The following is a 72,089-nucleotide window of genomic DNA, read 5'->3' as shown; positions in this document are numbered from 1 at the left end:
ATCCTGAAATAGATAAAATTGCTGTATAACTCACCCAGTAGGTCCCAGTTTCCCCAGCCACAGTCAGCATCTCATTGTTTTCCATGAGAAAAGGTGTCAGGAACCAGTGGGATAGGGGTTCATCAGTCAGGTGCTCTTGTTGCCTGTTTCACTTTTGAATGTCACATAACAAACATCATCAAGACGAAAGGGTGCTGGAAGAAGTGATGGCTTGCTGGCACCCTCAGGGTGCTTAACACACAAGTAGTGGGGGAGATGAGTGTGCAAGTGTGACGCCAGGCTGGAGCAAGCACTGGTGCAGAGGACTTTGTTCAGCTGGGAGGTCTGGGCAGATATTAATGGTGTTCTCATTAGAAATGAGTTTTGATTTTCACTGCAGTACGGAAAAATCCCTGTTACAGGCCAAGATAAAATTCTTCAAGAATTATCAGCTGTCATCCACTGGAGTAACAGCTCTGAGCCGCGGCACTTCATGGAAATGAGGGACAACAAGGTACTTGGCCAGCAGAGCTATGAAAGCTACTGTGACCAAGGAGTCTGTCCTCCTAAGGGACTCTGTGGTACATGCATCCCTGCTCAGGATTTCTTGCTATCTGATCTCTTCCTCCTTTCTTTCTCCTGGAGAGAAACATTCCTAAGATGTGATGAGTCCAGGCTGGATGCCTTCTGCTGCCTGAGGATGCTTGACTCCACACATCCTCTTCTGGAGACCAGCAAGACATCAGGTTTCAACTTATTTTACTGCACTGCCTTCTCTACTGCAGGGGTTTCCTTATATGCGGAGTAACTGTGCCTTAATTAAGGGCACTCAGTTGGGAAGGCAGGATATGCAGCCTGAAGGTAGGATTTGATGTGGATCTTCCTGCTGTAGCCTCCTTGGCCTCTCAGTGTTACGTTAGATTGTGGATGAAACTTGTTTTTGAAAGAAAGACAATTTGATAATTTAAGCCTTTTTTTTTTTTTAAACAAATAAACCATGTGCAAGCCCAGGGAGATGTAATGGGGATACACAGTCATCTGGACTTCTACTAAAAATAATACAAGATAAATTTAGCTAATGAGTTCAGCGTGTATATGTCTTAATAGCCTTCCCCTGCTAGTCTTATACTGGCTCCTATTGTACATCAATGCTTCTTTCAACACATGTAAATAATACACAGAGCACAATTTAAATATCCACAGAAAGCAACTTACATTTAGTTACAAACAGAAATAAGTGCAGCAGCAATCACATAGATCCATTCAGGCAGTATATCAAAAGTTGAGCCAAATTCTGCACCTTTTGCTCACAAAAATAATCCCTACTGACTTCCTAATGTCACTGTTACAAACAGGGTTAGATTTTCTGAAAGATCTTTATGTTGCAATATATTTCATATTAGCTCTCAATGCCAAAGGCACTTTTAAAACCTTCCATATGCCTAGCTAAAGCATGGTGGATGGGTTCCTACATTAATAGAGAACATAACCAATCAATTAATATAAAGACTCTCTCTCTCTCCATAATCACCTGTCTTAGTCATACATCTAACTCCAGTGCTACAAATGCAAAACTTTTTAAATACCCTATTATTTGTCAACAAGGCGAAGATTTTAATGCAAGTACCCTGTATCTGTCAGCGTAGCTTACACGAGCAGCTTGTCTAAAGTTCTCAACACTGGATAAAAATTTGAGATATAAGTTTAACAATACTATATGCCTCTGTGTGGTGAGCTGGGCCCTCTCCTTGGACTTTATTTAGTCTGGCCATTCCTGTGTTGCTCAAAGAAGCAGAGTGCAGTGTGTTACACAAGGCCATGTGCAATGCCTGCTCCTTGCAGCAGCTGTCTTAATTCACAAGTGTCATTGAGCACCACTACGTAACAATAGTCCCCACTCCACAACAGTTATTGCTGATTTAAACCTAAGCTTATACTGTGGTCATGTTTGCAAGTTGCACTTGTGAAAATGTGTGAAGAAAATAATTTCCAGGCAGGCCTTCTTGAATATTGGTGTCCAAGGTGACAAGGGTACCAATAATGGCATAAACCTTTGTTTCTGCCTTGAGATCCAAGTGACTGGACTGTGATATATTCCCTTTCTTGTCACAGGACCATTATTTTGTTTCACTCTGTTCTCTGTTTCTATGATGATACCCCACTTTCTCATCAGAGAATCAGTTAGGAATGAGCTCATTACGGTAAATGGGTGAAGAACAGGTGTTTGCTGTCTGATTCTTTGCAACAGCATGGCTTCTTCCAAAGTATTTTTATCTGGACAAAGCACTGTATACAATTTACTGGTGGAAAGAGGCTTTCAGTATGAAAGTATGAAGCAGAAGTGGTGTATGCCTCTCTCCTTCACCTCAGTCTTAATCTACATCATCAAGGTTTGATCTTGTCCACATGAAGATGGTTCTGTTGACTTTAGTGGGATTAAGTATTAGAAATGTGCAGAGGGAATGATATAAGAAAGTACTTCATAGCTAGTCTGCATGGAATGAATTGGAAATACCAGCTGCAAGTTCAGGGAGAAGAAAGATGCAGATGTTGCATTTTCTTCATTTAGAAACAGGCTTCCAAAAATCAATATTCTTTATACATAGTCCTGAAATATGCTGCCTAAGGTGACTTGGACACCACAGTGATGTGTGTCCTCAAAATCAGATCAATACAAACACCTGCTCCAAAGGTCTACCTTAGTCATAATAGGTATAACTCCTGACTCCTCAGGACGTGAGCAGCTCCTGCAGAAAGTAAGCACAGACATATCCTCCTATCAAGTGTGCTTATTGGGAATAACATTTCAGGTACAGTTTGCCTGCTAACCCACTCATTGTAGGAAGTTCTGTGAAGATCAGAACTGCTTGTAACAAGTAGAAAATACATCCTTAATGCAGCAAACTTTGATGAGAAACATACACTATATTGCTTCATTCAAATGTGTGTGCTTGTTCTTTTTCTCCTCAAAACCTAAATTTGTTGTGTAGGCACATATAACAATTATAAAAATTTAATAGCCTGTCTTTTCTAGTACCTCTTGTTTTCTAATATGACCTTACAAAATTTTCAAATTGAAAAATGATGGGAAGCAGTGCGGCAGAGTTTTCAGATTAACTGTTATAAGGGCAATGGAAAATTTCTAAGGCATTCCCAAAAATGTTTCCATGTTCAAGTGGATGTTGTACCAGAACATTTACCATTTTATGATATTCTTACTCATGTTTTCACCAGTTTTCCTAGGAAACCCACGTAGGGCTAGATTTGCTATACCTGGAGAAATCATGGAGACTAAACCTGCAGGAGGACACTCATGTGTTAAGCCTTTCTGGCCTCTTGTGTTTCGGGTGAGGTGGACTAATACAGATATTCTCATCTTCCTATGCTAAAGAAAGAAAAATATGCTAGAAATTCACACATGTGACACAATCATCAGAGAGAAATAGAAAAAGAATTTCAAAATTCACCCCCAATCCCACCTGGAAACACACAAATCCCAATTATTTCTATAGTACTGCATCCTTTTAAAAAACTCTTTACATCTGAACTCAATTAAAACCAAATCTGATCAGAGCAATCAGTTCAAAGGCAAGATTACTTTACCATCAGTTATATTTATGAACACTGATTAGAAATGTACTGTGTATGCTAGGGATCTCTTTTCAGATAAATGTTTGCTTTCTTTAATTCAGACCTTTAATTCAAGGATTTGCACTTGCAGCATACTGTGCAGTGACATTCCCACACTAGCAAACTCCAGGCCTCAGTACTGGAGGGAATGTCTGTTTAAAAGGAGACCATATCTGTTAAAAAGTATGTTTTTAGACATTTGGGTTTTTTTAAGGGATGGCATGTCCAAAAGCACCACTCAAATGCAGCACGATGCCACCTAATATTTTCATGCAATACATCAGCAAGATGGTATAGTTTGAAAGGAGTATCTGTAACCCTGAAGTCATTTTGCTCTCAGGAACTAAGGCAAATGCATTTGTTTTTCTAAAACAGTCACCCTTAATGAGTGAAGAAGCTATTTCTGAGAGGAGCATATTTGAGTGCAGCATTATTATTCCTAACAAATGGATCATATTGCATCATCAACACAAAACAATGAAACTAAAGAGCCAGGACCATAATTTGCTCTCTCGCATGCTGGTATAACTCCACTGGATCTGATCTTTGGGCACACCCAAACTGAGCAGAGATGTCTCGGAAAAGCCAGTTATAGCCTGAAGGCTGCTCTGCTCTCCTGAGGAGTGGGTGTCCCACTGGACTGGACAACAGATGGACGGAGCACCACTGGCTTGGCCACCTCTCTCCCTGCCTTTGCTCTTCCAGTGTGCCAAGGGGTACATGGTAGCTTGGTGCTGGACTGGAGCTCCCCAGGGAGAGGGCAAGCAGCTCAGGAGACTGGCTGTTTCCTACCTCCCTTTGTGCTGTGGGGCTGAAGCAAAGCAGGGAAGCAAATACTGAATCAGACGGAATCACTCCCCTTTCCTGGCATAGAACAGCTGCCAAAGCCCATCGTTTCTTATGCCTGTTGAAAAATAAGACAGAAATCAGTATAATTTGGTAGAGTTTGGAGAAAGATGCCTTTCTTCTCTCTTCAAATACTACAGTGGTCTGTGTCCTGATAGACCTTTGCAGTATTAACATTTTTAAAACACCCCTTTTAATTAAAAGGGGCTGGAAAAAATTTCCATTCTTGATCCTGGATTGAGCACTTCAATTCAAACTGTGCTCTCAGTGAGGTTTCCTGCAAAACGTTTGACAAAGTGTGGAGCTAATTCAGATTTCCAGGCAGAGAATTAAGATCAAGATCTGCCCTTGACATTTGAGCCTTTCTCCAGTATAGATCAGGGGTTTTGACACTAATCCATCTTTAAGACTAGAATCTCATTCTATTTCTGCTATCAAAAAACCCTCTCCTGTGCTCTTTTTAGCAACTCTGCAACTTTATGCTTGTGAATAAACTGTAGAGTAAAAAAGTAAAACCAGTAACTAAAATAGCAGGAACATGATCTACTAAGCATCATCATCTGAACAGTTCCTTCCCCTTCCCCCACGTGCCAGCTTGTTCTCAAGTATTAAATCACATCCTGAGGTCTGCTCTACAAAGGAACACCTGAGGAAAGCAGCTGTAGTACGCTAGCGCCAGTTACATCCCGATGTGTGTATTCACAACCGTGACGGATGAGGGTGAGAAAGCTACGTGGGCAGGGAAGTAATTGGAAGTAATCACAAAACAGGCTTGCATAAGTGAAATGATGCATACAAGTAGTCTTTGGAGATTAAAGATATTTGGGTTGGGAGAGGAGCTTTAATTGGAATTGACCTTGTAAAACATGTTCCCTTATGTTCAGGATTATAATCATGGGTGGGCCAGCTGATCTATTTAAAGATGCCTGGTTCACATTAACCACCCAGGTTTTAGAGACGGTTGTTAGATGCTTGGTATCACAGAGAACAAATGACTGTGTTTGAATATTGATCCAGCTTACTCACGGTTAATGGAAACAAGTGCAGATGTTTGGTGTAGCACCTCAGACAGCACTATCATGCAATACTTTGACATAAGAAAACAGTTTCCTTCAGGAATATAAAATAGTAATAATCCAACTACTTCTTCTATGACAACAGATTTCCAGTTGCTGATCTCTAGATAGATTTTTATCTGGAAGAGACATGAGAGAAAAATATCTGGTAAATCCAGAGATTGCCCCTGGAAGAGTTGGTCAAAATGCATTCCTTTGTAACACAGATCTAAATGTAATGGGACCAACGCTAACAAACGGACTATTTTGCTCAGGAAAGCTGTGCGTAAAAGAAACGCTGTATCTTTTCGCACTCTGCGTGGGGGCATGTGAAGGGTGGGGCTGGAAAGGGGCAAAGCAAATTTTTATGAGGAAGTCCTGGGCTGCACTTTGCAGGATGTAGCTGCACTGAATGCCCCTCTCTGACTTTCTTTTGACCTCTAAAATAGCACACACCAACTGTCTGTGAAACAGCCCAAATTCTCACTCTCTTAAAGGAAGAGTGAATAATGGATATTTTGAATTTGCAGATTTTTAGTTATGTATCCCTGATGTAGGCTGGTAGGCTCTCTCTTTTTTTTTCTAATTAATTTCTTTGGTAAATACTAGACCCAGTAATTCACTGTCTGCCTTTGTAGGTACTGTTTCAAGGTTTGCTCCCTGGGCTGTTCCCTCCATCTGCTGTGCCCCTGTCACTACTGTGGGAGCCTGGTGCCTCACAAGGGTGGGTCCTCCCAGTGGGAAATACGGTTGAGACCAAGCTCTGGCTCCACAGACAGGGAAATAGGATGGTGAAACACCTCTGTCTGAGCTGAAAGCTTGCTTCAAGCAAAGGCCCTTGAGCAAGCTTCTGCCCCTGTGCAAGCTTCAGGGCTTCTCTGGTTATTATCATGTGTTTTTAAGTGTCCACATTAAATCTGTAGCTAAATGGCATAGAATTTGGAAGCGTAAAGAAACTGTAGTCCTTCTCAGGCAAGGTCCTTATAGTGTGTGAATACACAAAATGCCTTTTAACATGTTTGAGAATTGATGACTGAAATTTGTGCTGATGAAAACTCAGGTTTTAGCAAAATGAAGTTTTTCTCAGAAATACTTTGCTTTCCTCTATGTTATATATGAAAAGGTATTCCCCCCGTTCTTACCTCATTTCCAAAATTGAGAACGTACTTTGTTTTCTGCCAAAAACCAAGTTTCCTGTAAGGAAACTCTTTCTTACCCCTGCACGCAGTTTCTGACTGGCTTTATGTGTATAACATTTGTCACTGTAGTGTCTGGGTGTAGCACCACACTTCCAGGAAACCAAACCAAATTCACATTTGACACAAATGACTCAGAAACTTATATCAGAGTAATATATTAAAGCATGCTGGCTGTGTAAGAAATGGGAATTGTTAAAAATATTTTTAAAGAAATAGTCTCTCATCTTTTTCTTCCTGCAGCCTCAGACTCCCTTAAAATCTTTTGACATGCCTCAATTTTTTTTCAAACAATCTTCTATTGCTAAGTTCTGCACAGGCTTTCAGAGTGGATGCTGTCCAGAAATCCTATTACAATAAATTTACTGTATTAAAAAATCCGAGGAGGAAATAAGATATGGTCATATTATTAAGTCTGACTGTTCACCACTGCCAGTTTTCATCCAGCCCTTTGTTTATTGTCATCTTATCTTGCACTTAATCTCATTTAAAGCATAGGTGCTTTAGTACAAAAACCTTCCATTTTCTTTATTTTGAGTGCCTTCTGCATATATGACACCACATTTAAAGCACATATTCTATGTATTTAAAGTGCTTTCCACATCTATGATGCTGTAGAAAGAAATAAATTGTTACAAAAGCTTAAGAGTTGTAAGCCTAACCAAAATGTATTTCTGTGGCTCTCAGTCTCCTTTGTCATAAATAGCAAGGGCAGACTTCCTGTATTTTAGGAGAGATCAAATACCATATTTATCTAGAAATCCCGCTTAAAGGAATGGATTAGATACTAGCAAATCTGAATAAGAAATCAGCAGTATAGTAGAGTGCATATCCCAAAACAAATCTTAAGGATCACTTAACTGGAATTATCTTGAGATCTCTAATATCTACTTGGAAGGCCATCATTTTGAGTCTTCTCGGTCGACAGTCCACTCATAGGACACACCATGAGAGCAGCTCTGCCCAGACCAGCAGTGCAGGGTCAGCGCTGACCTGGAGGCAAAGTGCTGCTGGGATACCTCAATTTACAGCCTTGAGACCTGAACACAGGGTTGCACTGAGGGAGCTGTGCAGCCACAGCCAAAGGGAATGTGACCACCACGGCAGCCAGCTGGCCTCAATTTTTTGACACAGTCCTGGCTGTCCACATCATTGCAGCTCCAAGTGGGAAAAAAATGTGTGATTTAAATACCTGGCTGTAGAAATACAGAAAAAACATATTATTAGCAATGGATTTCATTTTGCCTTTGGGGAAGGAGGCAACACAGAAGTTCTGTTCCAAGCACATCCTCCTTCCCTTGTTATCTAGAAGACTGTTGGGCAAACCAGAATGAAGTGGACTCTCCAGACGAGTCCTGTGCTGATGGTTAGTGTGGTAGTCATCGTCTTTTCACTTACTGGATGGCAGCTGTTCAGCAAACCATTAAGTGCTTCAGCATTTTTTGAGACGTTTTCTGCTGCATCAGGTTTGTGCCACCTAGTGGTGATAGTCCCACCGTGCCGGCTCCCATCGGCAGACACCAGACAGTGGTTTTCACATCTCTTAATGAAAATAAAAAATAATCAGAGTATACTTTCAAATAAAAAAGCACAATGTCCTAGGTTATTAAGCGGTACGCTGGATGCTCTGTAAGTTTTGTCTTTCATCTCCAAACCGCACACCAGCCCTTAGAAGACTGCAGATGACATCCTGGACTTTGGTGAAAGAAAATGCCAAAGGCATGTGTTAACATCTGGAAATTTGCCTGCCCACTCCAGCTGTCTCTGACTGGGTCTTGAAGCCAGAGGCAATGCAGTAATAAAACAGAAGAATGAAGAAGTGCTTCTCTCTGGCAGTTCTCACCATTGCCACTTCTGCAACTGCCCAAGTCATCACACAGTTGTCAACAGTGTCTGCATTGCCTAGAAGCCCTGAAAAGTATATCTGAGAAAATAAGTGTTTCTAAAAAGCTTTATTTAACTGATCTTGTCTTTCACTTTGATTTATGATTATTGTCTAAACGTAACGTGGAATAGATTAGCTTAACAACCAGTTGTCAGCAAACCTGCAGTAAATTTTAAATTAAAATTCCTCCATTTGTCTTTGTTCAATGATACTTTCAGCCTTGCTTATGCAAAGTACTATTGAAGATTTGTCATCTTTTTAGTTGGACAATTTAATATAGGGAGGGAGAAAAATAAATACAACATCTATCCACATTACCGAACTGGAGCTGTACCAGGAATGAATCTGGACCAGCAGATTTATTGACCAAAACACAACAGAAGAAACTTTTTACTTCAATCTTTCTGCACTGATCAAGTGACAGAACAGACTGCAGTTTTAATAAATAGATTGCAGTGGAAAATTTCTAGTATTGTGCATTCATGTATGGTTTAATGGATTCAGGCCAATACTGAAAAGAAAGTCAGCACTCAAGTCTTCAGAGAAACTGTCATGTCATAAAATCTGCATTGTTCCCACTCAGAGATCAAAGATTTTACTTGCCCTGGTGAGAGGCAGGAAGAAATCTGAAACCCTGAATTGCTTCACTTCTCAGGAACACAGGAAAATGTGGTGCTTCTGCCACTCTTTTCTGGAAACTGTTAGATTAGCTTTAAATTAATAATGAGAGCCTCTATGAATTCTAATGTTAGAAACTGTTGAGGAAAGCTCCTGTTAATATGTAACCTTTACTCTGGTTCCTCAGTAGTTGTCTGTGTCCTCCTGCTGTCTGTGTGATGTAGTCCCTGGTCTTGTTCCTTGCCATACATCCTTCTTCCAACAAGTCTTTCTGCCACTGAAATTACCCAGGAAGAAAACAGAACTTCTGAGTGTAACAGAAATACTACTGTGCCAATAAAGGCTTTTAGGGATTTAATTGGTGTTCCTTAAATAACCCAGTTCAAAAGACAATGAGAACTATGTTTGAGAGATGAGCCATGGATCTCAATGAATGTAAAAAATGGATTAGAGAAGCATCATTTGTTGAGGATTAAATATTTTATAGACAGAAGAATTGTGAGAAATATGGCTCCTTTAAGCTATCTTAATATATGCTATCAGTGTTCAATGAGCATCAGAGGTGGATGGTGCAAATGCGGATGTAAATTAGGAGGAAAATCATCTGGAAGAGCTGCTGCATTAGAGTTACATTTTATATTTAAAGTCAAGACAGATGCAGCATGCTATGATAGAAACCAACAGAAGATCTTTAACAGCAAATTGTTTATTTGAGGATGACTATGTCTGGGTGGGAGCAGAAAAAAATCAAACATTAAATCTCAAATAATTTTTTATAACTTTGAAAAGGCAGCAAACATCACACAGGCTGTCAGCATGGCCCATACTTAAAGAAAAGACCCCAAATGGAGAGAAAACAAAAAAAATATCCATTTTATAAAGTAAAGAACAACATATTAGTTGTCACAATGGAATCAAGCTGGATTAACTTTTTGGATCCTATTGCTAGTGTTCAATTAACATGTCAAATTAATTCTTCAGTTAACAAGTCAAGATTTTCAAACCTCTTTCCAGTATTATTTTTATAAAGTCCTATTTCTGATAAGACCAAAGCAGACTGAGACTCTCCTGTCTTTCAATTGGAAAATTTAGGTGGGGTTTTTTCATCAGGGGATTGCCTATGAAATATTAAATTTTCAAATATTTCCACATTATATTGTATCCACCACAGAAAATATTCTATGGGAAGTTAATGCCCCACTGCAAGCAATGTTTTGCCATGGGCCCTATTTTCTAAATATAGGTGTTCTGCTTGCCTTGGTAGCCCCAACAATTGCAAATGGGTGTTAGTCACAAAGGATCCGTGTTTACTATGCTGCTACACTGGACACTGTGCAGTCAGGGAGGTATTTTCGCATTAAAAAAAAATTATGACCACTGGGATATTCTGAAAATGTTAACCTTTCTTTTTTGTATATGCAAATCCAAACCCAAATGGAAACTTCCAGCATCAGTCAGCCACAAGAATGAGGGCTTTTCTATATACTTCTTTTTTAAAATATATATTTAAAAATCTATGTACTACTCACACGGCTTCTTTCCTGCAACTTTACATCCTAGTGGGGATGAAGAACTGCTTTGTTCTGCCAAGAGTATTTTAACTTGGCTATGCAAGCAAAGTGGTGGAACACCTGCCTGAACTAACCTTTAAAAACAATTAAGTACTGCCACTGTTGGTTTTAATTCACTATGACATTGCTCTTTAGGTTAATGCTTTCACCATCCTTCTTTTCAGAACAGGATGGTTCTACCTTCTCTTGAGGTCATCAGGAATGTTCTTGCTTACATTTGCAGGACTTTCAGGACACGACAGTTACAACTTTATCTCTTTACCCAATATTGTAATTAAGGGATGGATTTCGACAGCTCATTGCAACTAATGATGGTGAGACCCAGCTCATCCATCTGCAGGCAGGGAGGTACATATTTCAATCACAAATCCTGTTGCTGCCATTCCAGATTAAAAAACAATGAAGTTTATTTAGATTTTATCTGGGACAGTCTATCTACTAGAAAAAGCTTCACCAGAATTCATGACTACAGAATGAAGTAGCCCCATGAATGACATCAAACCACTGCTCTCATGGGCCAGGTTCAAGCCACTGACCAGAACATAAAAGGTTACAATACATACTCCTTTTTAGATCTCTTAGCAGAGATGATCAGCCAATGACCCTATGTCTAGATTTGGCCTGCAAAGCAGTTAATCTAGTCTGGGGGAAAAAAAGAGCTACCTTCGGCAGACTGTACCTTTGAGGTTGCTCCATCAATTTCACTGGGAGCCATTTATGAGTGGGAAATTACAGGATTTTGTTCCAGGTAGTATCACAGAAAGAAAAACCCTAATGAAATTATCTTTGGAAGTGTACCGCAGCAAGTTGGTTATTTTGAAATGAATCCAAAGTATCATATTTAATTGCATATATTTTCTAAAAGCTGTTAAGTACTGAAAGCTTTGGTTTATCTGAAGCTGAAAAGGCATCCAAGAGTAAATTGATTGAAACTTGACTTTTTGGTACTGAGATTCAGCAGCTGTGATAAGGACCAGATTGCTAGTTAGGTGCCATTTTCATTTCCAACAGTACTTGTAACTTTAGATTTTAATACAGATTGAAAGAAAATACTAGAAAGCACCATGCATCATGTTTGTGCAGAGCAGCTGTAAAAATTGTGCCTATTTTATAAAGGTCCTGAGAGCACCCCACAGCACGAGGTCTGGCTGCCAGGGCTTGGGGACAATGCAGGATCAGTGCAGCCAAGGCAGAGGTCCCCAGGCAGTGTCACAGGGAGGCTACAGCCAGGACCCAGCCCTGTCCTGGGGGAGTTGCTTCCAGTCCGGTCTTCACCTGAGAGACAGTGCTGCTGCCTGGCCTCAGCCCATGCCCGTATGGTCATTTTCTTTTAACTGGGAAAGAGTAGAGTCAGGAACAACTGCACAGGTCTTGCATTCAGCAAATCCCATTAGCAAGTCCACAAAGAGCAACAGGGACCACTGGGCCTTTCCCTGGAACCACCGGGGGTAGAGCCAGGTTCACCCTGTAACTCCACACTTGCGTTCACTGCAGCCAACACAAAGATTGATGCTGTCTTCAGACACAGATGAATAAGGCACTCCAGGAACACCCTCAGCTTGTTCAGTTTCCCTGATGGGCATTATGGAGGAAATAATTTTTTTAAGAAACTTGATGTATGTGTGTCACAGTGATGTCATATCTGCCATAGAAGGGACTTCAACTGCTTTTTATACAAGAATATTAGAATGGTGTCCTGGAGGGCGGCAGATGGGGAAGGAGGTAGAAAACAGCTGCACTGGTAAATATTAAGATTTTCTTGTGCTTATATCTATGTCAGACGGCAGTGAAGCTCAGACAATTACAAAATTTCAGCTCTAGAAAGGACATGCTGACAAGATCATTACGATTTGATTTGTGTGGCACTGGATCATCTACCAGTCCAAATGAATGGGGCAGGAGCACACGATGACACTTCTGGTGAATTATGCAGAGTACAGAGTTGGTTATTTATACTGGCTTTATATTGTCTGAGGGGAACTGGCAATACCTAGTCAGGCATAAAACTGGCGTGGTATGGATAGAATATACTTGGCTAACATAATTCCAACTGTAAAGCTGAGCTGCAGTAACCAAAGGCTTATAGAGAGTGTTCAGAAGCTCTCATCCTTGGGAACGGCCAGAACTATGTGTCAGAACCAGGTATACACTCAGATTCCTTGCAACCAAATACAGGTAAGAAACGTGTACACCAGCTGATGTGTGTGTACCTAGTGCAGACAAAGGCCAGGAGAACAAGGAGCTCATTGGGCAGGTGGCAGTCCAGGACTGCAAGATCTTGCCTACTTGCAAATTTGTGTTTGGCGATCAACTAAGGGCAGCTAGAGCAGGGTGCACTCAGATGTACTGCTTATCTATATTTACTGGCACTCTTTGAGGGGAGACAAGTTTCTAAATTTGGCTTTCACAAACTTTTAAAGCCATGTACCATCACTGGCAGGGACACCAGTGGCAGCAGTGCTGGTGACAACAGGTCATATACCTGGCTGCAAAGTATACATACTTGAGGGGAATGCATGAACACAGTTTGGGAACATCAGGTACTTCAATCAATGCCTTCAAGTCACCTTTTTAGAAGGCATTGGATCTAGTCAAGTAATTGTGTACATCACATCTATTTTTCCTAGATATGATGTAGCTGGCACGGTAATATCTAACAGTTTTTGTAGTTTGTGGATAAAGGTAGGTTTGCATATGTAACTGCTGGAGCATTATTACTCCTACGGGCTGGTAGGAGTCAGGAGGAAAGAGGCACACATTGAAAAAGAAGAATCAAAGTCTGATCTGTGTTTAGTACATGTATATGAGTAAGTAGTACCAGTAAACACTTGCCCTCTGCTGACATTTCATGTAAGAAAAAATGTAAACAAGAAGAACAAGGAGACTTGCATTGCAGTTACTGGAGGGTTAATGGATAAAATGACAGATAAAAAAGTTGATATGGTTCAGGATCTTAAGAACTACTGCTCCTTCATAAAAATAATTATGTGTCTCTGAGAAAACCCTCACCATAAGCTACTGCAGTGACCCAAGAACTGCATCCTACAGCAGAATATGTAACTTCTCCAGATGCCCCAGTAAGGGAAAGGGCGTAACAAGCTATCTGAGAGGAGCTAGCTACCCCTGCTATATACAGTGAGCGACTTCCCGAAAAGGAGGGAGAATATATGATCTATGAAAATGCCACTGGCTTTTCCTGCACTGGGTGCTGAAGTTATTTCTTCTTTGATTGTCTCCTTACTAGTCTGTCCTCAAGACTGTTACAGCTACTGGTACAATGTATTTGAAGCTATTAATAATGCCTCTTTCAATTTTCTGTCCTATAAACCATAGCAGGTTCACATAATGTGACTCCATTGGATTACCACCTTTTTTTGTAGAGGATTCAGGTATCAGCACAGATGACAGACAGTGTGGCGAATTGCACTGACAGATCACTATTACCAAAGTAGGAACAATATTTAGACGTTCCTTTACCACAGTGCTGCCAGATGAACTGTGTTGACCTAGACATACAAAACCTGAACTTGTTTGAACATTTTCATTTTGTCCTACAGGGCTGTTGAAATAGACTTCTGTCTGTCCACCTCCTGAAGGACGCTGCCCAGAGCAGCAGGGAAGAGAAAGAGCTGCTCACATCTGGCTTCAAATATGTAAAGGACAATTTCCTTCAGACAGTCTGGCTAATTACCACTCCCTTAATAAGTCTTCCCTTCTAAATGGCTGTGAGTCAGCATCATGGAAGTGTGATTTCTTACTGATGTACGCATTTGTGATGACAGGTTATTGTTCCAAATGGCATGTAGAGCAAAGTAAGAACAAAAGTTTCACTCAACAGGAACTTCAGCACATCTCTTACAAAACGTTTTCTTAATACATCATAGAGAGATTTGGTCGTCTAGCAGATGGCCCTCTGCAGCGACTGTTAGCTTCTTTGCTTTCCCTTTTGAAGTTGAGCTGCGTTACCTCACCAACCCAGCTGAGCCTGCCCACCAAATCCATGAGGTACTTGAGGCCCAGCTCCTGTTTCCATTGTTACAGTGCAGTTACCAGGGCATCAGACCATCCTGGGATTACACACACACATCTTGCCAACAGGAGTTACTCCCTGAGGGGTTGTCAGAACAGATTATTTATGCCAGCACTGCACAATTTTGCTATTGCACTGTGCAAATCTTATGCACTTTAAAAACAGAAAGGAGATTATTTCTACAGTATGAACAGCCATGTAGACTGGTAATGACTGAGCACATAGAACTGCACAAATATCACAAAGTAATGCCCTATGCTTCCTACAGAAACAGAAATCACTGTTTATATCTACAAGCTGGGTGCAAGGTTCTTTGCTAAAGAATGAGCAGCTCTGGTTTCACTGTGTTCTTCAGGCAAACATTAGACCAGAATTAGATCAAATGACGCATGCTCTCCTACCTTCCTTCTTCTAATATAAAAAATTAGGTTAACCACTGTTGCCCTTGCATCACTACACAAATCTGACATAGCAGAACACACACTCTGTTCTGCTTCTGAACCTGAATCACTTTTCAAAAATTATCTTGTGCTTTTATATATATAAAAAAGCTAATTATTAGGAGATAGCAAACTATGGTTAGGAGTCTCATTATTCTCACTTTAAAGAGGGAGGAATCACAGTCTAAGGATGCTGATTTCAAAAGTGGTCTGATCTGAGACATTTTAGAGTTTCAAGATCACTCTGGGTTGCCACAGAGGTTGGCAGCCCCTGGTTATGGAAAGCCCTGCTGTCTGTGTCTGGCCCTGGGGTTAAAAAGTAAGTTCTCAAAGGCAGCCATCACTTTTGACAGTGTTTTGCCCTAAGGACAGCATTCAGTGCACAAATAAGTAGATGTTGGATTGAGAGTTGGACCTATCTATCCGTATTTCATGTTCACTTTATGACTTCTTTTACAGTTACAAAGAAGAACTATATAGGCTTCTCTGCAATTCAGAATGAAATTGTACCAGAGAGACAGACTAGTTTAGGATGATAAGGGTTAATGCTTGTGCCAAGCTCAAGGACATGAAGCCAAGATATCTTCAAATCCAGACCTCTGTAAGCAACAAAACAGTGCCCTTTAATGATTGCTGGATCAGCTCAGTCACTTGAAAAGAGGATTGAAATGAGTTCTAAAATTAAAGTAGTTTTAACACTGCAGTTTCTAAATGAGTTGTAAAATAAGCTAGGACAAGTCTGCACAAGAAACATTTGCTGTTAAGTGTAAAACCATGGGACCTGTGCCAGGCCAGCTGTGCTACTGCTCCTCCTTTGCTCCTGTACCAGTGGGTGCCAGAGGCTACAGACTCTGGAGGTAGAAAACAAGTTTCATTGCTCTCATTTGCTTCCCTCAGGCTGACACATGGAGTGGAGTTGTCAGGCTTCACAGCAAGCTGCATCTAGCCTGCTTTGGCTGGAGGGAGGGTTGCTGATGCATCGTGCTATGAGTTTTGGCAGGAGAGACCACCAATGTTAAACAAGAAGAAAAGAAAGAGACTTCAGGTTATCAACCCCTTAAGGCAGGGTTGCCTGTGGTATATGAATTTACAAGCAGCAAGAGAAATAGGTCATAGGAAGGTCCCTATTTAGTTAGACCTACCAATTAGCTATCCACAGGTTGAAGTTGAAGTGAAAGCTGCTCAAGCACTTGAAGTCAGGACTCGAGAAAGCTGGGGTCAAGAGCCAGAAAGGGTCAAAGATAAAGGTCTGGACATGCAGCAAGAAGTAGTGAAGCTAATGGGCAAAGAAACAACATAAAAATTTATAGCTCACAAATTACTCATTTGAAATTATACACATAAAAAATCAAAAGAATTTTCATATGGGGTTTACCAAAAGAAACCACATCTCTTGATTCATTTGAAGAATAGCAACAAAAAGATCTAAATCTGGAGTAAGTATCAGCAAGGCAAATTAAAATACTTATATTTGTTTATAGGAAAAAAAGGAGGAAGACAGTCAACCTCTCAAGTGTTACAGAAATGTGAAGTGACTTGAATTCAAAACTACTTAGATGTGTTCTGTAGCAACATAAGCTTTAAATGCTTGTGTTTTTTAAAACAATGGGATCCAGTAAATGATACAGACCAGTTACTAAGGGATGCACATTTACATCAGTTGCAGATAGTTCATTTTCCAGAGAGCTGGAAATGATTTTTTCCTTCCTTTCCAGACTGCAAGTTTGTGAATGCAGTGTGACTTCTCCTACACATGGGTCCATTTTTATGCTTTCATTATTTATTTAACATTCATATGAAAATACTGTAACTGGCCTAAGCATCTTATCATTCTTACATCATATTACTTTGAATAACTGTATATTCAGCAAGGTGTACACAACTGACCCTGAAGTGGCTGGTATACATCAGCAGTGATAAAGAACATGAGGTAAAGATACAGGTAGTTCAGTGGTTGCCATATTTACCCACATAAGCTGTTCTTATCTATTAGCTATAAGGAGAAGATTTATTGTAATTCAATTTAAATCAATCGGTGCAGAGAGAGAGAATGTGAATTCCCTTGTTTCAGGATAGTTGATTGCATTTTATCTTGAAAAAAGAGAAAGATATTGTTAATACATATAATAATCTGCATTTCAGGATGATTCCTACTATTATGTTTCTGCACTAAAGAATCAAATTAATCTCCAAATATAGACAACCCCAAACCATCTATAAAAGCATTATTATAGTATGGTAATTGAAAAACACCCTAAAACCAAACTGAAATTATGTTTGGCCTGGTTTCCATACATATCAAAGAGGAGAGATGATTCCTGGCAAACCTGGAATCTGTATTTTGAAGAAGATATTTGCCAGCTGGCTTTTTCATCTGAAAAGTAATGCACAAAAGTTTGTGCATTACTTTAGAAAATGTACTGAACTAGACCCCCTTGAACATTACAAAATAAATCACTGTAATAACAAAACAAACTACTTTATTTGGTGGACCTAGCAGTTTCAAGTGTAATCAGGAAGTAAATTATTAAAAAAAAAATTGTCTTGATCTTGAAATTCATAAATAAAGATGTGTGAAACTTGGAAATACTATCAAAACAGCAAATTTCTTCTGTCCGTTCACATTGCAGAAGAACATTTTACTTTGCTCGCAAGCTTTTCGTTACAGATTGGTGCTTTCTCTGTCAGCAGTAAAAAATTGTTGCTCACTAGTTACAGAGGGTCCCACTAGACCTGAACTCTGCTTGAGTAAGTGGGACTGGCACTGACATTCCTCCCGCGTCTGGCAGGGTGCTTTGCAGAGACAGAAGTGACAAAGCCCTTGCTCAAAGAGCTTACGCAGCTCTAGAGGCATCAGCAACCAGCAGCAGGCTCTGCTAACAGGGAGCACAGGGGAGGGTCAGCAGCCAGGGGCAACGGGGATGTAAACAGACTACCTGGACCGCTTTGGGTCAGTACATCTATCCGAGCACTTTTTTACCGCCCTCTCAGTTTTTTTTGTTTGGTTTTTTTTTTGTTTGTTTGTTTGTTTTTTTAAATACAGTATAGCCAGTCAGGATGGAGATTAGAAGGGGGAAGGCCATCAAAAAAGGGACCCCCGAGGGAAGATCTGAACAAGAAGGTGGATTAGGATCTCCTGACCGGGTGGCGGGGTCGGGTGAGGTGGCGAAGACGAACCGGCCGCTGGCACGGCATCGCATAGGCTCCAGAAGGGTAAGAAGTCTTGGGTTTTTTTCCTTTCTCTAAACACTATTTTTACACCAAAACAAATAGCTGCGTGCGTGAACACGTGATTTTCTTGTAACCAGGCGCCCAACATCCCCACGGCCTTGCGCTGCATTGGCACTGGGTGCCTCCCCGTCGTGCTTGCACACACACACAGCGCTGGCCGCACAACGCCATTATCCGGCCACAGTTGCGGAACCGGGCTTTTAATAAGGACAACGCGGCCCCGAGGACTGCGCTGCGACGGGGGGAGGCGGCGGCCGCCCCCGCCAATCACGGCCCTGAGGGGAGGGCCGGGCGGGGAAGCGGTGCGGCCGCGCCTTCTCCGCCCGCCCGCGGCGGCCGCCGCGCAGGCGCCCGGCGAGGGGAGGCGAGGGGAGCCGGGCCGGGCCGGGCCGGGCCCGCGAACGGCGGGGCTGTGGCCGCGGCCTCGCCATGCCCGTGCGCTTCGGGGTGAGGCGGGAGGGGACAGCGGGCCCGGGGGGCGGCAGGAACGGGGGTGCGGCCGATTCTGTGGGAAAGGGGAGACACCTGCGCCACGGGCACCGACCAATAAAGACATAAACAGTTCGGTCGTGCAGGTGACAGCGGGTCCAGGTTGTATTTGTTCCTGAAACTGTGCGCTTAAAGATGTAAATAAGGGTTGGGTTTTTGTTCTTTTGTCTGTTTGTTTTGGTTTTGTGTTTTTGTTTTTATTTTTTGGTGCGTGAAATGCGGTAGTTTTTGTTCTCCGATGGGGGTGGGTTTGGAAGATGCAGAGCAGCCTGCCGGCGTGGCTCATCCTGCGGCAGCGTGTCGGTGTTTTTCCCACCCGGGAGATCTGTCACCAACAGGAGCAGCGGAGCAGGATTACGCACCGGTGGCTTGACAGACTCCTCTCTGTTTGCTGCAGGGACTGAGTGAATATAAGAGAAACTTCAAATGGAGAAGCCCGGAATTTTGTAGCCCGCAGAAATCCTTGTGGGCAGGACTACGGTCGGATCAGTTTGGTAAGCGCCCGTGGAAGCTGCGTGCCTTGACTGCAGCCAAGGCCCAGAAAGGTTTGCTGTGATGAGTGCATGGCCACAGTAACTGGTTGTGTTTGCAGTTTGTGCACTTTGTACAGTCAAAAGTGTATTTCTGGGTCATCATTTTGCATATGTTTTTGAACTCCATATTTTTTCTCACCACACTGTGACTCTTAGTGCTATTTATATAAACCCTGAAAAAAAGTAGTTTCTGACTTTTGGCAGCATAGCCAAAGCCCAGACAGGTGCAGTGTTAACCCAATCAGACTGTGCAGAGGATGATACTGGGTTACCTGTGGTGTATGGAAACAGTAAGTAGAATTCCATCTTTCAGATGAGACTAACTTGGGACAAGGTTTGATACAACGTAAAATTGTTCTGAAGACTAACAGGTACAGCTAACTGAAAGAAAAGGACAATCATTAAACGGAAAAGCTTGTGATGCTGTAATCTGGGATTTGAGGATTGCAGAAATTGTCATGGCAGGGAGATGAGGGGATAGGAAGTAGAAAACAAACAAAATAGCATCTGGATGGAAAGGCCTGTAGGGAGTTGAGGAGTAGAAATAAGCTGGACAGTGATGACAGCTGTGACACTTTGAAATGAAGTAGTAAAAAATAGTAATTATTGTAGTGGCACAAGGCAGATTAAAAAAAGTAAATTACACAGTTCAGTGCAACTGCACTGTGCAGTCTATGTAATTAGGAGTACAGTGTATTGATTCCTACAATATGGTAAGTGTTCTAAATTATTGCCTACTAATTAGGAACCAACTACTGGGAGTAGGGTTTTTTTAGTCAAGATGGAAGAAATTTTAATAAATAATTTAATCTTGCTAAAGATTATGCTTTATGTATATTATGCTTTATGTGTATTAGCGCTTTCTTCCATTACTGCAAAATATATCTTTCTTTAACCTTACTTTCCCTAGCACACGGGTCTGTGTGTGGGTACTTGTATTGAGAACTGTAATTTTCACGAATTCTGAAATGCTTAAGCATCCAAACACTCCAACTTTTTTTTAAAATTGCAGTCTATGCTTATTTTCCAGTCAAACTAAACTGCAAATTTTACAAGACTTGCACTAAACTCATGAGTTAGCAATACAGCAGTTTCTCCTCTTTCTGATGTTGTAGTGGTGGTTTTGTGCATGCGTGGTTAGTTTTTCTATATATTTATGTTAATTTTCTTTTCCCACCATTTAACCACTATATCTTTAAATGGAACTCTTGACACCTCATAGGACTTGCAGATTGTTATTGATAATTTGCTTATGGTTCTTCTTGTTGAAACACATAGTTGGTAATTTTAGGAATCGCCTGGAACATCACCGCAGAAAGTTTACAGCTGCAGGTGCTCAGACGATCCTTTCTGCCACTTTTCCGGTGTTTTGCCACTGGAATTATTTCCTATCCCCTTACGTGTAGTCAGACATCCAGACATTCTGTATACCTTTCACCATAGGTTCTGTCTGTGTTGCTTCTTCGTGAGACAGGAGTGTCTCTCTCTCTCCCCTAGAAAGTGTTTCTTTAAGGCGTGACTTTCATCTTACTTTGCCATCACAGTTGAGCACTTTGAATTGGATTCACACTTTGAATATGTTCAGTCATTCAGTACTCTTCTTAAAATGATGGGGTAATTTTATTTTCTCCTGCCTATGTAAAGGCCAGCAATTCTTAAAAATAACTTGATACCTGGTTTTCTTATACAGTATTTTTCTATTTTTGGAAATGTTTTTGTGTTCATACTGTAAAAAGTCAGCAGGTATCTGAGATGGTCCTAAATTGCAAGGTGGATGGGGATTTGTCACAATCATTGAGCAAGGTATGTTGTGCCTGTGTAGTGAGAAGTGCTTGTAGCTTAATTTATCGCTGCAGGTTGGTTATTCTGTATCTGTGGTAGCCACCTGCTTTTCAGTGGCTGTGTTAGTTTTCTTCTTGTTCAGCTCCCAGAATCACTTGTCCTGTGGACAGTTTTGCTCTATAAGGTTTTATCCAATACTGTCCTGCAGCACCATGTTCCTGTCTTTTTAGTGGAAAGTCATTTTCAGATAGGAAAGAACACAGAACTTCGCAGCCATACCCATAGTTCATAGTCTGTCATTGCTCAAAGATACTAAAATAGTGCTTTCTAATAATCAGTTGTATGATAAACTTTCACTTTAATATTGTAACGGAGTGATATTATGTCCTCAACAGAATGATTTTGTTAAACCTAATGTGTTATTTTTCAGGAATCACGAGAGAACCAAAATTCATTTCCAAGAGAAGGGTACCTTACCATGATCCACAGATTTCAAAGTCCTTTGAATGGACAGCAGATTGTGAATTGAATGACCCACTTGAACCTGAAGGTGCAGAGTTGCGCACAGACCACAACAATAATGATGTGAATCATGAAGAAATTGAAACACTAGAAGGACCCAGGCTCCCCCCAAAAGTTCGGTCACATTTGGTAGATTCTAGCAGTGAAACAGCTCTTGCCCTTGCAGAGAACAACAACATGAAGAAATCATCCCCTGAAGCTCCACCAAATCAAGATGAAGCATTTTCATCTCCGAAAAAGGAATTAGGAAAGTTGGGTAATGGGGTAAGGAAATTTTTTTTTTAATTGACCAGTATAAAAATTGCTAATAGTATTTTCACACACATGCTCAGACTCTCTTGTCTAACTCTTTCAGTTGTGTATTTTGTGTATTTTGATACTCTACGTTGTAGCTTCTCTGTGGGGAGAGCAGTATTTTGAGATCAGATTTTGGTGCTACTTAATTCAATAGGAATCCACTCTTCATGTGTCATCACTGTTGTTTTCAATTAAATTAGCCAATAATATGTAGACTTTTTAGGCTTGGGGACTGTAATGAGAAACTGTACTTTGCATTAATTTTGTTCGTAAAACCAAAACCCCAACCATTGGTTTGAATGTGTGTTGAAAGATGTCTGACTTGTAAAACACTGTAGGAAAGGAAACAGTGATTATTATTTTTTTTTCTTCTTTTATGTTATCAGCTTCACAGAGCCCTTCAGAGGAAAGCAGACTTGAATATTTCACGTTTAAATACTTTCCCCAGAAATTCTGAATATCAAAGCCAATTTGTCTGGAAGAGTCCTCATGAAAAGTCACCAATACTTGCAGCTGAACAGGTAACTTTAAACAATCCAAACAGTAAATTAATACTTTCTTTTATGTATCAGCAAAGTTGCTTACCTTCCAAGATTTGTGTTTTTCCTTTTTTTGGTGGGGGAACAACAAACTTTAATGTTAACTTTAATGTTAACTTTAACTTGTTACATGATTTCCTTTTTCTCTCCTACTGTATGAAAGTGCATTATAATGGGATTTGTTTCCATGTGATTCTTTACTGTGGTCAGGTCTAATTATTTGTTCTTCTTATGCCTGATTGTATTTTATTCTTTCTTAGGGGACCATTTTCTTCTGTTTGCATTACTGTGTTTTTGCATTTACCTGTGTTGCCACAGTTTCTTATTCTCAGTCTCCATCTCTGTGCACATGTACTTCTAAGCCCTAAAATGCATCCCTGCAGTGTTTTTTTTCCTTTCATGAGAACAGCTTATATTTAAAAGTGGAGTCTTCCAATTTTAAGATACTCTTCTGGCATTTTAATACATCTCACGAGCTTTGGGGTTTTTTAGGGTTGAAAATGCTATTTCTAGTCAGACTACAAAGAGTAACTGATTGTGAGACTACTTTGTGTTTTCAATTAATTGTTACTGGGATTGGGACTTGAGAGACTTGGTCTGTCTTCTGGTCATTTTATAGTATAAAATAGGCACTTCTTCTTTTATTTTGTCTTCTATTAATAGGATTACTAGAGATGGTGTACTCTCTCTTTTTATCCACAGGTAGCAGATTTGTTCAGTAACAGCTTTCAGGGAAAGTAAATGTTGATACCTGAGATCAGTCACTGTAATTGTTGAAGTGCCAAGCAGGTGGATTTACTACAAGATATGCTTCCCAGCAGTCCCTTATCCAAGGGTAGTGTAGGAGTCAAAAAACCTTTCAAGAAAGAGGCAGGTCCCAGAAAGTCACCTTATGGAAAATTTCAAAGACAATTCCATTTAATTCTGTGTGAAATCAGTTCAATAATGTCATTATTGGTGCTTGTGAATCTACCTTTTTCAGAGGATAGGCTTTGAAATCTAAAATAGTAAACTTTTTTTTCATAGCTTATACAGACTAAGAAGCAGTGAGAATAAGTCTGTAGGCACTGTACACCTGTGGATAAATAGAACTTAGAGAAACTTTCATTATAAAAATGATACGTATTAACAAATTAATATTCTTTGATGTTGATATGACAGAGAATATACCTGAAAACTGAATAATGACAATACCTTTCCCTTGAAGAGATTCAGGGAAAATCTCAAAGTCATCCAAGTTAGGTTATAGGTCAGACCCAAGTTCTCATAGCAAAGCTGAGGAAAATGTATGCTTGTCACATATGGCATGGTCTTTAAATTCAACACCCCATGAAGGGTTGATACATGATCCACATATCAGGCAAATTCTCTACCTTGGTTTATAATGCTATATTGATGGGAAAATGATGGATTTTAGTTTACCCAATCCTAAGCATCTAGCTCTAGAACACAGAGCAGTGTTCTAGAGCTGTTGTTACTTATGGACTGGACATATACTGAGGACTCTTCTGCATACAGCTCTGAAGGTGAACTGTCTTCCCAAATAAACAAAATCTCTGATAGTAAACTTCAGTAAGAACATCATTTGATCACAAGTTTAACTGTGTCTGACTTGATCACTTTTAAATTTATTTTCTTCAGATTGATTAAATTTCTCTTGGATTTGGTCCTACAAGTTCATTAATCTGCATGTGCTGTATCTGTACTCATGATTGTCTGCTGATACATGAGTATATTGGCATGAATCAGTTAACAGATTTTGAAAATTTAGCATCGAGGTAAGCAAGTCTCACCTTTTTCTTTGTTTTCCTTCTCTCCCCAAGGTTATTTGCAACACAAGGAAATCCACACCTGTGGTTAAATCTCCTGCAATTACTTCTGAAACTGCATATGAGAGAAATTTCAAAGGGTCTCCTCCTGTTAAGGGTCCACAAGAGAGAGGTGTTTCAGAAGAGAAAGAATTTCCGGTTTCTGAACAAGTAAATATTTCCCCGAATGAAAGGCTTTTGTAGTACTTATATAGTTTTGATCTATACTATGATGGGGTGGGTTTATTTTGAAAGTTTTTAGTTACATTGTAGAGATGTTACTAATGACACTGGACTCAATAGTGGTTTTGCTATAAAAGACTGAAAATAACACTGTACAGCTCTGCTCCTTGGGGTTTCTGTAGTGGGTTATGTAGTTTCCCTAGTTCATTTTTTTCAGTTTACAATGAAATTTTAAGTGTGTTTTTTTCTGAGTTTTCAAGTGGTTTCATTTATTTTTTTAAATATTTAATCATTTTTGTTCCAAATTGAAACTTTGTTTTTAGTTATTAGGACAGTTTCTGAAGTCTAAATCTCCGATTTATACCCTCATTGGTATCAGTGTTGTCTCTTGGTGTCAGGAGGGCTAAATAGGAGGTCTGGTACTTTTTGGATGTCATAAATTAGAGATAGTGTAAATAAAAAGTAATTTTGATGTATGAAAGTTGTCACAGTTGGAACTGATTTTCAACTAAGAGTTGTAATTTGAAGATACATGCAGGAAGGGTTACAGTTAATCTGTTGTGATAAGTTGAAAGGGTAAGTAATTGTATCGGGCTATAACAGGACATTGTGTAGCCTGTGTAGATTCTGTTACTCAGTTCAAAATATTAATGTCTTTTGTGAGTAAAAGACATTTTTAAAATTCTTTTTTTTTAAGACATTAAACCAACAATTTTAAAAGACATTTTAAAGTAAATTTTAAATATTAAAATGTCTTTTATGAAAATTTGGCTGTCTTGCATTTCCTTGTCTTGCTGTTGACTCGTACAAACTTAAGTGGACATTTAGGAAACATGCCTATGTCATTTTTACAAGATACATGAAATGAAATGGAATTGTTTCAGACTGAGACCTTCTAAAAATAGGCGAGAGCAATTTGGAGTGCATGACTGAACCTGTTTTGCAAGGGGGGTGTATGAATGTTTATTTTTGTAGCAAACTGCCAAGGGTAGTGTTGTCTAAACTGCAGGTTAGCTAGCCATCCTTCAGGTATAGGGACCACAAATGAGTCTCCTCACTACCCATCTCTGTTCCTGATAAAACAGAAGAGGCCACTGTCAGACAACATGTTCCCTAGGACCAGTACTGAGCAAAACGTGTACTTAATATATAGGGCCTGTGGCTTGGTTTAAAGCTGTTGGTACTTCTGAGGTGACTGTTGGCTTGGAGGTTTTCTCATATAAAACTCAGACCTACCCAGTGCTTTAAATCCCCACTTGGGAATGAGGAATTTTATATCCCCTTTTTCCTCTTTTAGCAGTTACAAAGAAAACTTGAAAAGCCTGATGCTTTCAGGAAACATTTATCTGGTTTCAATATTGCAATTTCGGGTTGTTTTTGAGAACAGCTAATACAGTGAAGTAAGAGAAGTCATGAGAAGGGAATTTTGGTGAAAGTGTCCGAAAAATCTGTTGTTTATACCAGTATCTCTTCCCTGATTAGTATATTGAAAGGGTTTTGGGGAATTTTGGTGGGATTTTTTTTTCCTTGAATTTGAACAGTATCTGTGAGGATCTCTAGCAGAATCAGAAGTCATGCATGAGATTTCCAAAAGAATAAAATAAATCAGGAAAAAAGAATATTTCATGTAAAAACCAAACAAATCAATCTCATAATTTGTAAAACATAATGGCAGGAAATAAAAAAAATTGCCTTTTGGACTCAGGTTAGAATGTGCAGGTATTGTATTACTTCATTTCCGTGTTTCATGTTAATTTTGTAAAGTGTACCAAATGGATCATCTAACTAACCGAATGTTGTACTCAGAGACTTAGCTTTGGCATTTTGTTAGTTTATTTTTTTATTAACAAAGCAATGTGATATTTTTGTTTGTATTAAATATGCAAAATAGCTAACACTAAAATAAAATTAACTATTTGCAAGAGCTTGATGTCAAAAAGAAATATGAGGGTTTTCAGATTGTTAGCTAATGTGGTATTTTTAAAATTATCTTTGCCTTAGAGTAAGAGGGAAGAACCGATTCAAAAACCAGCAGAAGATGCAGCAAAACAAGGGAAATCAGAACAGAAACATCCTAAACAAAAAAATAAGCAACATATCAGTCCAAAGCCCCTCTCTTTACATACAAGTCGTGGGTATGTATAAAGTAGGAAAACCTAGACTAGTGAGTAGGTGTACAGCAGCCTAATATTTAGAATGATGGACAGTGGTGAACCTTTAACCACACCATGCTACCGTTGCAGGGGCAAATGCCCCCTTGCAGCTCTGGGATTGAGTGTCCTGTGGGTACCTCTAAACCTGGTGTTAATTTCCATCCTCTTCTCTGGTCAACAGAAGTGGAAGCTTTGTAGCCACTCCAGTTTAACCTTGTGGTGCAATAATAGTATTAATAATGAATGAATGAAATTTAAATGGTGCAGTGCTGCTACTACACTTTTAGCAAGTCCTTCAGAAGTCATAGTCACCTCTCAAACTGCTCTCCTGTGCTTACTCCACACCTTAAAACTGTGGTGATTGTACTTGATCTCTGCTTTTTCTAGTCCCTAATGCCTTCTGTCCCTGAGTAACAAAAGCAAACAGGAGGTAAAGGGAAGTAGGGAGATCTGTCCCATTTAGGGTAATCTGACAAGCATGGAAATGAAATGAAATTGTATGTTACTGAGTGCTATCAAATTATCTTTTTTTTCTGCCACATGCCTACATTGCAGGAATTGAACTCATGTTTCAATTTTATACACATCTGAGATATGTCAAAAGAAATAAAAGGCAAGAATAGATGTGGGCTTTAAAATGCAGAAATTAACCATCTCTCCTGTCTTTGTGCTTAACGTATGCCCCAGCGATTGCTTTCTTTCTTTCCAGCAGTGTTAAGGCATTAAATTAAAAATGGGAGAGGAGGTTTACCTGACTCTGAATGCTGTTGGATATTGGGAGTTGATTACAAAATGATAACACAAAATTCTGTGAAATAAAATTGCTCTATGAAGAAGTAAGCAGATATAGTAAAACTAAAATCTTTAACTCTTTGGTTTTCTTAGCGCTCTGATGCGGTGGATTGTAGTCAGTTTTGCAGGGAGTAGTGTGTAAAATTCTTGATCAGATGCTGTGGCTCTTTTCATTTAAGGGTAGATTTCTTCCTCTTAATCCTTCAGTGCGGTAGCATAAGACAAATTTTTCTTTAAAAATCACTGGGCAAATAGCCATCAAAATGTGCAAGTTCTCAATATGCAGACAGGACTGTCCCTTTGTATGCAAGCTGTGTTGCATGTCCTGCTTTTGCAGAGTGACTGCAATCAAAGCATAGCAGTGATGTGTTTTTTTGAGCTAATCCATTAGTTTTGCAACAAAAGCTGAAGAAATTCTGTCAGTTTTAAAGAAAGGGACATACTGAAAGAAATTTTGAGTATAAAGAGTTTGTGACCTTGGTATTTTTCTTTTGAAAAGGTGGTTTTTATTCTCTGGTTTCAGGCTTTTATGACCTGATTTCTGAAGAAGGATTTAAAAAGAGGGCTTTTTCACCCAATGCTGAATATATTAAAATAAGTTAGTAATGTTCTGAAGCAAGATTAAAACCGAAAATGTCTTTAGATTTAAGCTGATACATCCACAGTTCAGTGCTTAAGGACTTGAAGTACTACTTGTTGCTTACTATAGGTTAGATTATGTTAATTTTTCTGTGTATGTATGTGTGTGGCAGAAGGGAAAATAAACCCATCTTTTCAAGTACTAAGGCATTTTGAAGATCAAAGCCAGTAGGACATGGTTAGATGAATTATACTGACCAGTGTTCTGGCAGTCAGATGTTTCTAGCCCCAGCAGTTCACCCCACCCATATTCAGAGTGCCTTTAAAGTGGAGTTCAGAGAAGGAAATTCTCAGACACATTAATGCCAAAACAGCGTTTTTACTTAAATATACCTTTATCAGCAACTTGAATCAAGATGCCACACTTTGCATTGAAGTGATTGAAGCTTATGTATGTATCATGTTCTTCTGATTTGGCTGTCAGGGCAAAAGCTTCAGGTAGAAGTGTTGTGAGGACATGAGTAACTACTTAAAGGGCCACCGACCGAATGAGGTTTTTTTCACAGCTTTCCTAGTTGTGTTGGTTTGAATTGTTGTTTGTGCATGTGTTTCTCGCATCTCACTGGCATTTAAGTGCAAATACATATGTGTTTATTGATGTAACTTTAAAAGTGCTCCTAGAGTATTCTGGATATCAAGCTTTATCCTTTCTGTCTTTTTTTCCTCTCCTCATTCTTGATTTCTTAGGAAGATGAACACTGAATATAGGTCAAAATTTTTGTCTCCTGCCCAGTATTTCTACAAAGATGGAGTTTGGTCTCGTATTAGAAGTAAAGTTCACAACCAGGTGAGTACTCTTAGAAAATCTGAAGCCTGAGTATGATTTGTATTTTGATTTTTAGATGCAAAAACTTCAAATTGTGGTGTTTATAAGATACAGTTTTGAGATTGTAATGCTAATGACTCAAGCTCCCAAAGGTGAGTATACAATTAGGTTCTGACAAGTCAGTGTAATACGTAATAAATAAAAATAAGGGTTGGTGAGACTTGAAAAATATATTAATGTGACATCCAAAGTGAGGGAGGAGTTTTGTTTCCCTTACAATCAGAATCATTCAGAACAGAGTCTCTTCTGGCAGATATTCTTGCTACTGATGTTCAGCCCAGTTTTAATAAGCAGAAGTGTTCAAAATACAGAGTTGAATAATAGGAGATTGCAAGGGAATAAAAGGAGAAGGCCAGCATATGTATCAGCCTAGGTTGGCTTGATAGTCAGGCTCAGTTTCTTAGCTTACCATGCTGAATTCATTCAAAGCCGTCAGCTGAATTCAGTCATACACAACATAAAATTGACAATTTTTCTTGCAAGTTTCAGTCAGTCTGTGTAGTTTATTCAGTACCTGCAATCCATATTACACTGTATATGAACTCATTTGACAGAACTCTGAAAATGGTGGCCAGCCTTGGGACCATAGGATTACTTAGCAGCATTATTAATTATGATTTCCTGAGTAAGTTAAGTAAATCAAAACCCTTAGTGTGCTAAGAAACTTCTAGAGCTAGTTCTGCAACTCTGATTTCATTAAATTGACTTAGGTTTCTCCTAGCTGATAGAGCCTTTGTGAGACACTGCACTGCTAACTGTGTGGCAGATACTTGGAAATGTGACTTTTCTCACCATCCAGGACCTAGGTGATGTGGAAGGTAGAACTGGGGCATATGGTTCTAGAATGTTGGGCTTTGAGAATTTGCAAATAAGGTTCTCTGAGAATTGCAGGAGCAGTGTGGTAGCATTCAATTCTGTGTTTTCTCACTGGACTTAATCTAGCAGATCATCTTCTTTTTCATTTTAGGCAAAAGGAAATATTTTATAGAATACACACAAAATACGTGCTGAGAAATAGGTCTCAAAGTTTAAAGTATATTGTAGTATGAGATGATTCATAATCAGATTTTCTGCATGCATGCATGAGATAATTCATTCTATGGAAACAACTTCGGGAGAATGTTAGAGGACTGAAAACACGCAGTGGTTTTATATGTAACAATACATACATTAGATTTACTGTAACTAAGGCTGTAGAATATTGTGAACTATTGCATGCAGCCTAAGTGGTATACAGAATGTTTCTGTGGAATATTATGTCATTTTTCTGGCATGTAAGATTTTAAATTGTTCATGTTGCATCAGTGACATTCAAAACAATAAGGAGCAGTGCTCAGCTTTAAGAGCAACTGAGTGGTAGGCAAATAAAGGGAAAGGGATGCATTGCCTTGAGGTATATTGTGTTTGTGGCACAGTAAACTGGGAGGAGTCACTGCAGTATAGTCGAGGGAAAGAATGAGGAGACTGCAGCTGGAGAATGAATATTTAGCTTTACATGCAGCATTTAATTAGAGTGTATGAAAACTCAAGGATTTCCCACACTGTAGAAAAGTGTTCTGGGTGTGTCAGACTTTTTGGAGGTTTTTGTGCTGAAAAGGGAATTGCAGGAAACTAGAAAGAAGTTACTTGGCAGTAGGCATGAAGAATTCAAAAAGAGAATTATTGTGATTTTTGTTACCTTCTAAATGAAGAAATTGTGCTGGGTAGCTGGAAGAGCCAAATTCATTTTAAGACTATAATAACAAATATTGGTGACAAATGTACTTTAAATACATACACGTTTTCATGTGTGCATACCTACATTGGATCCTAGTATGAATTCATATAGAAGAGATATTTATAATTGCAATTACCTGTCTCTGTTAGACCTTAAATCACATGCCTGTCAGGGTTTAACCCCAGTAGGGAGCTGAGCCCCCCAGAACCAGTTGTTCTGTCCTGCACAGTGGGATGGGGAAGAGAACTGGGAGAGTAAAAGTGACAAAATTCGTGTTGAGATAAAAGTAGTTAAATAGGCAAAAACCATGCGTGCAAGCAAAGCAGAACAAGGAACCTCCAGGAAAGCAGGGCTCCATCACATGTAATGGTTACATGGGAAGACAAACGCCATCATTCCAAATGTTCCCACCATCCTCCTTTCCCTAGTTTTTCTTGTTGGGCATAGCTTCACATGGTGTGGAGTATCCCTTCAGTTAGTAGGGGTCAGCTGTCCCAGCTGTGTGCTCTCTCAGCTTCCTGTGCACCCCCAGCCAACTTGCTGGCAGGGCAGGGTGAGAAACAGAAAAGGCCTTGACGCTCTTTAACTTCCAATCAGCAACAGCTAAAACATCTGTCGTCAACTGTTTTCAGTACGAACCCAAAACATAGCCGCATAGGAGCTACTTATTTAACGCATATAATTTACATCATAAAGAAATTTATCCCAACCAAAAGCAGTGCAGCATATCAAACCAGTTTTGCTAATAGACAAAGAATAATTAACTTGTGTGAATGTGTTACTGCGTGGGATATTTTCTATGTAGAGTGTTTTTAAATTTGGTATTATCTTGTTATTATTTCCATATGTATCATTGAGGGTTGTAATTCTTATTAAAGCTTTTTGTGGGTAGAGGGAAAGCAGAGAAGGTTAATGCTTGTAATTTTCTGGTCTTCAGGATTGGTTGTAAGAAAAACAAGCTTAAATCTTAAAACCTCTGTTAACACAAGAATAAAAATCCTGATAGACCTGAATCTTGGCCAGGCCTTTTTTTTTTCCCCTTCTCTCTGTAGGATCTGTCAATATTTGTGTTCTAAGAATGATAAAATAGGATCCAACATGACAATTCCAAAATGTTGGAATTCAAGCAGATGAAGCAGAAGCCTGTTTTGGCTGAGCTGGGATCTTCTTTTGAAGCTAAGGCAAAAATGGGAAGTATATTCCTAGTGGAAGCAAGGTCATGTGACATGGGAGAACTCCAGAGATGCTGCTCACCACTGTAGGGAGAAAATCTGTATGGCCGAAGCTCAGTTGAAGTTGAAGCTGGACAGTACTGTGAGGGATAATAATAAGAGTTTTTTAAAATATGTTAATAGCAAAAGGCAGTGCAGAAACAACTCTGACCTGTTACAGGATGAGGATGATTGCCTCACAGATGGGCATAGACAAGGCAGAGATCTTTAATGCTTTCTTTTCCTCTGCTTTCAGCACTGGTGGTGGGCTAAGGAGGGCCCAGTGCCCTGAGCTGAAGGACCATGTCTGTGAAAATGATAAACTCCCAGTTGACCCTGAACTTGTGTGGGATCTGCTACTCAAACGGGATCCCTGCAAGTCTATGGAACCTGATGAGGCTCCTCTGAGAATTCTCGGCTCAAGAGTGATTGTCATTGCAAGGCCTCTCTTTAGTGACTTTTTCAACCGGTCTTGAGAATCTGGAGACTTGACTCCAGTTTACTGAAAGCTGGCAAATGTTGTCCCAGTTTTCAAGAAGGTCAAGTTGGATGACCCTGTAAACCGTAGACCTCTCAGTCTCACTTCAGTTACTGGTAAAATTATATAGAAAATTATCCTGGGAGGTACTGAGAAACACCTGAAGTCACTAGTCACAGCCAGCATGACTTCATGAAGGGAAAGTCCTGCTTGTCAAACTTAATTTCTTTTTATGACAAGGTAACCCACCTGGTTGATCAAGGGAGGCCAGTTGATGTAATCTTTTGGATTTCAGTAAAGCTTTCAATACTGTCTCTCACAGGATCCTTCTGGACAAAATTTCCAGCACAGTTGGATAAACACATCAGGTGGTGGGTGAGCAATTGGCTCAGGGGTCAAGCAAAGAGGGTAACAGTGAATGGGGTGACATCAGACTGGTGACCTGTCACTAGTGGGGTTCAACAGGACTCCATCTTAGGCCCTGTGCTCTTCAACATCTTCATAAATGACTTGGATGCAGGACTGGAAGGGATACTAAGTAAGTTTGCTAATGATACTAAATTGGGAGGAGCTGTTGACTCCCTCAAAGGCAGAGAGGCCCTGCAAAGACCTCCACAAATCAGAAGACTGGGCAATCACAGCCATATAAAGGTGAACAAAGACAAATGCCAGGTTCTGCACCTGGGACGGGACAACCCCAGATGTCCGTATAGACTGGGGAATGAGGTGCTGGAAAGCAGTGGAAAGGGACCTGGGGGTCCTGGTCGACGGCAAGTTGAATATGAGTCAGCAGTGCCCTGGCAGTCGGGAGGGCCAGCTGTGTCCTGAGGGGCATCAGGCAAAGCATCACCAGCTGGTTGAGGGAAGGGATTGTCCCGCTCTGCTTTGCACTGGGGCAACCTCACCTTGAGTGCTGTGTGCAGTTTTAGGTGCAACAGCATAAGAAAGATATTAAGCTATTGGAGAGTGTCCCAAGGAGGAGAAGCCATATGAGGAGCAGCTGAGGTCACTGCTGAGGAAGAGACTGAGGGAAGACATTACAATCTACAGCTTCCTCACAGGGGGAGGCAGAGTAGGGGGCACTGATCTTTCTGGTGGCCAGTGACAGGACCTGAGAGAATGGCATGAAGGTGTGTCATGGAGAGGTTTAGGTTAGATGTTAGGAAAAGGTTCTTTACCCAGAGGGTGGTTGGGCACTGGAACAGGCTCCCCAGAGAAGTGGTCACAGCACCAAGGCTGACAGAGATCAAGAAGCACTTGGACAACGCTCTCAGACATGTGGTGTGACTCTTGGGGGTGTCCTGTGCAGGGCCAGAAGTTGGACTCTGATGATCCCTGTGGGTCCCTTCCAACTCAGAATATTCTATGACTCTATAACATAAGAGGACTGAATAAAATATTTAATTCATGGTTGAGATGTAAGAAAGAATCCAACCATATGAGAAATATGTTAACAGCAGATTAATGAAAGTATGCATAACTTGAAAAACAGTGCCAAGTGTGTTGGTTTGGTTTTGTTGTAAAGCAACAAAGGTACTTTGGCCATTCACAGTACAGGTTGTCCAACAGTTCTTTTGGTTTCTACATGATTCCACACCTTTTCCCGTACTAATGAAGAGAAATGTTCTTCAAAACGGTATCTAACGTCTACATCTGGTGAGTTGTTGAGACTCACCCTTACCAAAGGTGCCTACAGAACATCTCTGACTTAGCATAAGTGATTAGATGATAAGCTCCGACTGATCCAGTCTTATTTCTCCCTTAGTTGGCACCACATATGGGTAACTTTGGGTCCAAAGCAGTTTCTGAAGTTCTGAGTCCGAACAGGGAAATGCCATGATAGAACCCTGGTGTGACCTTAGCCATAGTAATTACTGCTAGACTGCTTCTCTGCAGTTTATTATTAAGCATTGCTTTTCAGCAGTCAGATGAAAAAAAGGTCTCTTTGAATGATGGTTTTGAAAAATTAATGTGGGCAATTAATAATTACAGTAGGGCTCTCTGGGGCCTGTGTCCTACTGAGTTAATGCTGCCTCCTGAGTCACTGAAGGAAATGGTTGTCCTTTGTACTTTTTCACAATTCACTGGAGATGTAGTATTCTTCCTCCCCCTGCAGTACCCTGTTGCTCTGGATTTACATTCCTTCTGTTGTGGCTATCATAATTAATTTTTCATTCTTCTACTTAAAGTGAGTAATCCAGTAAATCACTTGCACATCAAACTTTAAATTCTCCTCTGAAAATGACAGGCATATATTTTTAATGGGCTATTCTTTGCAAGTTTAGTGGGTCAAATTGTGGGATGTTAGCTGGATATCCATCTGCTGTACTTTCAGTGGGATTAGCAGAATTTAGCCCACTAAGGATGAATGATGTGAAATCTATCATGAAAGAAGAATAAAAAAGACTAGGAAAATGGACCAGTGAAAGTGTCAGTATTACTTTCCTGCTATTTTACAAAATGCTTACTTCCTGTGAACCATTTTTAGTAAGCCAGAATTCACATGATCTCACAAATTTATTTTTAATAAGTTAAACATAAACATTTTGGTTTTCCTTTTTCTCTTTGCACTTTTATTGTGTTTGGATGAAGAACACAAGATAGCATGTGTTTTTAAATAGTCTTAACCATAAAAATTACAGTGTATGATGTCTGAAGAGAGGGTTTATACCTTTTTCTTTTAGACTAAAATTGAACAGTTTTGTATCTCATTCTTACAGTTACTTAAAGCTAGAAGGAATAATTTTGATATTATGTCTTACATACAATAGCTCCAAGAGTTGTCAGCTTCTCACTAAGATGAATGTAGCTAGAGATAGTTGCAGTATTTGCAGCCTAAAAACTCAGTACTGCACATGCACATAGATCTGTTAACTCAAAATAATCATAAATTAGTGGTGAATGTATTTTTTAGTATTTTGCTGATGCTTAGGAATCTAAATTGATTTCCTCAAACTTGGCAGAAAACTGGTGAAATACCAGTACTGATGTATTTGTTTTAGAGCTTTTTATTGAATCTCAGGGAGGCAGCATAGAGCTATGTTGACAGGCTTTTCATATTTAATTTCTTACTTAGGCTGAAGTTAAGTTACAAGGGTGATAATAACAATACAATGTTGAGAGAAAAATAAGAAATTTAAAAATAATTCTGTATTCTTCTCCTTAGGCATCTCAAAACACCCTAAATTCCATGTGGTATATGGAGGTTGGTTGCATATAAGTTCCTCTTTCAGTGTTTAGAGCACTGTGTCTGAGCGCTGATGGAAAAACTAGAATCCAGCACTGAACTTTTTCATAGTTACTGCATAAATTTTTGTGCTTGTGGAATGAATAATTGACAATTTTGCTTTGGCTTCATGGTTCAAACATGCTTACTGAGTATATGCTTTTGTTACTTTTGCTTTCCTTTTGTTACCTTTATTGCAGCATGCAATGTTTGTGCTGTGGCTGGCCCTGCATTATGAGTAACTTGCCTTTCTCTTCTAGCTGCCAATAGCTAATGCAAATACTTTCTAGTAGCCTAATAGTGAACTTTAAACAAACATGCAACTTATGAAACCTTAATGTATAGGTAAGAGAACTTCGAGAAAGAGCAAAGACTTACAGGCAACGAGTAGAGGGAACACACTTCTCCCGATACCATTTCAATCAGATCCTGTCAGATAATAACAGTCTTTGGGATGTGTCCTCAACTTCCAGTTCAGAAGAAGGCATCAGCAACAACATCAGAGCACTAGATCTTGCTGGGTAAGGTCATCATTCCTGCCTGTTGTTCTGCAGCTTTGAAACAGAGTAAAATGCTGAATGTAGGCTCAACAGATGTGTGAGATCTTGGATGTTTGACTGCACTCAAGATGCAGTTGGACAGGGTGTCCAATAATCATCTCAGCTCTCTTTCCTCATGGAGGTTTGGACTAGTTGGTCTTTTGAGGACCTTTCCAACCTGGGCTGTTCTGCAGTTCTGTGATATGCAAAGTCTCTGGAACAGAAAAGGGCATTTATCAGTTGCTATCTGCTCAAACTGAAAATGAGGCACAGTCCAGTCTTCTGGAAGAAGAGAAAGTTACATCCAGTGTACATCCATTTTCTTCTTTCTTTGAAGGCTATCAGAATTGACAGATATTAATTCCCTTGCTAGGAAAATTCCGAATTAGTATGTTAATATAATGTACAGAGTAAAATAACTGAAACAGGGAAGGGAAAATAAAAGTAATTTGTGTCTTCTGTGAGATTTGATGTTTAAGAACAATGCCTTGAATGCCTCTACAGTCCACTGTAGACTGATGTATGCACACTACTTTTCTTGTGTGTGAGAGATCTATCCTTTTGCATGACTGTAGCTCTAATAAGGGTAAAAAATATTTATTACAATGTAATTTGTTAAATGTGGTGTAAATTTTTTGGTCTACTGGTTTGTTTTCTTTTCCTGTGAAATACAGATCCTCTTACTGATCTCATTTCTGTGCACTGGGCTAATTTGCACTGATTTCTGTCAACAGTTGAGAGTTTAATACTTTGAAAAGTTGTGATTGAAGAGGAGTCTTCTGAAATTCTTGGCTTTTAAAATTATGCCATCAGAGAGTCCCTTTGTATGGAAATAATTATTTTTTAAGCACTCATGATAATCTAACTTGTGGTTTAAATTGGAAATAGAACACTAATTTACATTGCAATTTGGGAATCCAGAAAGAGTTCATAGACTCTACTTTGAAAATGGGTTGTGCTTAAACATCAGTTGAAACTTCAGTGGCAGTTTAACCATTCATGATGTCAACTGTGCTGCTTTTTAATATCTGAGCTGTACTTGTTGCGAAGGACTGAACTGGATGAGTGTGTTCTGCATAGAACATGTATTGTGCAAATCAGTGATATGAGATGCTGTGTTCTTTGTTCCCTAGAGTTTCTGAAAAAGAGGCTGTACCAAGCCCTGGAGGGCTACAGCAACCTGACTCCAGAGAACAACCACACCAGGACAGCACTGGAAGGAAAGACGTGTCTGATGCTTTAACTGTTCCAGTCAAAAGACGTTTAGTTTGGGATGAACAAGAAGGTACTGAAGAAAGGGAAAAATGTCAGTCAACAGAAGAGGAAGAAAAACAAGATGAACAGGCTGCAGTTGTGGCCCAGCAGTTAGAGGAAAACAATAAGGATACCAAAGAAGATACGAAAATTGAAGGGTAAAATGGAACATTTTAGTGATGAATATATGTATGTGTGTGTGTGTGTGTGTGTATATATATATATGCAAATATATTTTTCCTCTAACAACTCAGAAATTTGTAGGTTAACTAATTTATGTTTTAAAACTGGATTCACTTAAGAGGGTGTAAGTTGGTTTGACACTACTTTTGTTTTTAGCAGTATCATAAGGATTGAGAAAGTTTAAGACATTGAGCTGGTTGATGGAAATGGATCCATCATTAGGAATACTGGATTTCTAACTTGAAGGACAGGTGTTTGTAGATGCATAAACAATTCTAACGTTTTTCTCCAAAACTATAACATTTGCAGTACGAACCTCTTAGAACAGACTGTTCATTACACAGCAGCCAAGTTCAAGTTTAGTGAAAATTAAAACTCACAATTTGCTTCAAGTTGATGACGAAAGATTGATAGGAGTGAAAGGATAGGATACATGCTGATCTTCACAGAATCAGCTGAGCTGGAAGGGACCCACAAGGACCATCAAGTCCGACTCCTGACCCTGCACAGGACCATCCCCAAGAGTCACACCATGTGCCTGAGAGTATTGTCCAATCTTGTACTTAAGCATCTATTTCTAAAAAAAATTCATGGAGAAAGCTAAAGGACTTGGGAGAAAAAAAAAATAGCATCCAGTAATCACTGGTCATTATATTACTGAGCACACGTTGGGAAAAGGTGGAGGGGTATTTATAAATAATGAGAGATCAATTCAGTATCTGCATAGTACTGTATTTGACAGTTCAAAGATCCAAATTGTATTTAGTTACAAAAGTGTGTGGCTTTTTACTGTGAAGGTTTTGCATACTTTTTTCTTTTTAGAGCAATAGTTTAGTTTAAAAGATATTTAAATCTGAATAACTTTGATTCTTGTTACCATGCAATCTAAGCATTTTATATTCCTCATTTGGTTTTATTTTTGGTGTTGCAGCACTAATCAAAGGTAAGGAACTGTGATAATCTCCTTTGGGGATAATACCCAGACAAAGAAAAGCTGAGATGCTAGACCCAAATAGAAATTAAGTGCAGGCTTTCAAAACTATTATGTGGAAAACCACTCTATGTTTCTATCTAATTGTAGAGATTATCTAGTTCATTGATGCCTCTGATTGACATTGAAGGTTTTCTCTCATCCTGAAATGTGGTTCTGTGTGTGCTGAGATGTGTGCTAGACTTGGCTGTGCAGAGCAGCTTAACACTTGCATGTTATCTAAGCCTTCTTGAGAAGTAGAAATAAGGAACTCTTTGCCTAGGTGCATCTAGCATGCACTGATAGGATCAGGTTCCTTGCACAGTGTAGGTGTGCTGCCACCTCCTTTTGAAATGCACCTGGAGGAAGAAGACTGAAGTGGTGGTGCTGATTTATTTAATAACCTGGGGGCTATAGCGATTACATGCATGTGGGATACTTGGTTTCACTTCGACCACACTGACTGAAGAGTGTTAAACCCACACTCCCATCTCGAAGGTAGCAACCAGGCTCAAGGTTTTTCTGAGTGAATACCCTTTCCAGCCCTCCTGCTGAGTCTCTGTGTTGTGTAGCAATACATTCAGGGTTTATTGGGACAGAGGGAACCTGAATTTACAGCTTGAGACCATTTATGTATTTTATCCATTTACACAGAAAAATTACAGAAACTGAGGCTCCAGGGCTGGAATCTAGGGTTTTATGGCCTTAATTGTCTAGTTTTAGGCTTCCTTGTAGGAGTTAATTAGAAACAAAAAACTTGATTGCAAGACTCCTGGATCCTTAGCTAGTCCTTTAATAATGTCTCTTTTTTTTTCCAGTGAGAATTTAGAATTGAATACTTCTGCAACTGTGTCAGATTCTTCTGTATCCTCAAGGACTGGTGGCAGGCTTCCTACTCCAAAGCTGAGAGCTCTTGGTGGAACTCAGAGGACTCATCATGATCGCACTACCCCAACTGTTGGTAAAAAGACCTTTAAATGCAGAGCAGTATTTCAAGAACTAAAGAAAGAAAAAAGAATCAGTTTGTTAGGTTATTTAATGTAATAAAGCTTTTTTCATCTTCTCCAATAGGAGGTACAGTTTTAGTGTCTCCTCCTAAAGTCAAGTCTTCACCACAGAGAAAACGAGACTTAGGAACAGACCCTTCAAAAAGAAGGTCCTTCCAGGTGAGCCAGAAAAGACACTTACCATTATGAATTTTAGGAATATACTATTTAAGTAATAGGGAATAATTTGTTTAATACATCCTTCTCTTGAGTTGTCATTTGCTATCCTAAAATTCTCAGAATCTGGGACTGAAAAAGGCCTGTGTCTGAATAAATAATTTTTTGGGGGTATCAAGCAAAGGGGTTGAGACTACTGGAGCTGTTGATTTCCTATTAATGTTACTATAGCTACTGACATAGGGCACAGCTCCAGAGCACAAGTCCTATGAGGAGAGGCTGAGGGAACTACGGTTGTTTAGTCTGGAGAAGAGGAGACTCAGGGGTGACCTCATCACTCTCTACAACTACCTGAGAGGAGGTTGTAGCCAGGTGGGGGTCGGTCTCTTCTCCCAGGCAATCAGCAGTAGGACAAGAGGGCACGGGCTTAAGCTCTGTCAGGGGAGGTTTAGCTTGGATATTAGAAAGAAGTTCTTTACAGAGAGGGTGATCAGGCATTGGAATGGCCTGCCCAGAGAGGTGGTGGATTCACCGTCCCTAGAGGTTTTTAAGAAGAGGCTGGATGTGGCACTGAGTGCCATGATCTAGTAACCACTGTGGGGTTGGATCAAGGGTTGGACTTGATGATCTCGGAGGTCTCTTCCAACCCAGTTAATTTTATGATTCTATGATTCTATGATTGCTTGACTTGAAAGGAATTCAAGAGGGAGAGATTGGGTGCTTGTAATACAAGATAGGTTTATGTACCATAGCAGTTTCACTCTTTTTTTCCTTTACTTTTGTGCTGCTTTTACTTTGCAGCTTGCATAGTTACTAAAAGAAAAATAGAAACATTTAGGAGTTGTCATTCTCAAAATTGCGATACTTTTTGTTAAGTTGTGCTTGGTCTGAGTTCTACAAACACAGCTACCATTTAGCTGCATACATCCTCTATAGTAAGTTCTGTGAGAGAAGCAGACAATCACATGAGAAGTTTGTTATGTTGTTTTAAAATCTAAAAACACAGTTTTTGCTGTGAGGAAAAGAAGCTCTTGGTTTGACCTGATTAGATAACTTTCAGACCATGTTAAACACTTGTTATTAGCAACTCTCACAAGTTTAGAATACTTGTTGTGTTAGTATCCTTATGAGAAGTGTAACAACGTAAAACCAACATTTGCTGCATATGCGAAGATCTGTATTGTAAGCCTGTATATGAGATGCTGGGGTTTTGTACTTTTTTTGATCTTCTTTTTCTTCTGTCTATTGTGTTGTAGCCTGATGAGAAAATGAAAGCTGTTCCACTGTTTAACTCTCCACCTGCTGGGCTGAGAACTGTGGATCCTCTACCACTTAGGCAGGATCCGTGGCCTCCTAACAGGGTTGCTGATGAGCAAGTTCCTCTTGCTTCAGCCCATCAAGACCATTCCTCTGCAACTTCTGTGCTGAAGTCAGCAAAAAGCTCCTCTGTGCCTTGGTGGAGTCCCTCTCATCGTATTCAAGGGACTCTCAAGGACCCAGAATTCCAGCATAATGGTGGGTTTTGTGCATTAACCATCTGTGTTAGAGTGCTGCAGGATGGAAATGACCACTCTGCAGTGTTCAGGCCAAGAGAATGCTGAACTTGCTACCCTACAGTTTCTACAAAGAATGTGTTGTTTGTAAATGAAAGCTTTTCTACTATATGGTTAGTCTTGCTGAGAAAATGTGCACAACACTCCACCTTAGTTTCAGACTCCACTAATACCATTACATTCTAGTAGTCTACTGTCTAATTTTGGATTATGAGTTTCAGTAAGTACACTATGAGAATAATTTGGTTTAGCATAAGCACATCTAATTTTTAGTATCTAGGCTACAAGTGGATGCTCTGACACTTTTCCTGCTGCAATTGTCGACATCAATGTGTAACTGAGACCTTTATGGTGCAGTATTACTTTACAAGAGTTGTAGATTTCTGAGAGATAAGCTCCTTAAATATTTCTGCCAACTATGAAAACAAAAAAGTCACCTATAGATGATTTATTGGATATTGAAAAAAGCCTTTTCTTGGCTGAGGAGGAATTTGTACTGGAGTATTTCAAAGATTTTTAACAATGTTTAAGAGTACTGAGGACATAAAATTGATTAAGAAAAGAATCCTTCCCCCTTTAGTCTTCATTCCAGAAAGACTTTGTATAGCTGCTTAAGGTCCCACAATTCTTGCTCTCTTGATTATAGAGATCAGCTCAAAAGTAGTATTTCCTTTCTAGAATGGAACAAGGTAAGTGATAACATGAAATCCAGAGAATTTCATCAGAAAGAAGTTCAAATTGGTGCTGGATTCTAGCTCTACACATTGAGTGCAGTGCACTATGTAACTTGTAGCATGTACTGAAGAGGTGTCTTGGGAAGAATACAGTGGACTAAATTTATTTTACCTCACCTTCAGTCTGGTGGATTTTGGGGTATTTTTGCTATTAATAATACTCTTGTTTCGGAAATAATGTTACAACATTTTTAAATATTCTAAAATGAAATACTATCCTGTGTCTATTTTGAAATTATTCGAAACTCTACCTTTGACTTTTTGTCTTAGGGAATCTTGGCAATCCAAAAATGAGAACTTTCCAGTTGCCCCTTCGGGAAAGAAACTGTAACGATGAAGGTATTTCTTGTCCCAAAGTATTATTGTATATCATGTGTATATAATCTAGATTAATTTTAATTTTTGCATGAATGTGAGAAGTTTCTGAAGCAGTAAGTAATACTGGTTTATGTGTTTGCCTGAATAACTACTGCATTTTTTTCATCAAAATAATTAAAAAATGTTCATCCTAGTAATATGAAGTTTGAGCATGATGGTATAGTGTAGCATGAGTAAACCATTAAATGTGGCTGAAAATTAAATAGACCATTGTGGCTCAATATGTGGCTTACTGTAGGTTGCTTAGTTCCATACCTAAAATTGTTTCCTCCCCACACATTTTAAGCCTTTATGTTGATAGCAACAGAAGCAAACTGCAAAATGATGATAGCCCAGATTGCAGCTGCAGTAACTTTGGATGCAACTTAAAACGTACCACAAACCTTAAGATAAAGGTTCTGCTTGTGAGACTTTAGCACCAGATGTGCAGCATAAAATGATCCCTCTGACTTTAATTTTCACACCTGTTCTCTGCTTGGTGTATTAGGGGTACTTATGGTATCCTGCTATTCAGATTGCTCTTTTGGCCTTTTTTTCTATTTCTTGTAAAGTTAGTCTGGGAGAGCAGCCAATGCACAGCCCACCAGTGCATCTGCTGGGCCCTTTTGTAGGCAGACACAAGTAAACTCTTTCAGGAGCATGAGTCAACCAAAGGCACTGTAGCCTCATTAGCTTGAGCTGCCATATACTTTTTCTTAGTGTGGTGTCTGAGGTTGAGCTTCGTGCTGTGCTAGTTGCAGTCACGTTTGTTTGGTTCAGATGAGATTATGGACAGACCAAGCTTATATCTGATTATAGTTTATTTATAGTTATACCCCAGAACGACCAAAAGCTTTTTTTCTGTACCCCTTGGGCTTCCTTTGCTCCTTGGTTTTAACCAAGTTTCAGGCTGATTCTCTATCTTACTCATTGCAGTTGCCTGAAAAATATGTGGGTTGTGCAGATGGCTCAGACAAACATCTGTGTGACTACATAAAACATGCAAAATCCTGTAGTACTCTGCAGCTTCCCACAAGCTTTGCTACACACAGATTAAATCTTGTTACTGCTGTGTTTTTTTCCCTGTAAGCTGAATGATGATGTATGAGCTTTCAGAAACAGATGAAATGTGCCAGCTCACAGATATTTTGTATGTTCATATTTGTTCATGTACATACAAACCCAGGAGTTATTCCAGTGACATGTCTGTTTGCAGAAGTGCAGTTAGCAGTTTTCTCATACATGGGAATATAGTTGTTATGCATAGCGTCTGAGCCTGTTATGGGCTGTTTGGATTGCTGTATTTTAAGATTTTAGAAGTTCTGCTAAAAAGTTAATTCAAACACTGACAAAGTAGAGATGCTGTTTGGATTTGGTTGAGGAATTTTTTCTTGTTTTTTTTGTTTTTTTTTTTTGTTAGAGGGAACTGGAAGGTAGTGATACAGTTCTTTTTAATCCATTGCAGGAGTGTAATTAAGGACATTTTTCATACACAGCATCTTGTCAGAGTTGTAGCAACATTTTAATAATGCTGTTAAAGAATTATAATGTGCTTTATCAGACAAGCAGCTGATCAAGTTTTTAAGAGTTCTGCTGTTATGTGAAGTGGGCCCTGTATTCAAATAGAAGACCCTTCCAAAGTATATTTCTAAAGTATACTCCTTGTTGTCTTTGTGGTAAATTTTTTTCAGAATACACCTTTCTTTCAACAGCTTGTGACGCAAGTTGCATTTGGCACAGAAGGACTCTTGGCAACATGGGTTCTGATATTTTAGTCATGTTATTCTAAGGTTATCTACCTTGCTTGAAACAGTGGGTTGCTTTCAAGAATAAGTTATTATATGAGTCTAGTCTATACAGATTACAGTGGCAGAGGAACAATTCCTAAGCTCTTGTGACACAGGAGAATAAATGTAAAAATGACTTGGAGAATTGGGTGACACTAGGGATGTCATTCTGGAGTTCATAAAGAGTTGGGCGTGTAACTCTCTTAAACTTATCTAACATCCTAGAAGCTTTCTAGTGAGGTTCTTCTCCAGCACATCAGATGCCAACTAATTGAATCGAAGCGTATTGTGGTACTATTTTAACATCCATTGTGAAAGAGGGCATAAAAATATTTACACTCTCAGAGTCTGCCAAGAGTGTCGGCTGTGTTTTGATATGTATATTTAATCTTCCTAATTTTCCTTTATTGCTTTCCCCACAGATGACAGGTTGTCTCAGATTTCTGCTCGCTCGGCAGCATCTAGCTCTCTTGCATCTCAGATACTGGAACGAGCTCAGAAGAGGAAGGATTTCTGGGGCAAGACATAGTGTCTCCCACCTGTTGTGTAGCAACTGTTCTGTAAAACGATTTATCTTTTATAGTTTGTAGTGTACATTTAAAAAAAAATTGTGATTGTAGATCACATGGTAATGCTGCATTCTTTCACTTAACCTCTGATATGACCCGAGTTTTAGGACTTGCCATCCCGATTGGAAATTAAATATTTAAACTGGTGTTTATATCTGAGAGTTTGGTCTTAATTCACTATGTCTCTACAGCCACGTGGCACCTCTTGAAACGGAGATAATTATTTTATTATGGAACCCATGTCTTACTTTTCAAGGTATTCTGCTGCAGTCAGGCAGTATGACCTATAACAGTATTCAGGGGCAGCACCGTCTTTCATCAAATACCTCAGCTGCATTATTTTAACTAGTTATCCTAAAGGCAACAATGGTATATTTGTTTATGTCACTGTATGAATTGCCAGCGCAACACAGTACTGTAACAGAAAGTTTCTTTTGCTACTTAACTGCCTTTAACCTGTTACAAAAAGATTCTTATTTCCTAATGATGCAAACATGGAACATACAGGAGTTTGAGAAAAGGACATGAAGCATTAGAATTTCTTCCTTGTCCACAAGAAAGACTATTAGAGTTCAGTGTGTACAGTACTACAGTTTGTCAGATTTACTGATTTAAATGCTTGTCTTGTAGACTGAGACCATAAGATGTTTACTGTTAATTTTAGCTTCTCTAGAAAAAGCAAACTCAACTACCTTAACCAGTGGTGTTCTCCAGCCCCACTTCAAACTCAGGTATTTAGGAGGAGTTGATTTCTTAAAGTAATCTCAAAAGAATGGTTTTTTTTCTTAGCTTTGACATTTTAATTACCTCTCATCCTAGTTACCTGTTGCAGAGAGATTAATACTGTTATGATTGTCATGGTGAAAAGTGTTTGTGATTTACACTGACAACTCATTTTATTTTTGCAAGTAATGCAGACAAGTTAATATGAAGTAGAAGAAATGGGTGTTTAGCAAGCAGTTTGGTTCTTGTTGTGTGGCTTCAAATTTTAGTATTACTTATTTGGAAATTTTGTACAAGAACAATTTGAATTTTGTACACATTTGATTATATTTCGGTTTTGTATGCAATTATATATGTATATTACTGATAATAAAAAAGTTTGATTTGTTTTTATGGAAGTTATGCTGGATAATTTGTCAGGGCCTATTACATTGGCACTTCTCTGTTTACTTCTCTGTTTCACCTGTTCAACTGGAGTATCTGTGGACTTATGAAAGCCAAGATGTTACCTCAGAACTGATCTTCAGAAAGAGTAATTTATTAAAGCTAGATATGTTGATACTTGAAATAATGATTCACTGATCCTTTAAATGGTGACCTGGAGCAGATGGGTGCTACACAGGCTGGATAAGCTGGAGTGCCCAAAGGGTCAGTCCCCAACAAATTATTTAAAGAGTGTTGATTTAAGGAGTGAGTGAATGAGTGCTATCCAGCACTGATCATGTTAGAAAACAGTGTCCACTTCTTCCAGAAATGGTACATTACAGTACCTTCTCACCAGTGGAGTTGTTTGAAACAAATCAAGGTATTTTATCTCAAGGATTTCTGGGGTTATTCTGTGGCATGCACTTTATGACCAATTATAACTTACACATTAAGTTTCTACTGAAAGGGAAACTGCGTGCTACAGGCTTTATGAAAAATTGCCAGTTTTCCTCTGTAAAGATAGTTTTATAGTGGGAAAACTTAATGGCTAAAAGTGGAAATACTTTTGTTTAGGAGGGAATGTTGCTGTGATGTTGTGGGTGGGTTAATTTTGGTGTCTTCTATTTACATTATGCATACTCAACATGTTCTCATTGTTCTTCTGGTTAAGAACTCTCATCATCCACTACTTCTCTGTGATACCTGTAACCTGAGTTTTATGAACTGTGCCTTCTTTCTTAATGTTTAATTTTCATTCTTCTGTGTTTGCCTGGGTTTTCTGGCTATCTCACAGTTCTGTCAGGGTGTTTGTGTAGGTCTCATTTTGAGGTCTGTAGGTTATAGATACTACAACACCATATGTTCCAGTTTTGCTTACAGTATTGCATGATGAATCTGGTACATCTAGGTAGCTCTGAGTGTGTTAGGTGTGTGCAGTATGCTACTTATATATTGATTTCTGCCAAGGACAAAGTACACGTGGTAAAGGAGGGAGGCATTTTTGTTGCATGGGGTTACACACCCGATTTAGATATGAGAATGAAAAGTCCTGGTGTCTCACACATCATTGAACAATATTTCCCATCTAAAATACTTTTACTTTTTACCTGAAATGTTCTAATTGAATTTACTTTTGGAAAAAGTATTTAAAGGTAAGTGTAGACAAAAATACCTATTCCTGAGTTGCACTAGTGCAAAGCTGCTGAAGTGTGCTTTTCTGTGGTGTTCAAGGCAGATGTAAAATTCTTTATGCTTGTTTCCTGCTATTGTTTATCTTTTTCAAGAGAGATTTTGTTTTGTTGTTTTTCTAAATACTTCAGATCAATATTCAAACATACTTGCTGTTGTGTTTTCCAACAAACTGAACATAGGAAAAAAGGTTCAAAACTGTACCCTTTATTAGTAATTACAAGTGCATGCTGTACAGTGAATGTGAATTGTTTTCTGTCAAGAAAACCTTAGAAGCCTTAAAGTGGAGAGAGAAGATAAACAAGGATGAAGGCAGTTGCCAATAGGAGATGTATCTAAGGAATAAAGAGCTTTGGGAGCTTGTCAACTTAAGGTCAAGATTTACAAATCCAGCACATTAATAACTGACCCAGTCATAGCATGACCCAGTAAGCGTTGAATTGTCTTCAACTTGCTGTTCCGAAGTTGTAGATACCTGCTGGGTGAATCTCACTGAGGGGCGTTCACAGCTCTCGACCACCTGTACAGTAAATAAGGCCTGTCCTGTCAGTAAAGTGTTCCCTCAGCAAGCCCACAAAGAGCAGACTGATTTCCAGTCTGCCCTTCTGAAGGACTTGCTGTCTAACCAAACAATAAACCTGTTGCCTGTCTGTGAGAATGAGAAGTGAGCTCTCAACTTCTTCTGCTAAATCAGGATAGCAGTGGTTGGTGGCCTAGGGGTTGGAACAAAGACCTCCCTGTTCCCAAAGCTCTGCTCACTCTGGCATTCACCTTCTCCTCCCTCTGACCAAATCACTCAGGTTGGAATGACTTCAGCAGGAGGGGTGAAGCACCTTTGTCAGTACTTTGACAATTCTCCAGGAAGGTTTTGATGCTGCTGGGCATGAGGAGAGTTTTGAGAATTTAGCTACTTGCTTACAGTAACAGCAAGGTAGTATATTTAGGCACTTGCATCCTTTTATGGCTCTGGGCTTTAATTTCTTTTAAAGAGTCTCCATTTTCAGTGCCTTTCATGAAGCATCAGCCTTCTCTACCTAAAATCCTGAAAATACTCCCAAACCCCAGGATTGAACAGTTTAAGAAGAGTTGGCTGGGGCATTTCAGCTCTGTGGGAAGGTTTGGGAGAATGTTGGACTGTGGATAATCCCATCCAATTAAATACTGCTAAAATGCATAAGTTTTGCAATAATATTTTTTGTTACTTTCCAATTTTAATGCCTTACTGAGGTGAGTTCTGAAACATAATGTGAAGTATATAAATGTTGTTAACCTGATAAATGTAAAAAGTCAAGTTTCTTCAGTCATCACAACTAGACTGCTTTTAAGGAAGGTGCAGGCTACAAGACTGTTTTTGGGACATGTAGTCTGGACTAAGTCACAGGGCCACCCATTAAGTTTTCCAGTGATACTGAAGTCACTATGGGTATGTTGTTGTATAGGGATTTTTCAGTGGTTTTGGATTAATAGATCCACATGTCTTCTGTATTGCGGATGGATCTCTATGTAGTGAGTAACAACATCCTGAAAACACGTTTGACTTCACCGGTGTCTTACAGTAACCTGAGTTCCCTCTGCACCCAAGGGCCACAGCCCGAAAGCGAGTGTTTTGCTGTAAGGTGAAGGGAAGCTGTTTACCAGCCTCCAGCTTTCTCCTTCGCTCAGAAGTTGTTGGAGTCCAGGTATTAACATGTTCTCCCTATCTGACTCTTGGTATCAGTGCCTTCTGGCAGATAGCAGTGGAGGAAAAAGGGATTTCCAAATCTGTAGTACTTGAGGGGCAAATCTGTACTACTTGAAAATGGGGCAGGAAGCACAACTTCTTTGAACAATTTAGGATGTGCTGATTTGCATGATGCCATATTGCTTTGTTCCATCTTCCTGTTCTGCAAGGCTGAGCTGGCACCTAACATTCTGGTATCAGAGCAGTTCTTAGCATCTGGTAAAATTTGTCAGCAAAGAGCCCCATCACCATCTTATGGAAGTGGAAGTTTTGCTATGACCTTGTTGACTAATTTTTACTGTAGCCTGAAGTGAAATTGTTTCATTATCTGGATGCACACAAATATGTGATAAAGAAAACAAGCTGAACAGTAATTTTAATGGGAAGTGACCAAAAATTAATGTCCTAATTCTAGCAGTTATTCAAACCTTTTTAGACAGGAGCCTCGGGAAGAGAGGGTAGGATGGTGGAGCTGTGGTTAACTCTTTGGGATGCAGCCCTTTCTTTGGTTATCTCTGCACTGAAACCCAGGGGAAAAGTGTTAATTACATCGCAGTGATCACACTGAAAGCAAAACTTGTAGTTTCAATGGATGGTAGCTAACAAGAAAACTCCAATTTCATAGAAATTCAAGTTTTGGATTGCTTTTTGATTCGAGTTTTCTATTGGGTTGAAGAAGGACATCTGGAGTTCTATGTTAAAAATGTAAATGAGCTTCCTAAATATATTAGTATATATACAGTTCATCTGTGTCACATATGAGCTCACCTTGTGAGGTTTCTGTTTCAGGCTGTGTTCTAGAGAAGCTTGTGGAGTGACTGAGCAAGCCTGAACTTTGGGTGCTGAATGTGCTGCATCTGGGAAACTGAAGGATGGTGCTTGGTTGTCCTGCAGCGTCATGTTAGGGTGTGGAGGACTGAGAACTACAGAAGATTCACCTGGAGACTGCTAGTCCTTTGGGAAGGCAAGCAAGGCCTGATAGTGCTTACAGCCTTCACACCCCCTGTTGGATCGCTTCTTCTCTTCCTGGAGCTGGATTAAGAGTGTAAGAGCAAAAGCACTAATTTACAAAGAGCTTGCTAGTTGCAGAATTTGTTGGTACAGTCAGGGCAGCAGATCCTCCTTAGCACAGACGGTTCTTCAGTGGAGGGGGAAAAGGACAACTCCAGCCTCTTGCTCTCCATTTTCATCAGAGGTCTTGATCAAAGTCTTCTGGTAAAACGTGTCAGCTTCCTGTATGCAACTTATTTACGTTTATGTCAGTTTACCTTTCCTAAGGTAACTAAGGCAGTGACCTCTAAAGGTTTCAAGTAGGTCTCAAAGATTTTCTTTTTAAACGTGTTTAAATCTGATGTGCACACATATTGTATGTGTTTCTGTGCATGTATATATATGTGTGTGTGCTGGTTTTGCCTGGGATAGAGGGTTTCTTTTCATAGTAGCTAGTGGGGTGCTTTGTTTTGGATTTGTGCTGAAAATAATTTGATAATACAGAGATGTTTTTTCATTATTGCTGAGCAGTGCTTATACAGGGTCAAGACCTTTTCTGCTTCTCACCCCGCTACATGAGCATGTAGGCTGGCGGTACACAAGTTAGGAGGGGACACAGCCAAGACAGCTGACCCCAACTGACCCAAGGGATATCCCTTATCATGTGGTGCCATGGTTAGCATATAACGCTGGGGGAAGAGAAAAAGTGTGGGGACATTCTGAGTGATGGCATTTATCTTCCCAAGCAACCATTACAGAGGATGGAGCCATGCTTTCCTGGGGATGACTGAACACTTGCCTGCCCATGGGAAGTGGTGAATGAATTCCTTGTTTGGCTTTGCTTGTGCGCGCCTTTTCCTTCACCTGTTAAACTGCCTTTATCTCAACCCACAAGTTTTCTCACTTTTATTCTTCTAATTCTCTTCCCCATCCCTCCAGAGAGCAGTAAGTGAGAGGCTGTGTGGGGCTTAGTTTCTGTCTGGCATTAAATCACAACAGTGTGTGTGTGGGTGTGTATGTATATATTTATATATAGGTATATATATTTTTTAAACTCATGGTGTCTTTGTTTAATACTATTGTGTGCTGGGATGTCTCCAAAGCACCTACTTTAAGATCTGAAGTAGAATGGGAATGGCTGGCAGGATCCAGAAAGCCTGTACTTCTGGATTTCTCTCTTCCTAGGTCCCTTTCTCGTCACTGGGTTCTTGTAGCACATATATGCGGTCATCTGCAGATGGACCCTGTTCTGGAGAGCTGGGTGCTCAGGTCTCACTGCAAGTTTGCTCATGTGGACTGGGGAAACCTGCTGAGGCTTGGTGCCCCCCAGCTAGAGTGGGTCTCTGAGTTTCCAGAACAGTGCTCTCGTGAGGAGCACACATTTGTGTTTCCAGTGGGAAGCTGGCCCCAGCCTGTTTATATATTTTAGCTTACATGACATGTGGCTAAGAACAGATAACCCTGGAAAAGAGCATCAGAATTCCTGTGCTGTAACTATTTTGTTTAGTCTCATTTTGGCCCCATGAATCTCACATTCTTGACAATAGTTCTTCTCCAAGAGGAAACTCACTGGCTCAGAGGACTCTCTTGGGAGATGAGCAGTAGCATAACCTGTCTAGGGAGGGACTGGGGCATGGACTGTTGGCTTCCTAGGGATGGACACTATTTAGAAAACTACTGTTAGCAATGTGGGAACTGCCACCATCTCTAATGGCTCTGTTATACTGAATAACTGTGAGCCATGGGCTCACCCTCGGGCGATGATGCTGAGCTCAGAGCCTCAGTGGAAATGCTGGTGTGTGGGCAGTGTCGGGCACAAGTATTTCACCTTGAATTACATTGCTTCCTTTCAAGATGAATTTATTTAATGGTGTTGATTTATTACGTGATAATTGATGGTACTTGGTAAACCAAGTTGCACAATGCTGAGGCTATTTCTTAATCCGAGTAACTGTGTGTCATTTAATTTGGATTATAAACCAGTTTGCAAAATTCCATTCCCAATTATTATAAAGAGTAGTTTTCTTTGAGATACTCTATGTCAGTAATTCCACTTTGCCATGTCACTGAGTCACGGCTGAGCAACCACACCACATTAACAGGAAGCACAGAAGTTTCAGTTCACCTGATCTGACTATTCACAAGACATAGTTGGATCTATGTAGGTCACTATATAAAGTGACAGAGTTTTATAGTATGTACGTGACTTTATGCACTGAATTCAAAAAACTAACCATCTGGTGGAAGGGTTAATAGTGGTGCCTTTGGTGACATGAGGCTGCGTGCACTGGCATGGTCTGCATTCTCTTTTCTCTCATCTCTGTGAACTAAGTGATGGCTCCTATTGATAAATACTTCTCTTTATGCTTTACTGATGTTGGCAGGAGTTGTGTGAAGAGGCGAGACCACTGGACTAACGTCTATTGCACTTCAGCTGACACTGTTCTTTGGGTTTTTGTTTTCATATTAATCATTGAATCCTTCTGACACACACAATAGAAATTACTATATCAGTGGTTCTGATAATAACGTCGTATTAACACATTAATACCATTGGTAGCAGCTGTATAGTGTTGTCTCTGGATGACTTTCTCTTGGATCTCCACTACACAAATGTTTCTTTGGTGAGAATAAAGTTATTTAAACAAAGGAGGTTTTGTTTGGTAGTTTTTTTTGGGCAGGAGGTTGGTGTGGTTTTTTGTCCCAGAATGTAACTTAAAATCGAAGCCACAATGTACTATTAGTTCCCTTCCTCTTGGATGTTTTATGGTATGAAATACCAGTTTTGTGATATTTTAATATAGTATTTTGCACTTAGAAGACCTAAAAATTATATAATAAATTAACCAAGTGAAGGTCAGAGACAAAGATCTTTGATGAAATATCAGATATGTAAGCTGAAGTGTTACTGTCAGAGGAAATGTATTACTCTGTATTACAAAAATGTTACTATAAGGGGAGGTAGGAAATTGCACATCCTCTGCTAAAGTCCTGAGTCAGCAGTGTCTCTACTGAGAGCTGACACCAAAGTCTTTTCCAGTCACCTAATATTCCCAGGCTAAGCAATTTTAGTGCTATTCCTCCTTCTTCCAAAAGGTTCACAATTTATTAGACAACATTAAACCTATGATGAATAAAAACCTAAAACCCAAGCAAAAATATAATGGTAAAATGCTACATGTCCTCTCCCAGTCTCTGTGTTGCTATAATTTTCTCTACAGAAATTGAATTTCTTCTGCTATTCCTAATGATCATACACAGAAGACACTTGTCTGTGTACTAGGATGTTTCCATAATGAATAGCTGGATTACAGAAAAGCTTATTTTCAAGTTTTGTAAGGAAGAATCAAGTTCCATTGCTGATATTTTCATTGCTGGGCAGAGAGCTGACTAAAATAAGACTTCACTGGAGCTTGAGTTGAAACATTTTTATAGTCGGCTTTAATCTTTGCAAGCTTGAAAGTCTGGGCAAAAGCTGAAAAAATAAAATGCAGCCAACTAGCTCACAAATGAGGTAGAGCAAAATAAAGGTATGAGTGTGACCTGAAAGTTGAGATTGCATGTTCAGTTTTAGGTGTTAAGTGACCTGTGGTCCACTCGCACAAAGGTTTAAGCGGGGAGGATTGCATCACCAAGTAAAAGATCCAACAGGATGATACACAGGCTCACTCTTTCACATGCCTACTCTTGACAGTGTTTCTAGCCCAGTGGCCAATTCTGACTTTTCTAAAAATGCACTATAATCCTGGCTGATTCAAAGTGTACTAAAGCTCAAGGAAATTCCTGCATGCCAGCGCACCGCTACTGATACTCAACAGCTGAGCATCAAAGTACGGTGTTGGTTATTCACCTGCGGCCCCATTCAAAGTCAGAAGGAAATGTCTGTGGCTTTTGAGGCAGATGTGATATAGAGTTCCAGTCATCCTCAAAAAATCCTCTGTTTTCAATTTGGGTCAAGAAGTCATTGTCGAGAATATTTTACCACTATGGTTTCTTAATGAGTTAGGGAAGCACCATGTAATTAGACTTTAAGTGTTTATAGGTGAGTTTAGTGATGGGACATTTAACCCTTGGGACAGCAGCAGGGAGAAAAAATGACCTGTGAACATTTTCAAAATTATTGTCTTTATTAGCTCCATTATTAGCTCTGTCTTCATGTAGGATGTAATGCTGGATGCATATCTCCCATGGAGGGTGTGGTGAGCCAGTCAAAAGAAGTGATAGCCGCGGCAAATCACATCTTTGTTCAATGCAATCTCATAACAGAAGACCCTGGAAATGGAAGGCATATCCCCACTTCCAAAGAAATCCTTTTGACATGTTAAGGAAATAACTGCAACGATGACTGTGGCTATACCATAACTCTGTGGTACATGGAGGACCAACAGTCATTTGGTAGAAGATGGTTGAGAAGAGGCCAAGAATAGACTGATGAGCATGGGAACCATACAGTCTGCTAAAATTAGTGCCAGTAAGATTTTGACTCTTTGTTTTTGCGTTGAACCATACAGTAAGCTAGGGGGATGAAAGAAAGTTATAAGTTCCATCTGTTAACAGCAGGTTAAACAATGCAAAGGCTTTAGAATATCATAAAAAGGGAATTTGCAGAACACAAATTAATGAACTTACAATATACACTTCAGCATCTCAGTGTGTGGAAAATAAAGGCGAATATCAGAAGTAGCAAGGTAAACTACACAACTAAACAAGTCTCAGAAGGAAGACACCTTGACACCACTAAAAAGTAGCATGACAGAGAGATACAGGCTAACAATACAGATGGGAAAAAGAGAGCTTTATCAAGGTTAACGAGGTTTTCTATGAAAATAGGTGGGTCACAGTGGATGGTTTCAAATAATAGAGAAGACAGACAAAAGATATCCTGTAATGACTGCATAAAAAAGGGCAGAAGAAAGATTCAGCATCTAATTCCTCATCTGCCTGATGTTGTTTATATGTCTATCAGGGTGCATGGGAAGCTTGGGACCAACAGGGCTCCTCACAGTGGTTTGAACAGATGAGAGTGGCACAGCACATACTTGCCTAGGTCATGCACCCTTTCCATGGGATTGGAGCCACCAGAAGACATCAGGCAAGCTGGATCTGTGTCTGACAAGAGTAAGCGGCCAAAGGGATGGAGAGGTGGCACCTGCTAGGAAGGCAAGGACAGGGAATCTGAACCAGGGAGGCTCTGAGCGCGTGTTCACAGCTTTTGTTCTGGGTATGAGACTTCAGTTGTGATGGATGAACTGATGGAGAAGTGTGACAAACTTCAGATGGAAACAGACTTTGGTTATCAGACTGTGTTTAAAATCTGGAGAGGAGTTTGTGGAAATGCACTTCAGGGGAGGCCAATCCTTCAAAACAGCCTATCTCTCAGGATTTCTCCCAATTTGGTCTTTAATGTCTGTCTTTTGGCTAAGTAAAGTATAACTCAGCATTTCATCTTCTCATTAACCTGCACCACCACTGGGACTGTTAGCCTGGCAAATGAAACATATGTGGAAAAGAGTTTAGAAATATGATCTTGAATAGCTTTGTGGTACATTTGGGTGTGAATGAGACTGTTGACATTCTGGCTCCATACTTGCTTTCTGCTGCATGCTGCAGTCAGGATGCAGTTGGAGGTTGGTCATGGGAATGGGAACCTGAGAGGGGCACAGAAAGGGAGGGGGTGATGGTGGCTTCAGGGTAAGGGGGTGCAGTTTCAATGGCACAGATCTGTGCAGAGCTGATGTGGCAGGTGTCTGAGGGAAACTGAGGCAGGACTGAGACCTGGAAAGATGAATTTCTGCTGCAGATGTATCAGGGGAGGCCAAAGAATAAACCTGGTGCCACCTAGCCTTTAACTGCTTCCTTCAGGTATAAGAGCTGGGCATTTCAGACCATGGGTTAAGGTTGATTATGGCTGTTGTCCTGAGAACCTCAGCCACAAAGGGTGAAGCCCAGCCACAGGGATGCCCATTCTCAGAGTTCTCAGACATTCACTCTCAGAGGAAGAGCTGGAGCGTTGGTTTTCCAGGTCTGATTTCTCCTCTTTGTCACCTGTGTGTCCTGTAGATATTATACAACCCAGGAGTTTGCATTTGTACCAGTTCTGTGTTCTCATGCATTACTGTCTGGAGCTGGGTTGTAACTTACTCTCTAAAAAGAGCACTGTTTCTCTTTAACACTGTGCATAATATTTCAGACTGAAGGTGCGGAACTGCCTTAATGTTAGCAGAAGAGGCTTAGGAACATGGAAATCACCTGGATAAGAAAGAACATGACCACAGTTCTGGTCATTACACCTGATTACAGCCTGGAATATGGATAATTTTTGAAAAATCAGGGATGTGAAAAATGCAGCGTTGGTCCTACACAGTTTCTGATTTCTCAGAGAGCATTTCACAGTGATGGACAGATGGCTGGTGACCCATTGGGCCACTGTGTGGGAAAGGGTGTTTGCAGGATAGGAACCATAGGTGGTCAGTGCTTTGGGTCTTTTGCAGTCTCTGACTGCTTGTGTTCACAAGTCAGCAGCAGTGAAACACCAGTCTCTTACCACAGAAGATGAACAAAAGTTTAGATAGATTACATTATCTGCTATCAAATTGTCAATCAAATAAGTGCGTTACAATTGGGACAGGAGGCACAAACTCATAAAATTCTCGAATACTTTTATGCAAAAAGAATTCAGGATTCCTAACCTGGTAAAAGCCCCTACTTTGCCCCACATTAATATTTGGTTTGTTTTATAGGAAACTAAAGATTATGATGCCCTTGAAGTTGTATTTGTGGGTTTTGAGGTGGTTAGATAGTTCTCAGAAGAGGATACTGGAAAGTAAGAGACTTGCTGATGTCATTTTTATTTCACCACCAGTACCCAAAAGAGAAAAAAAAGCTGAGAGTGATGTTGCTGGCCCTATATAAGGTGCAGCCACCTCCTGCAGAGCACATCAAGAATCACAGCAAAGGTAAGGCTTGCAGTCTTTGTGCTGCTCTCACTTTGCTTTTACCACTCTCCCTGATGCTAACCCTGCTCTCTCTCTCATCAGTGCTGAATAGCTGTAACCTGCTGGGACGGACAATCTCTGACCGTGAGCCATGGCCTACCTGCAGACCTTGTCCAAGAGCTTCCCAGGATGGGTTTTCTTCTGCTGCTGTTGCTGTCTCCCTCTTCTTCTCACCAGCTCTCTGCCTCTGAAAGGGGCTTCTGTTGCCCATCATGCCTGCAGGCTCAGGAAGATCAACTTCCAGCAGCCCTACATCAGGAATCGCACCTACACCTTGGCTAAAATGGTACAGTAACCTACGTGTTCTTCATAGTGGGATCTGAGGACTTACTCCTCTGTCCTGGCTTCTAGCCTTTGGTATTGTTCTCTCTTTACCATGCCTTTCTCCAGAGCAAAAATGTGCATTTGCAGTTAAGGCAGAGCTTGGGTGTGTGGAGTGGGTCTGTTGCCCACTGGTTGTGTAGGCAGGGGAAGCTGTTGCCTCTCCTCCTCCTGCTCCTGCTCCCCAAGGGAAAGGCAGCTCCTGGAACAGCACAGCTCCTTCTGTTCAAGCAGCTGCTGCTAAAATGGGACAATCGTGAAACATGAGATTAAATTTCTCAGTTTACCCAGTCCATTTGGAGCTGGGTCTGTCCGTGACTTCAGTCACAGCCAGGCAGATGCTCAGGCATCTTACAGTGCTCTGCTTGGGCGGGTTTCCTGGCTGCTCTTGCCATGGGTGGGTCTCCCACAGTGTACACCGTCGAGGGCTGCAGCACCTCCCGGCAGTGCTGTGGGCCACCATGAGGTTGGCCACCTGCAGTATCTGGTTTAGTCATTGTCACCTCTACGACATCAGACTTTTAAGAGGAGGACATGAATTCAGACTTCTGCTTATTTATTTTCCAGTGATACTGACCTTAAATCTCATCCAATTGAAGGGAGAAACAGACACTATCCAGGTTTATCTACCTGTAACAGACTGTCTGTGGTGTCCATTCCCTCATTTCACCTGCACTTTGATTAATGATGAAAACCTTAGTGTTTATTATTCATTTTCAGGTAAGGTTCCCATCCCCACCTGACATTTCCTTTTTTTACTCTCAGGCCAGTGCCTCGGACAAGGACACAGATAACAGATTGATTGGGCAGCACCTCTATGTTAACATCAAGGTAAGCCTCACTCGAGGAGTCTGCTCTTTGCAGCACTCACTGATCTCTTGCTTTGATTTAACATGATCTCTTGCTTTCATACATAGGAAAACAACCGCTGCTACCTGATGAAGAGGGTTGTGGAGATTGTGGTAAAAGATGTTCTCCTCACTGAGGGCAAGAATCAGTACCCACATGTTGAGGAGGTGGCACAGTTCTTGGCATCCCTGACCTTGGAGCTGAGCAAATGTGTGAGTAACATTGGGTTTCTTTCCCTGTGAATGTTGGCTCTTATTGCTGCTCCTGAATCTCAGAATGCTACAAACAGCGGCAAAAGGCAGTGATATGAAAGGAAACCTCAGATCAAAGATATGAAACTCAGAGTTGATAGAAAGGTGTGAAAAAGAAAAAAAAACACAACAAGCATGTTGCTGTATACAACTGTCAATCTTATGTCTGGATGTTTCCCTTTTTTTAGAAATCCTCAGGAAACAGAGAGCACATTGAAAAGAACCTGGAACAAATGAAGAACAAAATGGAACAGGTACATTTTTTTCCAAACATTTAAAAAGAGCAGTTTCAAACACCAATCATTTAGTTGGATTAAATCTGACCTCAAACAAACTCTGGAGATTATTTAGGAGGTGAAGCTTGCTGGGGCATTAAAGAGAGGATTAGTAATGTTTCCCCTTCCAGCCCTCCTTCACTTGTCCTGTTAACTCTCTGCACATGTTATGGTAATTTAAACCTTAAAAATTTATGTTGCAGGAACTGTATATGCTAGTCTAGATTTGAACAAGCTAGTTTATATCTTATGGCATAATGACTCTAATAGAACTATGTGAAAGAATTAGGAAAGTAAGTTCTTGGTTCAGTTTCTGTGACAATCCTAATTTCAATTTTCTGAGAAATAATGAGTTCCTAAGACTCACATTCTGCTCTTTTCTAGTTGGGAGAAAATGGAAAGACTAAAGCCATTGGAGAACTGGATTTACTGTTTGACTACATGGAAAATGCCTGCACTGATATCCCAAAGAAGGGAGGGAACAAGGAGAAAAACTGAAAAAATTTTGGAACAGGCTTGAAGAGATGTCTCTGAAAAATCTTGTGATAACTCAAACTGATTAGCTGTTACAGCAACTACACCCATTCCCCCAGATGCAATATATTTTTCACTTGTGTCAAAACTAGCAAACTAAGTGGGCAGAGACAGGATGCATATTGCTGCCTTCTTGGAAAATGAAAATTCCAGGACAATGCAGCTCCCTTTCAACACAGGCCATTAGTTATTTTCAAAGGCACGCTCCTGTCCTCCCCATAGGAGGGGATGGAGTTGCTCCATTCCTCTCCATAGGAATGAGGCAACTGTTTCTGTCTTTTATATGCTGAAATTTGACACCTATGGATCAGCTTTGATCAAGGTAGGCAGTTAAAGGTAGCCAGAAAGTTTTGAGGCTCTTACCTGGAGGTCTGTCTTGAATATGTTGCCCCCTTCTGACCTTTGCCCGAAAAGTTGGTATTTCAGACTAATTCAGAAATATTTTTCGTCATTTGTATTTAATAGTAACTTATTTTAAGGTAATAATTATACAATACTTTTATTTATATAGATTAATTGAAAAATACTCAAGGAAATGTATTTATGAAACTGTACCAGAACGTTTTAAGTGAACTATGAAAGTAACACTGCTGTGTGATATTTATATGCAATGGAATATTTTATAAATGCTTGCACTTTAATTTATTATAATAAATATTTTAGTCCCCAAACATTGCCATTTGCAGAGCTTTTATCTTTTCTTTAGACACAGGGGAGATGACACATGTTATGCCTGTGGCGTTGCTGGCCTAATGGCTGTACTTTTGTATCTACAAAGCATGCAAGCTCAGTCAGGGGACATGCTTCCTTACCATAAGGCTGCAATTCCAACTTATCACAGGCTAGGGCTTAGCGAGGAGCGTGTCGATCAGCCTTTCTTGCGCGGGGCAGTGGGAAAAACAGCATCACTCCTGAGAGTCACGGGTTTGGTTCATCACTCTGCCTCAGTATGCCCAGAGAAAAGATCTCCATCTTGAATAGCTGCTGGTGAAAGGCCCCAAACTGTCCCTCTGGGTCAGATGAAATGGAGACAGTCAGGAAGCAGTTGCTAATGAAAACTCAGAGTGCTGCATTCTCACTGATCCATCCATAGGCGTGCTGAGCACAAATGGGGTTCTACAGCATTAGGGATTTGAGAGTCCTTCAGAAGGGAATGTTTGATACTTACTCTTGACACAAGCTCCAAGACAGAAAAAAGCCCAAGTCACTGAAGAGCAGTTTAATCTGTCATTATCATGTCCTTCAACAATGTCTCCTGGGCAAAGACAGAAGAGTTGCTCTAGTGCAGCCCGAGAAATTGGTGACTGGACCAAGGTTAAAGGCTTGAAAAGCATCCAAATAGTCAGAAAGCCAGAGGAAGTACATAATAGCAGATTTTCAGCAACTGCTGAAGTCTTCTTGACCAAGGCCTTACCATTTATTCATCAGGGCAACAGGTATTCTGTCCTCATTTAAAAGTTGCTGCTTCTGAGCCAGAGCAATTTAAAGATGCATTTAAAAGCATCCATCCATACCTGTTTTGAACAAGGTTTATGTGAACTGAAATCATAACATTTTCTTATAGGAAATCACATATTAGACTGGCATATGATCCATTTGAGTAATGGATGCTTGTTACCTATCAAATTAGATGCATTCAGCATGGTTTACTGTTCTCCATACACTCTCATTTGCATTTCACAATGTATGATTTACGTGCCTGTTCACAGTCAAGGCAGAAGTGACCCAACAGTGACAGCCAGCCAAGATGTGGAACCACGTGACAGTGTCAGGTGTTTAACCTTTTGCTATATTCAGTAGAATACATATTTCCTTTCTTGTGGAATAGGCAGTAATGTTGTCAAGAGCTACTGCCCAACATCCTTTCTCTTATCACTTGAGCTTGTGTCTGGTGACAGCAAAGGGAGGGAATTTAAACATCAAATGAACAGTTCACTCCACTGACCTTTGACATACACTGTCTTTCCCCAAACTACACCTGTCTCCCTTTGTAGTCAATGGAAGGTAAGAGGAATTATTCAGGTGTCATTCCTCTGGTCTACATTAGAGGCTTATGAAGACTGTGACTTTGGACAGTATAACATGACTTTGCCCTAAAAGTACCTGTTTTCTTCCTTAATTATAAGTAGAGACTAGATCATGAGCCACACACATGCTGTTCCTCCATGATATAATTGCTTCACAGGTGGATAAATAACTTATTTCCTTGTTCTACTTCCTCTAGGCCTCTTCTACATTTTCCTTGTTGAGCTGCCCTACCCATAATTTTCAAATCAATCTCTCAAGCTTTCCTCACTGGGGCTAAACTCAGATGAAAACCCATCTGTCCACAAAAGTATAAAAATGAAGTCAACTAATTATTAACCCTAAAAACCACCAGCTGGAAGACTTTACCACGGAAACCTCATGAGCTGGTGCCCTGGAAATGCCACACAGCAAATTTTGTAGAATTTCCTTCATAGGTTTTCTTGCAGGGTACATGTGATCTGTGGGCGTGTGAAGGGTGGTGGTGATGGTCAGTTTTGAACAGACGAAGGAAGTAGAAGTTGGAGTAGGCTTCCCTTACAACAGGGGGAAATGTCTGGGACTAACAATTACCGACTAAAACAAAATAAAAATACACTTTCAGTCAGGCAAGCTGGGTTTCAATTCAATAATTACAGCTCAAAAAAGGAAAATCATGCTGAAATGTTTCATTTTGACAGTTTTCTAAATAAATAGTGTTTTGGTTTAGAATTTTTTGTACATTTCTTTCAAAGGTTGAAAAGAGATTTGAAAGCAAACCGAGCTGTTTCATGTTGAGTTGGACAAGTGCTTTGGGCTGACCCAAAATGAATTTTCTTGGTTTAATTTTTCAGTTGGGTCACCAAAGAGCAACTCCATTATTCATGCAATTCTAATTTCCATTACCCTATTTTCCTTTCCATTCTCTGCCTCCCAGTCATGAACTATTTGTAATTCCCAGATATCCTTTACCTAGTGCTGGTAGGGAAAGCACCTAATCCACATCCTTCACTGAGGACACCTCCATAGGAAAGGCTGGGGAACCTCTTCCCAAGCAAAAATTGACAGACCACCCTACTACCAAATTTGCATTTTGTTGGCTCTTCCTCCCATTTTCTTACATTAGGTGAACAGAACAGGCACTTTTTTTGCTGCACAGACAATCATAAAACATTTAAACTGTCTCTGAAACTTCATATCGTGAAGAGAGAGGAACCCAGAGCATGAACAGAAGTTTCCACATCCTGCTGAGTAAGTATTGGTCACAGCTTAAGAAACGTCTCTTAAATACATTGCATGGAGTGTTATTCAGTTATGAGATTTACATATTCAGTGTATGAATATATACTCCCCAAGTGACCTAGAATAATAAAGGGTTGATATTTCCAATTTGTCACTGAAAGTGTATTCTAGGCAATGTAAAATTGAAGCTATCCTGATCATAAACCAGTGGCATGTGATTGTGTCAGTTTTTGCTTTAAAGCATAATTAGCTAAACAATTAGCTGCTCTGAAGAAGGTATGGACTGCACTGAACAGCAGTAAATGCCTGACAACATTTTTAGTCACAGCCATTATCACTATGGATGTTTGTAAAGTCAGTGTAATTGGGAGAAGGACCAGCCTTCTAAAGTGAAGCAAGATTGGCAGAGACATTAGAATCAATTTCAGGCTCGTATCTGATGCTGCCAGAAAGAATGTAATAACCACGGAAATAAGGAAAAACCTACAGTGCAGTTGTATGGAACCCAGGATGCTTTTGGCAGGCCACTACCCAAGCATATGTTTCACAAAATTGTATATTTAGGACAGAAAATAATGCAGCCTCTCAGGGGATCCAGAGCAGGATTCTGAGCCATTCAAGAATATGTTAGGAAGCTGTATTTGGATAAGGTAAATTGCAAAATACAAACTATGCTAAGGCTGATGGCATTTCTGGGGCTACACATGACTCAGCACTTATCCATTTGTAACACCTTTTTCTTGGTTAACACACAGCTGCAGATATTATCAGATTAAGAGTATGAACTTCACCACTAACAAAAGTGTTAAACAACTACGTAAGTGAAAAGATTTCTTTTGAAGCCTGGGAAATCACTCTGTTAGCCTTTGAATTCCAAATCCCAGGCCAAATCCCACAAATGTCACAGATTTCTATAATGTAATCTTCAACTTACTGATGAATGGTTTAGAAAATATTCCTACATATTTCCTTCTCTAAGGAATGATTAAAATAAAAATTATTTTGAGAAGTACTATCCATTTATCTTCAACAAATTGACCCATGAGACCCAAATGTAAGCTTTTTTTCAGTATGAAGGATTAAGGCAGAGCATGAAACATTTCCAAAATCTGGCCATTTTTCTTCTCCGAACTTGAATTAAAAAAAGGGCAAATCTAAATGAAAAACATTTTCTGTTTAGTGAGGGGCAGCATGGATCAAACTATTTTGAAAAAAACCAGACTAGTAAATATGTCTTAAACTGTCTGTCTTGAAACTGTTGTACAGTTATTTCTGCAAGAACTAGTAAGGTTTTTCAGTGGAAATAGTAGCCGTGGTTTCAAATCACTGAAAGTGATATGAAAAGGGATATTGTTTTCCCAAAACTGCAAAATGGCACCAATTTAAAGTTCATTTTATTTTACAGTGTTTCAAAAGAGAGTAACTTCCGACTCTTACAGCACATTTAAAGGATGGTGATGATGTTCATTAAGAAGTGGCTTTCATTAAGATTGACTTTCTGATTTGTCTTTTCCATAGGGTTTGGCATGTAAGAACTCCCCGGTGGATTAGCTTATCCTGTATCTGGTCCTGCTCTACAGAAGATAGAAAGAAAACTCCTATTGATTTCAAAGTGTATAAGATCAGGCTTGTAGTTTATGTGCTTATCAAGTTAATTATATTACAAAGAAAAACAGAAGATTTCAGCACAGATGTGAAAATGGAAGTGATGAATTGCACTGCTCTGATGAAAGGCTTGTTCCATAAAGTCTCTTGACTTTTGTCAGACTTGACTTTTGTACTGACACCTGTTTGGGAAGTAGAGGCTCCAAAATAAAGTTCAGATGCTACTTGTCATTGCAGTGACCTTGTATTCTTGGTCTAAAACTATCCAGGCCTTGTCTTAGGTTAATATTTCTTACCAAACGTGCCTATAAAATTTCTGGTTTGGCCAACTTCTCCTTTAGTGGTTATGCTATATACTGTTACTCCTGGCAGTCTTGAATAGGAGAAGAAATTTCAGATTCTATCTTTTTCATATTCTAACATCACCAAAGAAAATTGGGCAACTGAGATTTTAGGTATGTATTCCCTAATATATTTAGGGATTATCAACTTGCATGCATTCTTTACTTTGGTAACTCAAAAATGGAGAATACCTCTTTGTCAAGCACAACATTTGGCAAAAAATGTGATTATTTTGTAGTTACGAACATGTTAACATCCACACAGTGATCATTTCTCCTGCATGTAACAGAGATTCCATTAAGTTCAGTAAAGTCTCTTGCTTAGTTTGATGGGACCCGTAAGTGGCTTAGAAAATACAAGACAGTTATTTGCACATGAAATAGCTGGTTTAACTTGACATGTGAGGTTGAAGCTCCAAAACAGGGAGCTGCTCAACATTGTCATCATGCTCTTATTTTAGTATCTGCCAATGCTTCAGTTGTTATATGACAAGGATTTCTGGGCAGTGACTGGGAACAGAAAAGAAACCAATAACCAAGACTCTCATCCTGCAAATTGCCAAAACACCACGTATTTTCCTCATTTTGATAGTAGCCTGTATGAGTCATCTGTCCCAGCTTTGGTGCCAGAAAACCAGACAGCAAATGCTGAGGTGCTGCCCACAGGCACCCATAGAGCCCAACTCTTAGCTCTGCCACCAGCAAGAAGGTTGGGTTGGTGAGGGGAGGTGTTCTCTGAGAGCCTGGTCCCCTCCATCAGCCCTGGGTAATGAGCATAGACTCAGACATCCAACCTTTAGTGGTCTATTGCTGGGTGTTACAAATTCCAGACATGGACTTCAGGGTATTATGTTGCTCATGGGTCAAGCTACCAGCAAATGAAAGAAGTAAAACCAAGCATCTTTGTCTGTGTCATTTTACTTTGGAAACCTTTTGGCAGTAAAAATATAACTGTGTTAGATTTCGATTTTCATTTCTTAGCTGTTTTCCACTGGTACTTGCAATTATGGGCTTCACTTTCTGTTGGTAACCCATTGATGCTGGAAATGAATAAATAACAGAGAATGGTTTTTAGGACAGGTGAACCTGTGAGGTTTCTCTGAAAATAGGAAGACAGGAGCAACTCATTTTTTCTGCACTTCTGAAAAGTAAACCGGAGAATTTCTTAGACCTGCAGCATGAAGTTTTGACTGGCAGGGTTAGGTTTATGCTGTAACCTCATTATCAGAACTGAGATAAGGGAGAGGTGGCAGATTGGTAAATTATCTCCTGTTCGTTGCTCTGTGGTTACAGGAGTATATTATAAATAAAAATCTGCTTTTCCAAAGTGGCAAGTTAGTAAAAATAAACCTTAGCATATTCAGAAGTTTGGGCAAATATTTCAGACCTGGACTACTTTGCGGGGCTTGCCTGGGAGTTTTGGAACATGTTGGCTGAAGATCAAGGCAAAAAATATGATTTTTATGGAGCTGCTAAGCTGAGTGAAGGGAAATCTGCTGCGAAAGTGCCTTTTCTCAAGAAGAAGAATTCTCATGTGTAAAAATTTGCTTTCAAATAATCTAATCTAAACCTGGAAATGTGAGGAAACTTTTTACAATCCCTGAAGAGTGTATTTGGAGACTGATAAAAGCTTCTTCTGAAATGGGTACAAGTAACTGACAGTTTTTCTTAGACATGGGGAAAAAAGTAATTAAAATCAAGGCTGCCATGTGATTTTTCCAGCCCACACAGTGCCCTATGGAATCAACCTCTTTCTGGTGATCTGAGAATACAAATAATCAGAAAAATTATGGCAAACAATTTTTCTTTGGTAGGAAATGGTAGATCTGAAGATTTAAATAAGACTGAGGGGTCTTTTTAATTGGATTTTTTAAAAAATGTTTTTGCTGTTTTTCTATGTAAGTATGATTTTCTCCTGGAAATTCAAAAAATGAAAAGCCCAGTACTGATATTAAATTGTAAAAAAAAAAAAAAAAAAGATTTCCATTGATTGTTCACAGGAAACTATATTTAAAAAAATTAAAAGTAGCTATTTTCATATGGAGAACATCAAGAACTTACTTGATGTTGTCAAATTTTGCTTTGCTCCTCAAGCATATTAGATGATTTAAACTTCTATCACAGTTACAAAATTTACTGGGTATATCGGAGTTTGTAAACTCATTGCTCAGGTCTCTATTTGTAGTTTTGCACTTATTCCTTATTCCCTGAAAACTTTACTAAATCTATAAATATTAAGAGATGGAATATTTCTGTTTGTTTAAGAAACTCTAAAAGAAGATGTTTGTTAAAACATTTACTTAATTTTAAATGTGCATGGTTTTATATATTGTGCTACAAATTAAGTGAAAAATAAACCCTAAAAATAGGTTAAAAAGAAGAAGTAATGCTGTCTTTTAGATGGTAACCTAAAGTTTCCCCATTGTTCTAACTGTAAAAAACTCTCCAAATTTTCCTGATCTGAAGTGAGAATCTCAGTGCATATTTTGACGTCTCTGTAATCTGTTCTTTCTTTCTAGTTATATTTTGTGATATTTTATTTTTCTATTACTTTTACGAGTCTTTACAATATACTCTCTGTTTTATAAATATTGCAAACATGAAACTCAGGTTTTACAGCACCATCAGGTACTTTTCTAGTGGCTTGTGCCACAGCATTTAACATGTTTTGGAATCTGTCACAAGTAAATCATTATTTGGCTCCTATATAATTTCTAGGAAAAAAATGTCAGATGTGGCCATATCTGATAAGTAAGTAAATAATTTTTCCCCCCAGAATGCCTCTACTGATGAGGTTCATTGAAAGCCCCAATTCACAAAGAAGGAAGATACACAGTGGGAAGTGGAGAAGTCTGGAGACATGAAGGCATTATTGAATGAAAGCTGGGGAGGTGGCCCCATGGCAGCAATCTCCAACTGAAGGTCACAAACTATTCAGGGCTCAGGGACTGCTTATGAGGGAAAGGTAACAGAGGGGAGCATATTTGCTGCCAATAGGTTTAAGTTTACTGGAAGCAGAACGGCACTTCCAACGGAAAATACTCTGGAAAATCATTTTGTTGCCTACTACACTGTTGTTTCTCTTGCTTTTGTTCTTGGTGCTACCACTGGAGAATCAAGGCTGCAGCCATTCTGCAGCAGTCAGACCAACAGCATCCAGGATTTTGGTACAAATCTCACTTGTAAGAAAGCTGTCATGAGAGACGATTTGGCAAATATTTCACATTTTCCTGTGCGGGAGGTTTTTTTGGTGTTCAGAATTGGCAGGCTAAAGCTAAGACTTGGCTTTCACTAAACAGAAAAGCTTTAGCTCCAAACCAAATGGATGACTTCAATTCCTTACCAAAACTATGGAAATACACTGCAAGCAAACATTTTCTTCATAATTTTTGGTTTGGTTTGGGGTTTTTTTGAGGAAAGATTATTTTTTCCAATGAAGATCAACTATAATGATTTTCTTAAGATGGTTCAACTTGTTCCCTGCCATGTCAGCTAAAGATTCAGTGCCAATGTTTTTCACCAATGTCTGCTTAGGTTACGTGTACCTCTGTATGTCCTAACGTATCACTGCAGTTTCTGAACATTGTTCAGAAATTTTATTAAATGACTCTTTTAAATTACATTTCAAAATTTGTTTCTCACAGGAGACAGCTGCCTCTGAACAGTCTGCTCAGTTAATATCTTAAATAATATTCTTTTCCAACACCAAGAAATCTTACCAGGATGGTAGATGTAGTTTCTGTAGCTTCATAGCCTAACAGTTGATGTTGCTCATAAAGCTATATAGGCAGCCTGTCTTGGCATTGCCAAGATGATCAGGGATGTCCTGGGTTAAAAGAAAAGAGAGGGGAAAACCTTTAAACAAAATTGAAAAGAGAAACAAGAAAGGTTAAAAAAATATTGTGAGGAGACCAAAAAATGATGCACAAAGGTAGAAGGAGAGAGAGGCTTTCAAGTATAGGAGTGGTGCCATGCAAACAGACACACTTCTATCAACCTAGCAGCTGTGGCCATCCTCCTCCCCCAGAACTGAGCCCAGATTTTCATGCGGTTGGTTTTTTCCTTTCCTAATTTTGGTATAACCCTTTTATAAAGCCATGATGACATTACCAGAGAAAGCAGGTCACAGACTCTTGAGCACTCCTGTACATCACAAGAGATTGGAGTTTGGAATAGCCACCTGCCTACACTGGGTAAGCTGAGCTGTCTGTTACTGCTGAGCACATCAGTGCACTCTGTAGTAATACTGTGGTAAAGGGAGTGAGTTTGGTGCTGGCAGACGAATGTTTTCTGAAGAGTTTGGGGACTGAATCACTGTAGCTAAGTGAGATCACTTGACTGGTTAATGGGAACAATGTGAACATGCTCAAACACTTTTCATATCTGTTTCTTTCACAATCTCTCTTCTCAAGTACAAGTTTGCAAGAATGTGAATAGTAAAGTCTATGTACAGAAGGGTTTTATGCCAAATTCATCTCCTTGCCTAGCCATGAAGTCATGGCTGATTTTTAACTACATAACTGGACATTTGAAAAATATCTTGAATTATTCAAGCATTCACATTCTTTCAAAGTAGTTAATTGTTGACCATAAAAAGTGTTAAAGCTTAGTGAACTTGAACTGTTTTCTATTTCTGTGCACAGAGGCAAAATTTTAGTATCCTGGTGGTTTCAAACTGGACTCTGAGTATATTCTGTAGTCTGTCTCTGAAAAGACTGAATGTACTGAACCTTCCTACCAGATGCCTGAGGTACAAGTAGCTTGACGGACAATTTTCGGCCACCTGTTACCAAATTGAACACAGCAGGCCAGTAGCACTGGGAGATCCACTGCTTGAACCAGTCTGTACCTCTTCTTGTATGTTTTGTAGCAACTCACATTTGAGGCTTACTTGAAAGTTGTTATTAACAACATATCTTTGGAGGTAATCAAACCCTGATTGGATGCACTCCCAGGCAAACAACTGTACGTGGCCCTTCTCCAACAGGAGTGTTGGACAAGATGACCTCCAGAGGTCACTTCAGACCTAAACCTTTGTTCCTCCTCAACAAAGGCAGCTGAGGAGCATCTAAACAGGCACAATGTAATGTAGGTGAGTCACGAGAACAAATGTAGGGATTTTGTGTTTAATGATGGGAAAGGCACCAGACTGACATCCAGTCCTAGGTGTTCAATTTTTTAGTTTCTTTGCAGTGTCCTAATTTCATATATATGGGGTTTTTTTCCTATACATTATACATGTATAATATGTAAGTTGGAGCTGCTAATACCATCTGTTTGTGCAATTCTGTTGTTCCTCTGACTCTTATAACTATTGAAGCTGCTGGCAGTGCCTGTGTGCTGAGTTTGCATGGGTAGTTTAGGAACCCTTGTCTGAAACATTGGCTCATAATGGTTCAGTAATTGTCTAAAGTCTACAGCAGCTCCAAAGGTTCCTATTATGCTAATAGAAGTTTACAAGAAACAGAGGTTAAACACTGGTGGGTATGTAGTATTTACCTACGTGCCTGTGTTCATTACAACCATTTTCAGAAAACTGCAGAATCAATTTTGAATGCTGGGAGCTTCTCTGATCCAAACTTCTCTCTCCAATGGAGGCACTATGGTATCTCAATTTTCTTATGTCCTAACAGTGGTGTTGTCATGCTCAGTTTTTGTAAAATCTCACTAAACTTATTTGTTACTTATCAAATCACATTTCTGAAGACAAATACTGCAGCTCTTCAGGTAGACCTCTTTTTCAGAAGACTGAAGTGAATCAAACAGGATAAAGGAACAATAGAAATAGTAGAAAATAGCCTTAAGAGACAGCATAACATTAACAGAAGCTAAGCAAATATGAGTAATATTTATAGGAAGTATACAACTAACTGAGTCCTAGTTATACTAACAGGAAATGAAATAAACAGAAAATGTGAAAAGTGAGAAGATTCATAAGTAAGAAACTAGACTAGGCTGTTTACGGATGGAGATCAGAAAGCCATTTAAGTTGCAAAGCAACCAGTAGTTATGATTGTTAACTTAAATGGACTAATGGAACTTTGCAGCAGTGGTAGATGTATCTGTTCATTCTACACAAATCAAGAGAATTTAATATTAATAATACCTGCTGAAGTCATATAGATCAAGACAATTCCGTGGTTCACAATAAGACACTGAAGAAAGGATCTTCAGGCTGGTGGTCTCATGCATTCATGTGGAGCATAGTTCATCATAGCCTTCATTGAAACTTAATCACTACCCAGGGTAAATCAGGCAAGATTTTATTATTTAATAAGCTGACTACTTTGTTAGTTTTTCTTATTTTTTCTTAGTTATTTTCTTTCTCTTTCATTCTCATTATCATAAGCTTTACACATTTTTTATAGACGTAACACGTGAACTTTGCTTGTGTTATCCATATTGCATTGTTCCTTAAGTACTTATTGACACTGTACATCTAAAATTTTCCATATTAGAGAGATCCTGAGGCAGGCTCCTTGAACTCCTAGGGTTTCCAGCCAACTTGGTTTATGATGTGCTTTGCTATTTTCTCAGACTACCTCTGGATACATCAGTTCCACTGCACATGCAAACCTTTGCAGTTATTTTCAGTCTTCATTGCTAGAAGGCCTGAATTTGTTTCTTCTTCTGCTTCTTATAACTATAAAATGCTGAGTAATATGGGTTCTTTGGTATTCTATATTATTTATACCATAATTATGTCTGAGTGCCAAAGTGGCACTAAAACACAGTGTACAAAGTGCTACACAAGACCCAGAAACAAAAGACCATCTTTGTCCTGAGCAAATAACACATGAAAAATTTGAAGAATATTGGCTATTTTTTGACCAGAAATTAAATCAGGATATCAAAAATTGTGGAAGTGTAACCAATTTTACAGGATTAGTTATTAAATACTAGCCACCAATCTTTTATGAAAGGAAAGACGAGAAAGCCCAATTTTCTTTTTATTTGTTAATTTTTTAAAATACAGTCACCATGCAATTGCATCCTTTTACACCACTCAGTTGAGAAGTTAGCTAATTCAGTAAGATATGTAGTTTCACATGCAGAGGTATCTAAAGCCCAATGCAAGTGTCACTGCTCTAGCCACGTGAGCACGGTGGTACGAGTTCAAAGAAGAGACAAAATGAAACTTGTGGGCTTAAGGCTTTTTCAGCAACATCAGAAGTTTCAGAGATGTTGAAAATTATTGATTTTCTTATGAAAAGCTATTACACATTGTTTACATAACCCACTTGTTCCATTTAGATGAAAACTGTTGACCAAGGAGTACCACATCTTGGGAAACCCAAGGCAGTTTTGCATTCTAAGTTTACTGCTTTCACCCAAGATCCTCTTCTATGAACAAGGAGTAAGTGGCTAATCTTCTGTTCGCATACCATGTGTGCTGAGGTTTACTGCACCTCATCTGGCAAGCCTTACTGGCATTCAGAGAATTTAAATACAGACCACAGTTCACACAAGCACTAAAATGCACCTAGGGCCTCAGGTCTCCATCAACTCCAGTTTTCAAAAGTCTAAGCTCTCTTCCCCTTTTTGGTTCTTTTTGTCCACAGAACCCTTCAGAACTTCAGTGCTGGTGAAGCTCCTACAATGTGTAGATGGTTCTATGGAAAAATGCATTTCCCAGAGCTGTTAAAAGTGGGATCCTTGAAGCTGAATGTGAGTCCAGCTTGGCCTGGAGGATGCTTGTTTGTGTAAATGGTCAGTGGGATCAAGGCTGGGGTGAGTTCATTACCCAGCTTGTCTCACTCTTCTTCCTTCCGGAGCTGACACATGTCCCTGGCATAGGCACATCAGTGGTACCATAGAGGGACATACAGCTCTGACACTG

The 72,089-nt window shown here is 39.6% G+C and overlaps 2 protein-coding genes across 3 annotated transcripts; both read left to right on the top strand.

The window, feature by feature from the left end:
- Positions 1–18,820: 18,820 nt before the first annotated feature.
- On the top strand, positions 18,821–45,906 carry MDM1 (Mdm1 nuclear protein). Of its 2 annotated transcripts, XM_050324149.1 has the most exons (15): positions 18,821–18,928; positions 19,368–19,464; positions 21,716–22,071; positions 22,491–22,625; positions 24,467–24,622; positions 26,636–26,769; positions 28,906–29,005; positions 35,617–35,655; positions 36,022–36,197; positions 37,349–37,627; positions 39,441–39,583; positions 39,694–39,788; positions 41,042–41,300; positions 42,343–42,411; positions 44,639–45,906. In XM_050324149.1, the coding sequence occupies exons 1-15, from the start codon at positions 18,911–18,913 to the stop codon at positions 44,743–44,745; spliced, it is 2,163 nt and encodes a 720-aa protein (XP_050180106.1). In that variant the 5' UTR covers positions 18,821–18,910; the 3' UTR covers positions 44,746–45,906. The 2 variants fall into 2 exon arrangements, with proteins under 2 accessions (XP_050180106.1, XP_050180105.1); XM_050324148.1 differs by lacking the exon at positions 35,617–35,655 and having other exon boundaries at positions 18,822–18,928.
- Positions 45,907–56,697: 10,791 nt separating this feature from the next.
- IL22 (interleukin 22) lies at positions 56,698–59,046 on the top strand. The gene is made up of 6 exons (XM_050324882.1): positions 56,698–56,788; positions 56,870–57,113; positions 57,914–57,979; positions 58,066–58,209; positions 58,437–58,502; positions 58,908–59,046. The coding sequence occupies exons 2-6, from the start codon at positions 56,919–56,921 to the stop codon at positions 59,019–59,021; spliced, it is 585 nt and encodes a 194-aa protein (XP_050180839.1). The 5' UTR covers positions 56,698–56,788; positions 56,870–56,918; the 3' UTR covers positions 59,022–59,046.
- Positions 59,047–72,089: the final 13,043 nt, after the last annotated feature.

The sequence above is a fragment of the Myiozetetes cayanensis genome, unplaced genomic scaffold, assembly GCF_022539395.1.
Source record: "Myiozetetes cayanensis isolate MyiCay16 unplaced genomic scaffold, myiCay2020 scf3, whole genome shotgun sequence".
NCBI classification, from domain to species: Eukaryota; Metazoa; Chordata; class Aves; order Passeriformes; family Tyrannidae; genus Myiozetetes; species Myiozetetes cayanensis.
The sequence above is the reverse complement of the archived record's forward strand: the minus strand, read 5'-3'. Positions and strand labels throughout refer to the sequence as shown.

What these genes read in the sequence shown, in the direction of transcription:
- MDM1 (XM_050324149.1), top strand. An exon ending in GAAGATACGAAAATTGAAGG is followed by an intron (nt 37,628 to 39,440) that starts GTAAAATGGAAC and finishes TTTTTTTTCCAG; the next exon opens with TGAGAATTTAGAATTGAATA. An exon ending in TCGCACTACCCCAACTGTTG is followed by an intron (nt 39,584 to 39,693) that starts GTAAAAAGACCT and finishes CTTCTCCAATAG; the next exon opens with GAGGTACAGTTTTAGTGTCT.
- IL22 (XM_050324882.1), top strand. Translation starts at nt 56,919, where the DNA reads ATGGCCTACCTGCAGACCTTGTCCAAGAGCTTCCCAGGATGGGTTTTC. An exon ending in CCTACACCTTGGCTAAAATG is followed by an intron (nt 57,114 to 57,913) that starts GTACAGTAACCT and finishes TTTTACTCTCAG; the next exon opens with GCCAGTGCCTCGGACAAGGA. An exon ending in TGAAGAACAAAATGGAACAG is followed by an intron (nt 58,503 to 58,907) that starts GTACATTTTTTT and finishes GCTCTTTTCTAG; the next exon opens with TTGGGAGAAAATGGAAAGAC.